At 39.8% G+C, this 72,089-nt stretch overlaps 1 protein-coding gene across 1 annotated transcript; it reads left to right on the forward strand.

Moving 5' to 3' along the window:
• Positions 1–24,853: 24,853 nt before the first annotated feature.
• LOC307254154 (mothers against decapentaplegic homolog 3) lies at positions 24,854–55,662 on the forward strand. The gene is made up of 8 exons (XM_080032416.1): positions 24,854–25,281; positions 46,487–46,680; positions 47,088–47,222; positions 47,551–47,676; positions 49,075–49,287; positions 49,409–49,546; positions 51,259–51,403; positions 52,982–55,662. The coding sequence occupies exons 1-8, from the start codon at positions 25,079–25,081 to the stop codon at positions 53,103–53,105; spliced, it is 1,278 nt and encodes a 425-aa protein (XP_079888542.1). The 5' UTR covers positions 24,854–25,078; the 3' UTR covers positions 53,106–55,662.
• The last annotated feature ends 16,427 nt before the right edge of the window (positions 55,663–72,089 follow it).

Here is a 72,089-nt window from a genome sequence, read left to right on the forward strand (position 1 = left end):
GCAACTCAATGCATTTAGGCATGTGGACGTGGTCAAGACAACATGTGAAGTTAAAACCGAGGATCAGAATGGGGAAGAAAGAGGATTTAAGGGACTTTTAACGTGGCATGGTTGATGGTACAAGGCAGGATGGATCTATGCTTTCATGTTGTTTACGCCAAATTCTGACACTACCATCTGACTTTCGCAACTGAAATCAAGACTCATCAGACCAGGCAAGACTTTTCTAATCTTTTAATGTCCAATTTTGGTGAGCCTTTGCGAATTATAGCCTCAGTTTCCTGTTCTTATCTGACAGTAGTGGCACCCGGTGGGGTCTTCTGCTGCTGTAGCCCATCTGCTTGAAGGTTGGTCGTGTTGTGCATTCAGAGATGGTATTCTGCACAGCCTAGTTGTAACGAGTGGTTATTTGAGTTACTATTGCCTGTCTATCATCTTGAACCAGTATGCCCATCCTCCACTGACCTCTGACATCAACAAGGCATTTTGGTCCACACAAATGCCGCACACTGGATATTTTTTCTTTTTCGGGCCATTCTCTTTAAGCCCTAGAGATGGTTGTGCGTGAAAATCCCAGTAGATCAGCAGTTTCTGAAATATTCTGGCACCATCAACATTGCCATGTTCAAAGTCACTTAAACCCCCTTTCTTCCCCATTCTGATGCTCGGTTTTAACAAGTTGTCCTGTCGAGGTCTACATGCCTAAATGCATTGAGTTGCTGCCATGTGATTGGCTGTGACGAAAACACTGTGTGGAGATAGAAAAACATTGATTAGTTGTGACTACTTTAAGTGGATATTGTTGATGGTGAAGACAAGACAATAAGAAACACTCACTTATCTTGTCCTTTTCAGTATACCCTTTAAGCCATCTCCACTGCCATGCCGCGATCACTACATGTTATCATAGTGAAGGAAGGAACCTAAACATAACATTGGACTTCTTTTTCTGTGATGAGACAAGGCCAAATAGGGGTTATCTGCTGTAACTTCAGTTCTCAGGTATGCAGCCTATCGTTTGCTCTTATCACAAAGTAAATTAAAGAATGTAAACTATGATTAAAGCACGGCACAGTCTGATCGTGTGCAACACATCTAGTGTTGCGTTGGTAAAAACCCTCCTTTTGACAAGCAAAACTTTTCTGTCAAGGGTGAACTTTCATGCTAAAAAGTTGTTCTTAGTGACTGTAAGTAGGCAGAAGGTTCTGTAACGCCTACTTTTTAAATATGCTTTCAAAATGCACATAATCATAATCAAGTTTTAACAATCTACTAGGCCTTACAAAAAGGACCACTGGCAGTGGAAAACAGTGAAAGGCGTCCCAGTGCCAGCAGTAAGAAAAATAAAGTGCATTGCTGAGAGATTACACAACAAACCACAGCGGGGCATTCGGGCCCAAACGACTCTGGTAGGAGAAAGTTCTGTGTTTATAGCGTAACGGCATCCTGTTTGAGTCTTTCAACAACACAATTATTTATGGCAACTCATATTTGGGCAAGAGCTTGAAGAGCAAGAACAGTGAGAGGAGAAAGCAAAGTAAGCTGTTAAAAAAAACTGTAACTGCTGTAACCCTTCCTGCAGGCGGGTGTGTGGAAGAAGCAGCAGCAGCAGCAACTCGCTCGGCTGAAGCAGTCAGGCATTTTTGTTTCTGACCCTGAACCTCTGCAGGCTGCTTGCTGAAACCTGTAATTAACTTGTGCCGTAAATGTAAAGAGGGCTTGATTACAAAGTCGCAGCAAATCCTAAAGGAAAAAATGAAGCGCTGCAGCATTCAAAAATCTCTCCAGCACTGCAGTGTGCTTGCAGGCTGAGGTTTAAACGGATCGATTGATAGAGTGGATCACATTGTGGCCGTCACATTTGTGAACTGAAGGTACAGTATCTTTAAGCCCTTGTTTGTATGTAACAGCATAGAGAACTGAAGAAAAAACTCTTTATAAAAGCTCTGGGCATTCCCAATGCCTGCCTCGAAAAAAAAATCCAATGCAGTATATTTCAGTCTCCTCTCCTCTCTGCTTTTCCAGGCAAAGTGTGGGATTTGTGGTTAGGATACAATGGAAGGATTGAGAGGAGGGCCGGGGTGGGAGAGTTGCAGCTGGCAGTGCTCATCCTAAAATTTACCATGTTTCTCTTCCATCTTTCTCTCTCTTTTTTTTTGGGGGGGGGGGGTTCTCCTCTGAAAACACCCCTGCACCCTGTCCTGTCTTAATTGTTTTCCTTTGTCAGGATCCAGAGTCATGGAGACGCTGAAATGGATCCCAGGCAGCGAGCGGTGGAGGAGGGTTTTTTGGCCCTCGTCTTCGGGGCTGCGGTGCGTGCTGACCTCACTGTGAACTGAAGGAAAATGGGCTAATTCTGCCACTGGCTCTCGAGCTCCACCCCTTCACCATATAATTATCCCTGTTGGGATTATGATGTTATAATTATGTAAATGAATACACATCGGGGATGGGTAATTAATGGACGCTTTTCTGTTTTTGCTACGAACACAATGACTGATAATTTTAAAGCACCACACCAGTGTGTTTACAAGTTTTAGCCCCTCGACTGCAAATCATTTCTAATAACTGTACTTAATATTTTTATTGAATTTTTTTCAAATGCATGGCCTACAGCAGCAGTGGTTCCCAATGTGAGGTTTGGGGCCCCCTATAAAGGGGCTTTATGTTTAACCTGAGGGGCAGCAAGTTTAACGATTTAGGAAAAGAAATGACCGAATCAAAGTTTTTCAGATATTCTTCTTATCTTTGCTGTATTTCTTTTGAATTATTGGTTTAAAAGAGTTGGTCAAATAGAGTTGTGTCATCGGTCACAGGATTATTCATTAACGTTAATATATAAGGTGATTTAAAGAATACAGAATTTGAGAAATTCAACCTTTTTTTAAATTGTATTTATTGGCAAATTTGAGTTTGCTAGGGAATGATGTAAACATGTGTTGCTAATGTTGTACTTTCTATTTGTGCTTATAGATATTTAAAAAAAAACATTTTATTCACTTAAAATGAGGAGATTTTGTAATTTGTGTTTCAATTACGATGACTGTAATGTTTTGAGTGTGTATCCGTGGTGATGTATTCATGTCATTCCAGATACATTTCTTGTATAATGTATTTTGATTTTAGAGCTCACACTGCTCTGCACCTCGCTGTGTGTGAATGGTCATCGTCAGAAATTAATTTTTCACAGTGAACGTCCAGTCTGCATCGGGTTTTCTTTGCTGACGGTAGCCTACTCATCGTGGGTAAGCAATTTAGTGGCAGATTAAAAGTGCTGCAGAGTATGTTCTGAAAAATGTCAAGGTTCAATCAAACTTCATGAATCGCTGATCGATGTAAAAATATAATAATATATAGGTAGATTATATTTGAATAATTAACTTACTGTTTTCAAGTCTCACATTTGGGTGTGGTCAAAAGTTTGTTTCACCTGTAACCTCGTCCAACAATGATGTCATGGCACCCTAGAGCACAACTGTACGTCACTGCAGCCACATGAGGTCAGCAGACGGGGGCGTAAGGATGTTTTTTTAAAGGATAATTTAATAAAGTAAACATTTGATTAGGTTTATTTAAAATTGAATTGTGTTTAATAGTTTAACTTTGACAAGTTCAACAATAATGATGTTAGCAACTTAACTTACTTCTATTTACTGAATAAAATTAAGAAAGAAAACTGTGTAATTGAGTGTAATTGAAACATTAAGTCCAAAAAAATGGAAGATAGATAAGTTAAATAGCATTGCTTTACACCTCAAGAAATAAATAGTTCCCAAAATCCAATGAGCGAAGTCATCTTTTTTCTATTTCTGAGTGCAGAAATCTCAATCATAACAAGTGATCACCAGAGAACAAGAGTTCAACCTCACAATCCATACTCTGCTTCCCTCATCACACCGTCTTCATCTTGACAGTGTTTTGTCACTTTGCTGCGCAGAGTGCATGTAGATCGATACCTCGGCTGTTAGCGAGGCCTTGTGTGTGAAACCGCAGACAGCTCGGAGATCTCCTGACTGTCTTGTTGCTGATTGCACATCACTGTCTATTAATGTCATCCTCACAACCCAAGAACAATGACAGACATGTTCTAAGTAGTCTTCCAATAAAGCAGAAGTTAAACAATTGTTGAAATACTACAGAACCTCTTAACGTGCCATGAAGTCTGTTACTGCAAGTTATGACACACACAGAGTATTCTGTTTGTGAGCTGTAGAGTGGTTTGCAGAGTGAAGAGTAAACATTGAATGACAGCAAGGTGTTTAAATACTGAAGACATCGCAAAATACAACCAAGATCAAGCTCTGTTCATTTGTTGTTTTTGTTTTTTTTCTGCCATAAAATATAATTAACATGTTCAGTCTTTGAACAGTTTCAACAAACAAACAAAAAAAAATCCATTTAATTAATACGGTCTTTGTGATTTTCAGGCTTTATTAGGTCAAACTTTGATCCACTCTGAAGAATGGACACGCAAACTCAGGAATGAAGGTTATATTTTGTGACTTTAGCTTGGTGTAGATGCACATTCATTGAAACAAAAGCCAGACAAATGCCCTGGATGAAAACGTGGTAAATCCATTTTGGTGAAAATCGAAACACTAGGTCGCGTTCAAATAGGCCTAATAATATATTTGATTTTGTCGTGAAAAATGTCAATTTCTAGCAGGATTTTGCTCAGCAAATATGAAGTCAAGTAGCAATTAGATTTCAAGCAAAGTCAAGTATATACAGTATACAGTATATATATATCTCTCTCTCTCTCTCTCTCTCTCTCTATATATATATATATATATATATATATATATATATATATATATATATATATGTATATATATATATATATATATATATGCTATAGTCCGACCTCTTCTGAAGAAACCTACACTGGATCCTCTTATTTTAAGTAAATTAAGACCAATTTTAAACATACCTTTTTTTAAATCGAAATTGGTCATTCAATAGTACAGATATACTAGTATAGTTTTGAGTATATTATCCGTGGTGATGTATTAATGGCATTCCAGATGAATGTCTTTTATATAAAGAAAGCGGAAACAGCCTCAGGCAAGAACCTAACTGGTTCCAATTTTTCATTCAATTTACATGCTGCCTATTGGGGCAGATAAACAGCAATCACAATATGCATTTTCATTGTTACGCAGGCGATACACAACTTTACGTTCCTTTAACTGGTAATAATACAGACCAACCCCCCCTGTCATGGCTTGTCTCTCATACATTATACAGTCAAGTGCGAAAGTTTGTGAACCCCTTGAACATTTTGGAATTTTATTTATTTTTACCATTAATAATTCATTTTTATCAATGCCAGTATTTTTATATGAAATAACACATGTTTGTTTATCAATTCAACATTTTTCTTTTCCAGAAATCAATTGTTAAAACAGATAAAACAAATTATTTGACGAATGTTGTATGTGCAAAAGTTTGTGAACCCTGAGCTGCATTGCTTAAATCGAGCAGGTTGACACAATCAGGTGGGCCAAATTGGTTGATGAAATAGACCAATGTAATGAGAGATCTTTAGGAAAGAAATTGGGTGGCACTAGATAAAACAGAGATAAAACCAGGTCAGTTTAGGCTCACCAAAGTGAACCCATACAGGTCAGACATGCTAAAAGGGAAACAAATCTCTGAGGATCTCAGGAATAGAGTTGTGATGCTGCACATTTGTCTGGGGACAGCTATAAATTATTTAAAAAAAAGTTTGAGCTCCATCGGTCCACCGTGAGGCAAATCATCTACAAATGGAGAGCTTTAAGAGTGACTGAACATCTGCCTAGAAGTGGACTTCCTTCAAAAATATCCACAAGCGCCACAAGATAAGTGATTTTTCAGTTAAAAGCCAACCCAAACATTACATCTAGTGATTTGCAGACCTCTCGTGCAGCATCTGGGACAGATGTGCATGGTTCCACAATAAGAAGAAAACTCAGTCAACATGGCTTTCATGGGATGGTTGCTGAAGAAGCCTCTGCTCTCAAAAAAGAACAAAACTGCTTGTCACAACTTTGCCAGAGAGCACCTGGAGATACCTGAAGTCTTATTCTGTGGACAGATTAGTCCAAAATTGAACTGTTTGGTCATAACCAAAACCGCCATGTTTGGGCAAAAACGCAATTTTGCCTACCACCTAGAGAACCTTCTCCCAAGTGAATAATGGTGGTTTCAAATTGTCTGCAAATCTCCAGATGTAATGTTTGGGTTGGCTTTTACCTGAAAAATCACTTTTCTTGTGGCGCTTGAGGATATTTTTGAAGGAAGTCCACTTCTAGGCAGATGTTAAGTCACTCTTAAAGCTCTCCATTTGTAGATGATTTGCCTCACGGTGGACCGATTGAGCTCAATTTTTTTTTTATGAATTTATAACTGTCCTCAGACAAATGTGCAACATCACAACTCTATTCCTGAGATCCTCTGAGATTTGTTTCCCTTTTAGCATGTCTGACCTGTATGGGTTCACTTTGGTGAGCCTAAACTGACCTGGTTTTATCTCTGTTTTATCTAGTGCCACCCAATTTCTTTCCTAAAGATCTCTCATTACATTGGTCTATTTCATCAACCAATTTGGCCCACCTGATTGTGTCAACCTGCTCGATTTAAGCAATGCAGCTCAGGGTTCACAAACTTTTGCACATACAACATTCGTCAAATAATTTGTTTTATCTGTTTTAACAATTGATTTCTGGAAAAGAAAAATGTTGAATTGATAAACAAACATGTGTTATTTCATATAAAAAATACTGGTATTGATAAAAATGAATTAATAATGGTTAAAATAAATAAAATTCCAAAAGGCTCAAGGGGTTCACAAACTTTCGCACAGCACTGTATACTGGATGTCACAAAATGTCCTGTAACTTAAATGACTCCATATCTGAGGTCCTTCTTTCTGGCCCCTCTGACCTGACTGAAACTCTTCAAAAGCATCTAGGTAACATGTCAGTGAACTTCAAACACTCTGCCAGCAATCTCTGTATATTCTTTGATCCTGATCTCTGCTTTGAAACACAAATTACTAATGTTCCCTCCAAATTCGAAACATTGACAAATCACAATGTTTTCTTTTTTTATTATAAGGACCTGGAAATAGTTATTCATGCTCTTATGGCATCACCTCTATAAATGACTGTAATTCCCTTTACTCAGGGCTCATACATCCATCCCCTGTCTCCATTTAATCCAAAACTCAGGTGCAAGACTGTTGACCAAAACAAAGACACATGTTCATATCACGCCCATCAGCCACTTCACTGACTCCATGATGTTAGGTACAGGATTGATTTGAAGCTTCTCCTAATCACTTTTAAAGCACTGCATGGCGTAGCACCCTCCTACAGTACATTACTGAACTGCTCGTGCCTTATGACCCCGCTGCCTGCTGCCTGCATTCCTCTAACAGAATCCTTCTTGAAGTCCCAGGAACCTGCACTAAAACTAAAGGTAACCAAGCTCTCTGTGTTTGAGTCCCATTTGTGGAACCTGAGGAACTAAGGCTGGCAAACTCAGTTTACACTTTTAAATCACTCCTCAAAAATCACCTTTACAAGAAAGCCTTTTTCATTGTAAATCTTCATGTATCATCATGCCTCATCATTCTGTCTCTAATATGTTTTTGTTGTTTTGTTGATGACCCTGACTACTGTTTTGATCTTGTTGATGTTAAGCACTTTGTAACTATGTTTTTATACTATGCAAATACAATTATTATATATTTTATATTGACACTCCCATTCACACACTCAAACACCCTTGTATACCTTGTTTACATCTGTTCACACAGACACACACACACACACACACACACACACACACACACACACACACACACACACACACACACACACACACACACACACACACACACACACACACACACACACACACACACACACACACACACACACTAATTATATAAACTGAAGTAAAAAAAATGTGACTCACTTGTGACTGGAAATGAAACAATATGAACAACAGTCGTGGTTAATTATCATCATTACACGAACATGAGGATGAAAGGATGACTGGGTGTCACCTTTATGGTTTCCAAGGACACGGCTTTGCTTTCACTGTAAACTATGCCCCGTCTCCACTAAAACTATTAGTATGAAACGCAGCCATGTACACATCTCAGGCTTCGCCCCTTTCAATGAATGACCGAGGTGCTGTTTATTTTCCAGTCCGCCTTTGTTTTGTTATTTTAAGCACCATGTCTGTCAGCCATAGTGTAATTATATGGAGACAGAGACACAGGAGGGGGGGAGGCGTTGGAGACAGCCTTCTCTTTCAGCTGCTGTGAGCCGCGACCAGTAGCGCCTGAAGCTGCTCGCCTCTTGAATAGCAGCCAAGAGACTCTTCGACTCCCGTTTAACCCCTTAGATCACCCAAACAGCCCTTTCTGCCACTTCACCTGACAGTCATGGAAAGTGACTGACGCACAGTTAATGGAAGGGTTTTTTCATGAACTAAGTATTTTTGCAGTAATTATCCGTCATGTCTCAAAATAACACAACTTGTTATGTCCCATTATTAGATCTATGTGCTGCTCGTTTCTAAGTTGATAGTTAAATGTACTCATTCCTCTGTCGCAAGAAATTAAATCAATATTTCGCTGTCACTCCCACAAACACAGAAACACTTACACAGGAGCGAATACAAGTAGGCCTACACCGTGTCAGGATAACATGTAAAAACATCTTTTACCCTCATCTTACAAGACACTTAAAATATATTACTCTATAAGTAATTCCTATACTCCTAGCAGTGGACAGGAATGCACTGTATTGGTGAAGAGTCATTTGTGGGACAAGAAGAAAGATTTTGAGGGAGTATTTCCATTTTATGCAACTTTATACATGTAATTCTGCTTCATTTATCCAAAAGCTTGAGTTTCTTTTCAGACACAATTTCTCATTCCCTTCCCGTCCAGTGAAAACCACGTTTCACCAAAATCTGTTGATTTTGAATATTTGCATTCAGTTAGAGATTGTTTTATAGAAATTCTCCCACTTTGTGAGCTAAATACACAATTTAAACCCCCTTTGATCACCGATATAACACATTTACACAAAGATCATTTTGGAGATACTTACATGGTGCTTACAGGAGAGCCACACTACAAAAGTGTGATGATCTCATAACATATTATGCTTTGCTGTAGATTAAATTACCGAACAGAATAAAAAGTAGTCCAACTGAGGTGAGGTTTAAAAAAGAACATGAGGACATCTCTACACATGGTTGTTTCCAAATGATTTGGGTTAATTTCAGAACGATCCCTGCTGTCTGCTACATAATGTGTTTATATTCTACTAATTTGTTTTGCCAGATACCAAGACTACACCCCTTTCCTAACCTTAACCCAATATTTTGAGTTGTTAATCCTGTTTTCTTTGTCCAGGGTGGATATTAAAGGGTAAACAAACAAAATAATGTGAATGTCTTACGGAGGCATTCAGTAGAAATGTGTCCTCATTATAAATCAATGCATTTGTTTTCTATACAATGTTTTGACATTGTAGAATATTTAGTTTATGAACATCATTTTAGAGGACAGGGTTGTCGGAACTGATCACGGTGGTATTATAGCTCATATGGTTGCAACTACAGTACATGTATTTGCAACAATGCAACTCGTGCAAAACGTTTTTTTTTAAATTATTATTATTGTTGTACAGGGAAGTATAGCCATTCGAAATTCAACTATTCAGGTTGTCAAGATCTTGGGATAAGCCTTTGAAAACAATATGGCAAACATATGCCAGAAAAAACAAGTTAACTGCTGTTATTCCGTGTTGAGTCATTGGTACAATAAATTGTTCTTGGTTCTCTTATCATTCACGTACATCCCTCTCCAGTAAATGAAAATATGACGATGAATGTATAGACCAAAGCTTGGTTTGCATTTTGATGTTGACTTTTAATATTTAGATTTAATAATAATAATAATAATAATAATAATAATAATAATAATAATAATAATAATAATAATAATAATAATAATAATAATAATAATAATGTAGTTTCCAGCTTTATCTACTCATCTGAGGAGCTATGCAGAACTTAATTTCCTGATCGTTTAATATTGCTAAACGTTGAATCGGTTATCTCATACAAAACACACTCCCGTACATATTGAGTTAACATCAATCAAGAGTTAAATAACTGACAGAAAGCTTTAATCTATGTGTTTCTGGAATGAAATCTCATTGCCTTTTACAGTTTTGAAACAGTGAAAATTTATACAACATATGGCGGTTAGATGGTCCAATGGTGGTTAGTGTAAATATCATGCCTGGTGATCCTGGCACAGAGCCACACCACACAGACAATAGTTACAAATCCATAACAAGGAACAATTCGGCCCAGAGACAAAACAATCAAGTATCAAACCAGCTCCCCTTCTGCTTTCAATTTGTTATTGTTCACAGATAAAAGGTTTCCCTTTACCAAAACTTGCATTTACACAAAATACCACCGGGGAAACAAGAAAGAAAATCACAATGTAATCAATGTATGACTTGACTTTTCTTCTTCTTTGAGAGGTCTAAATGTTTTCCATATTGTGGGACTCGCTAAATGGATGCAGGAAATGCTGTCACTCCACTCTGCTTTCCAAACTTCCAGAATGAGGTTTTGGCTTGGGCAGATGCCAGTGCGGTAGATTCCAGTGCGGTACCGAACCCTGCTCAGGTTTCCTCTCGCTGGGAGACAGACTGTAGGAGTCTCCGCCCTGCCTTGATTCACCAGCCTTAGATGAACACAGTTTTTTTCCTGGTACTGTCCATTCAGATCATCTCAGATCTTGTGTGAAACCAAACGTGCATAGTCGTATCATTTTCTTCATGCTACTAAACTGACCCCAAGGCATCCAACAAGCCCATTTTATCCTATTGCAAACCAGAACTTCTGTAAACTCATTGCCAGAATGCAAATAATCTAAACAGTTGATGATGTTTTTAGCTGAAAGAAGACGAACTGAAGTGGATTCTGCAAGGGGAGCATGACTCAAAAACGCAGAAAACATGAACGTAATGAGAAGAAATCCTGCAGATACAGGATGTTTTCGCCAGCTCTGCGGATTACTCTGGCAGCCTCTGAAGCACTGGGCTGGGCCTGTCAGATGTCCCAGTGTTGGAAATCCTATAAACAGCGTTTAAAGCTGACAGGAATCAGTGTAAAGAATGAGCCTTTGGTTACACCCTAACAAACCTGACAACATCGTAGGTCAAACTTGTCAGTTTATTTAGAGACTAGATCATCTGTTCCTTAAAACTCTGTGAGGGAACAAAAAAGGGAAATCTTGATGTGAACTAAACCACATCAGTGTATTCTAAAAAGTTCAATTACAATGTAAGTTTAGCTCGTTGCAATACCAGTAGGCTACTCGCTTATTACAACTTAACACAATGTATAGCATTGACATTTCGACTGGATGATTTGTGATGGATTAAAGGTAAGGGCTTCATCAACGTCATTACAAGTCATGGGATCACCAATGTCTTCAACATCTAATAGCTGTGTGAATCTGCTGGTGTTGCTCGATACCACATTGAGATAATCCTGAAAGCATCAGGATTAATCTTCTGGGGACCATGAATGTCTACGCAAAATGTTTGCAATCCATCCAGTATTTGTCTCTGGATGGATGCTTAGCATATTTGCTGAGTGTGGCTGGTAATGAATATGGCCTTTGCAGCATACAACATGTTGTTTGCACTTCTACTTGCAGAACAAAATGCCTTAAAAAATAGTATAAAAATTGGAGTTGTTCCAAAATCTTTCTTTTGACAACCCCTTTTTGCACATTTCACCCTTTTCTGCATTGTACAGCCGATTTTGATATTGGTAATAGAATATAAAATTGATTGTAAAGTCTTTTGCCTGTCTGGTCCGTTCAAACAGCATTCCCTGAAATAGTCTTACCGACTCATAACAAATAATGGACCAGCTCTAAAGCCTTCATCTTTCTAAGTATAATTCCAGGCTGCTCTAACCAGCTGTTCACATGTCATCTAAAAACTGTGGCATCAGCATCATTGGCTGTGGAGACTAAACTAGACCTATTTATACGGGAAAATAAAAGTGCAGAGCTGCATCACACAACCCCAAACTGTTGGGAGACATTTAAACGTGACTCTTTCATCTCTTTTCCTTTCTTCTTTTCTGTCTCTCTTTGATACACACAGACATTTTTTCTCATATCAAAGCGTCGTATTGAACCGTGCCGGCTACGCTGAAGCCACAAAGCCTTATTGTGCGACCTCCTCTTGAAGCAGTCAGAGGTATACAGACATTTCTCATCTCTTGCCTCTTTGTCTCAAGCGAGGTGTTAAAAACAGAAATAAAAGGGTGGAACTGAGAGGTCTCACTTTCAGCTCATCATATTGAAAAGACCAGATAAAACTGCATTGTTTTCTTTGCAGCAGTAACCAGATAGCCTTTCAAAAGGAACGTTTTGGGAGTTGAACAAGACATCAGCGAGCGAAGCATCAGATCAAATTAAAGTCCCGGCGCTTGTGCTTTGCTCTGAAGTGTATTAATGAGGATTTTCTGGTTCTTTGTGTGAAGCTGTCAATCAAACGGAGGTGGAGGTGAGAAAGCTCTGTCGGCCTGTCAGTGTGCAAGTGTTGCAGGTACTAGCCTGAGCCCTGAAGGCAACATTACTACGACTACTGATGTTCTCAAGACTGTTAGAGGAGTTGTCAACACATGCCCTGCAGTGCAAAAGTTGGCCTTGGCTGCTGCTTTAAAATCAGACTCCCCCCCCTTGTAGCTCAAAGTTTTGTTCAGGTATGCTGGAAAGTCCTTAACATCAACACTTTCTCAAAACCTAAAAAGCACCAATGTTCCCACCGAAATTAGGAGCAAACCACATAAATGTTGGTATAAGGTTGCAATAAGATACATCTACAAATTAAATACTGAACATATACAGTACATAGGGGAGAACGGGGTAAATTGTCACACGGGTTGGTTGTCACAATCGTTATATCTCGGAACCAGAAGGCGCTGTCTGTGAAATTTTGGTATGTAAATATCCACAATTGGGGTCAGAGGTCACCTACATAGTCTTCCTTGGAGTTAGACTGCTGAATTTGAGGTGAGAGGACTGTTTGTGTTTTTCATGTCAAATTGAAAATATTTAGCTCCTCAGTATTTTTCTTCTAGGCTTTTACACAATGGGTTTATAACAAAACACTTGTTACACATAAAAAGTGTGAAGGGTAAACTATAGTTTAGATTGTGGTTAGCAAGCTAATTAGTTGTCAGATGGTTGTTGGCCTTGATGCTAGCAAGAAATTCAAGTTGGGGTTGGTCGTCACATTTTTTGGGGGGTTGGTTGTCACATGTTATCCAAAGGCTGCAGCCAGAAAAGGAACACAATAACGAAATAAATTGTCAAGCTGTGTCCTAACTGACACCCCAGAGAAGGAGAGAATAGAGCAGGAAAAGGCAGCTAGCATGCAAAAGAAAAAAGGGCAACAAAATCAAAACAACCCAGTGCATCCCAAACTAGACCAGCTGCCAAGGCTACAGTAAGTTATGTAGGCCTATTTGTCAACTTGACAATGCAATTACACGTTCAAATTTTGTTCTGCTTTCTCGTCTTCTTTTTAAGATTATTCCCATTAAGATAACATTGTGACAAACAACCCCATAGTGTGTAACAACCGACCCCTTGATGGGGTTGGTTGTCACAATGTGTAAGGGTGTCTTTGACGATTAATTTCTTCTTTATTACAATAAGATAGAAAAAGTGAGGGGTACGCATTTCAAGCAAACACCTTAAGCTTCAATTTAATGTAGGAATGACTATTGAAAGATGTTTAGGTGATGAGCAATTCTCACTAGAGTAAAAAGTGTGCTTACTTACCCCGTTCTCCCCTACTTATCTTTTACATAGGCCTACATTTTTAAGATTATTACCTTATATAGTTGTTGGTGTATTTCAGAATCAGAATCAGCTTTATTGGCCAGGTTTGCGTAAACAAACAAGGAATTTGACTTTGGTCACCATTTGCTCTCCAAGTACAACATTCACTAAAAATATAAAAAATACTGTTAAGTAAACAGTATTACAAATTTACAAAATGAATACACAACAACAATTCAAGAATTCAAAGGGGGCAGAAATGGTATATCAGTCAGTTAGTGATTAAGATTTAAATATAAATATATACGGTCAGAGATTTAAGATGTAATATATATAAATATAGTGCAAGGCAGATCAGTGCAGAGGCAATGTTAACAATATTGGAATTGTAAGTTTAAAAAAATATAGACATGAGGTACATCAACAATGATAATGGACTTTATTCAGCGAGGGTTTTTAATAAGAGTTCAACAGAGTGACTGCTTGGGGAAAGAAGCTGTCTTTGTGTCGGTCGGTTTTGGCAGGCAGTGCCCTGTATCACCAGAGGGGAGGAGGTTGAATAGATTGTGACCAGGATGTGAGGGGTCTGCTGAGATTTTTACGGCCCTTTTCCTGACCCTGGACTGGTACAGGTCCTGGATGGAGGGGAGGTAAGCTCCAAGGTCTGCAGTCCTTATTGTCCGATGCAGTCTGGCCCTGTCCCGTTTGGTGGCTGACCTAAACCAGACAGTGATGGAGGTGCAGATGGCAGACTGAATGATGGTGGAGTAGAAGGTGGTCAGCAGCTCTTTTGGCAGATTAAACTTCCCTAATTGTCGCAGAAAGTATAACCTCTGCTGAGCCTTTTTCCGGACGGAGTCAATGTGGGGATATCATTTTAGGTCCTGTGAAATGGTTGTTCCCAGGAACAGTTTTTTCAGTGCATTTACCAAAGACATGCCATCGCTCCTACTCTGAGTCCAGGCTAATAATTCAAGCGTTCAAATCATTCTTACAAAGCATTTTCTCATATATTCTTTGCAACCCTTATATACCTAGTTACTTGAAAGACCACACCATGTGTCTTTGCACACTATAGTCAATTTAATGTTAAAACTTGAATGTGTTGAATGGATTTGTTCTTCCATCCAGTCAGCCATTGGCATCCACTCTTTACATTACAGTTACTGCAAAGTTACAGTTACTTTTTAACCTGAATTGAAAAAAAAAAAAAAAAAAACTCTGGTAAATTACGTATATTAGTAAGGATGCTACATTCTTTCCATTCCAGGTCATCAGGACAAGTATGCCGGAATACTATTTAATATTTGGCTGTAAAGGTGATTGTCCGTAATGATGTTTTGTACGGTACCTATCACCTTACACCTACCACCATATGTAAACCAATTAGCAGTCAGTTACCATCACATCTTGTCTGAGCCAAATACACACTGGAGAGCAAAAATGTCCAATTTTAGGCTGATGTGTGGGTGTGATCAGAATATGCAGACATTTGTATTTAACTTCCCTTCACCTAACTGTAGGATTGTTGTTTTTTTGTATTTTTGCATGTTAAGGGGAAGTCAAGCTTTAGTTGGATCATATTTCAGTCTTGTCAGAGCAAATGACAGACGATTAATACTTATAGAACTTTAATGTAACTAAGTAACACGTTTAATTGAGTAGTGTATTTATGGTACATGTGTCTCCATCTTATGCAATTTACACTTCTACTCAACTACATTTCAGAGGGAAATATTGTACTTTTATGATGAGTTGATACAATTAATTGTTAAAGATTAAAAGTGGAGTCAGCAATTTGGGAGAATGCTTGTGTGACTTTTTGTCAAAATCAGTGAATATCTCCTCACAATCCGCTACCTATCAGTGCTGTGTGTGTGAAAAAATCTGGTGTTAATATACAACCTCAGCTCTGTAAACTGATATGTAAACACAGGGTAGGCCTATGTAACTAAAGGGAGCCCACCGTAGCTAGCAACATGCCTGTTTACAGAGCCTAGGCTTTGAATTAACAATGGATTCTTTTTTCAGCACAAACGCCATCCAGACAGGTAGTGTACCGCGAGGAGATATTCACTGATTTAAAAAAAGAACAAGGTAGACCTACTCATCTTATCGCAAAAGGAAAAAACATTGTTTAATGTAGGCCTACTGCAGGATCAACGCTGCATACAAAAAATATAGGCTACTTTTGATACCAACTTCAAAAAAAAATTCTGGTGTCTGTCATTTTGAATAACCTTTAATGTACGTGATTATCTTTTAACATCATGTAGAGTAGACAGGACACGTTTGGTTTCATAAATAAAAACATGTTACATTTATGCAAAACAAAAAAACAAGACTAACGCGGGAAATTACATTGTGGCTGAAATAAAGCATCTGATTCTTCGTGCTGTAGTAGGTATAATACACTGTTGACCACACAGGGAGACAGACGCAAAGTGACTCAGATGCACAAGGCAGACTGGCAGTTAGACTTTATGGCTCCAACGGAGGACTGGAGTCAGACTCTACACCAATATTTTACTTTCTCTTCAGAAACACAATCGTTAGCTAGACGTGCTGTGGATTAAAATAATCGTCTCGATCCCTTAAGTGTTCTTCTGTGTTGTGGTGTTCACATTTATAAATGGACTTTCTGTTCATTGGTGTTTTCAAATTGTTACTGTAAAAAAAAGTGTGGTTTTGCTGCCATCTTCTGGCACACGTGTAACAAGTCAAGTGATGTTTTGTGTGTGCAAGTGGAAGAAGTAGAAGCAACATTACCACAGCGTATAATATTCTTTTACAAGAGAAAGCTCATGAGTTAAAATCTTATCTATGAATGTAGTAAGTAGTAGTAGTGCATTAGCATCAACATAATAAAGCATCAAAAGTAAATACTCATTTTGCAGAATGGCCAATTTCGGAATACTAAATACTGTATAATATATGTTATATTATTGGATTATAATTATTTATGCATTAATGTGTACATGCTTTTATGTTGCAGCTAATTTGGATTTATATAAATGTATATACTGTGGGGTTCCTCCCCCTGAGGATAAACAATGTTTAAATTATATAATATTTATTTATTTACTATATGGAAAGTAAAAAGGCAGTAAAAAATGTCAAAATTCTAGTGCAGTACTTGAGTAAATGTACTTACTAGTTACTTTGTATCACTGGGATTGAGAAATGTTGAGAAAGGTCTTGTTCTGATTGTTGTCCTATATTGAAAGTTAGAGGACAATGACTCTCTTGTGCATGAACATGAGAGCAGAGCTTTTTACTGCGTTCAAATTTTTCAAACACTTTCTAATCAATTGAATGTACAGTATTATCAATTTAAAAAGAATGGCTAAACTCAATATTTAATGTTAATCTTATAACTCAAACCTTAATCCTTGATCAAAGTCATCATTCTTGGGGGAGTGTGTGTGTTTGTCTGTGTTTGTGGGGGACCTGTGTGTGTGTGTGTGTGTGTGTGTGTGTGGGGGGGGGTTCTTATCCTCTGATTGGAGCTGATACTATCTATGACTGAGACCCATCATTGCGCTCAATGATTCCAAACCTGGGGGTCATGATGACCCATAAAGGAACTCAAGCGAAATCTGAGGGATCTCAAATAAAGATAAAGAGTATTTCTGCTATTCAGCATTAAAAAACATTTATTTAGATGTTTGTATGATTTTTTTTCATTTACTGCTTAACATGGACAATCTGCAAGGTAGCAATCATTCTTTGGTTGAAATAATCCAGACTGAGGCCATAACCTTGCATTGTTTCATATTAGGGAGGTCATAAACCGTTAGAGCATCTTAAAACCAATCAGCTCAGGTATTATAAAGAAGCTGACACAATACAATAGGTTTACTGAAATTATACTCTGATATGGGGATTTGTTCCAGTTTTTCACTTTTGATTGTTTTCCTTCTCTTTCCGTTAAAATGACCAAGTATAATTTGCAGAATAGAAAAGAAAAGGATGAAATAAATTGATGGGAGCTGTACAAATATGAGTATCTCATCTCATGTTATTAATGCAAGACTCATTTTTCCAAACAACATTAGGGATATCCAATAGATCTTTTTGTTTATGCTTTCACAGATCAGCTGCAGCCATTTTTTAAAAGGCTCTGGGAATTTGATAACAACTCTGTTGCAACAATCGTGTTCCTCTCTCTCATATTGTTCAAGTGTGGCAATACAATGGTCGCCCAGGGACATTATTTGCATATTGTCAAGGGGTGTGTGAATAGGGCTTAGGAGAATGAAAAATGATATCAGCCACAAAGAAAAAGCAATGGTCTGTGACCAAATGCTCGATCTTCTATGCATATGTTATCTGAGATTGAGGGGTTGTTGTTGTCATATAAATGCAAATGTGGTTCTGGTATACAGGGATATAATGTGCAATTATGGTTCAAATAGGAATTTCCCTCGATCTAATCCACTTTAGTGTTCTGTTAAGTGTGATGTTCAGTGGACAGTGTCATACAAATCCCACATAGTAGTATGGAGTTAGACATAATTCATTTAACATAGTCATCAGTAATAGTCAGCGCTCATCATGGTGATTTATTTATGTTGGAAAAAAATCAAGCTAATGATGAGCAGATTTGATCATATCAAATTATTTGGTAGTCCATCACTAATATTATAGTTTTGACCAAGGTTTTATTTTTCAGTAAAATATTATTAAGTAATACTATTCCTAGAATGATTTTAGCAAATGATTGTAATAAACTAATGGTGCCACTGGGTGGTGCAATCGAAACAGTATTTTCAAAAAGACATCAAATAGTACACATTCATACTCGGCAGAAGATAAATCCTCAAAACATTTTTTTTAAATAACTTTTATTTTATGAAAAAACTTGTTTATGATTTGTTTTTATTCAATGAAGATGTTTTAATGGTTTTTCTTTTTGATTTATATTTGCTTGTATTTTTTCATTTGTTTCTGAAACAAGTTGGAAGTTGAAATGACCTAGTCGTGTTTGAATTAAGGTAAAAGGAGTGGAGTTGACTGGACGTTTCACAGTTACCGGTTTATAGACTAAATAAATAAATAAAGCAACTGATTATGGATCGGTGGGAATTAATATATATTTTAGTTGCAACATACTGCTGATAGAGAAGCTTGAGTTTGCTCCTTCTGCTGTCAAATATGTAAAGAATTACAGAGAGAAGGCTTCCATTGATTATCACATCCATACACTCATTGAACCAGACTCATCAGTGAACAGGCTGTTGAGTCATAGGAGGATTTCTTGGGTGTGAATTACAGAAACATGTCTGTCAGAGAAGATTATACACACCTTTAGCAGCTGATTCTTTCATTAAAAAGGTTTAAATCAGGTTAATAACTCTAGCTGAATCACCATCCCAAAGCAGTTAAGTCAAAGTACTTGTACTGGTATGGAGCATGTGTTGTCATATGATCATCTCATATGTGGAACAAGCTTTCCTGAGACTCCTGCCTGTGCATACCCTCTCAAACTGAATGACCTCAACTCAATATCCTGTCTGCTATCAATGAGATTATGCAGGCATGCTAACAACAGGAAATTTGCTCTCTCAGGGATTGACCAGCAGCCATTTATAGTGACTCATGACTCAGAGGTAAGTCATGACAGCGGTGCCTCAGACCGCAATGTGTAAGACGAGCTTACGTTTTAGAATCAGTCACAGTGGGAACACCGGGGTTATCTCTGGGATTGTAATTGCATACAGTGAGTAAGATGAACTGGGGCTGAAGTTTTTCCCTGCAGGGATTGTACAAGGGACCAGAATAAACTTACTACCTGAGCTGTGAGTCATGTGTTTTTGTGCTTGCTTCACATAATATCAAGGAGAAGTCGCATCAGCAGAGTCACACAGTGCTGATGAGCAACAAACATATGACTTCTGCTGTAGCGGTCGCTTGTTCCAGGTCACTCACACTGACCCATTTTTCCCTGTAAGGGTTCAACCCGAGGGTTACAGAATGCGCAATATACTCCTCCAGTTAAATGTATAGCTGCTGCTGTTGTGACCGAGTAAGGCCCAGGTACCAGGCTAGTTTTTGACATGAAATATATACATGTAAAAGACAAGGTAAACAGTATTTCTACTATCATGTTGAAAAATAAAACTTTCAGCAACTATGATTGAACATTAAAGTAAGTAATATCGTAATAGATATAAGAATCATTAGTGAATCACAATAATAAAAAAAAAATCAATAGTAGGCCTATATTGATTTTGGTGGATTTCCATTCAGAGTAACTTGAAAAAGTTGTCTTAATCTCCGATACACAGTTCTTTATTAATTGCTGCATCTTTCCAGTCATTCCTAAATCCTAAACCTGTCACCATGACTGAAGGCCCGGCTTTCCTATTGTACGCCCCTACAGAAGATGTCATTTTTTAAAGATTGTTGGATGGGTTTGTATTAAAAAGATGAAAATAAAAGACAGGATAAGACTATTATAGATTATTCCCAAAATGAAAATTAATCGTTTCCATTACATTTGGCATTTGGGGGAACCTCATTATTTCTAACATCCTGGTTACAGCTTTTGACTTAGAGCCAGCATTTAAAAATACCTACAAAGATTATCAAAATTAACTGGATGAACACACACATACACACACACACACACTGGAAAAAGGTAGAGTCATTTACAATAAGGACAGTGTCTAGTAGGCCTCCATATGCTTATCCATCAGCAGAGTCAACCAACTCTGTAAAATAGCAACTTATCACAGACACAGTGTTTGTTCCAGCCTTCTCTTCATTGCACTTAATGTATTGCTTTGTAAGTTGTAACCAACCAGACCACAGTCTTTTAAAAACAGTCAGTAACAACTTTTTGTAATCATACAGAAACTGTAAATAAATATTGACTTTCTAGTACATGTGGCAGACTCTGTATGTGACCATGCTGTGTTCCCGAATATCCGATCAGAAAAAACGGCCTCCATAACGAAGGGAAAAAAGAAAGTTTTAATAATATAAGGTATTTCATTTTGACAAAGTCTACCTTTATATGTAGTTTCTACTCAAACAGCCTGCAACTGAGGATTTTTCTGAGTGACGGCCGGGCAATTACACAGAGAGGAAAAATAACTGTCTTCCTGTTATTCAAAGCAGCGTGAGTTGTGCAACTGCTGAAGTTTCAAAAGATTTGTCACTGGGGACTTATGAACTGAGAATTGTTTCCTCTGCTTAAGTGGATAACTTGGTGTAAACAATGGTCCCATATAAACAGACATTTGCAGAAGCAAATTTGTATAAAGATGTGAAGGGACATAAGAGCTGTTTGTGAAGCAAACAAAAATGAAAGAGATGGGGAGACAAAGTGTCATCTGTATAGTGAAGTGAGAAAGGAGGGCCAGGCCACATGTGTAAGAAGGGTGTGTTCTGTGTGATGTGATGTGATGTGTGTGTGTGTGTGTGTGTGTGTGTGTGTGTGTGTGTGTGTGTGTGTGTGTGTGTGTGTGTGTGTGTGTGTGTGTGTGTGTGTGTGTGTGTGTAGGAGGGTTATGATGCCTCTGGTATGCCATGTGCTCACCAGGAACTGTCAGGAGCCGTTGAGCGATTGATGGCTGTTTCAGGAAGAAAACATGGTGTCATATTATTGCAGAGGAGATTGAAAGCAATGCACCTTTGTACAGCTCTTGACAGCTCGCTCATACATAAACATACCCATTTGTATCTCACACATACAGGTCAAAACACACAAATATATCCAAAAGCAGGCAATCACTCCTGCACTGCAAACATGAATCAATAGTTTGACAAATATTGAGTTTCAGATTTATAAATGTCTTGGGGCCAAAGACAGGAAGTTGTTACCTCACAAACATATGATCGTATTGTAAATACATCGCATTGATGTAAATTAACTAGTGAACACTATATAAAGTAGTGAAGATGATCGGCTGCTGTATATGGGCAGCTATAACAGCAAAATACTGCATACATTCATCAGTCATAGTAATCCAATGATAATTCATAATAATAACATTAAAACTTCTAGGTCCTTCTAGTACCTAATAAGGTCCTAGGTTAATAAGGTTCTAGGTCCTTCTAGTACCTAATAAATGAACATAAGATTGAATTAAATTAAATAAAAGTGTGATATATGCAGTGCATGGAGGATACAACATTAAAATACCACAGATTATACAAGTATGTGAAAATGGAAGGAAAATTAAGTAAACTTTAATGGATATTGGATCAACATTGAGTAGTTCATACACTTTATCAATGCAGTTATTCTTTTGTTTATGTTGGAGGTACATTTGTCATCTGCGTCCTTATCGTACGCATCCACAGCTTCTATTCTCTCCGACCCTTCTGCCCCATTGGGAGCAGCTGACGTCACACACACACACACACACACACACACACACACACACACACACACACACACACACACGCACCACTCTGGACCAAGTTCCCTGAGGTCGTAGCCAGCACAATGTCATTATCATCCATCGGATTGCACGTGGTCACTGCCCATTCAGTCTTGCTGATGTGCCTTTTGTGCTCAGTAATTCTTCTCACAGAAGACCCCCACCCGTCCTCTCCTCCGCAGTCCACCCTGTGTGCCCCCCCCCCCAGTCTAGTGCGGCCCATCTGTAACCCCATCCCCCACCCTGCACCCCCATATCCGCCCAGTTTTCGCCCTGCACTTCTCCAAAACAAACCAGCTGTCTTGGCCGCTCGAGTCCCCCGGGGGCGTAAACAGGTGCCGAGAGGGCCTTAGCATGTGACACATGGCAGCACACTCCTCCAGCCTGCTCCTCAAACCTGCCAACACACCAGAGAGAGACAGAAAGAGTGCTGCGTTTTACTGCTATGCACTTGATGGTTATCACAGACAGGGAGCTGCTGATGTTGATGACTGTTCGCACAAAAACCACTGCAAGTTAAACTTACTCACTGGGTCAGTTGTGTAAATGTTATTGATACTGGTTAAAAAGCATATAGTTTATAATTACATGATGTGGTTAATAAAGTTTGAAATGAATAAACAGAGCATTGCACATTGTGAATCTATATTTGCTTGTTAATATGAAGGATGAACCTTGACGTTCCTTCAGCAGATATAAAAATATACATTGCTGTGTAACCAAAATAGATAAAAGGGAAGGGGTATGTCCTGCGGAGCCCAAAGCCAGCTGTATTTTTAGCACAAACTACACACTGTGCTCAGAGAGGGGGATTGCAGGACACACATACCAAAATGGTAACCACAGGTCGATGCTACTGTTGGTGTATGAGTGTGAACGGTCACTGGTTTGTACTTCTGAAAAATAAGATACATGCCAAAGTATATCTTTAGTTTATGATTACTCTTACTCAGTTGAGTAAAAACAAATACATGTATAAACAGAGCTTTGGGACCTGAAGTTAGCAAGTTATTCTACATTGACCATGCTCTGATGCCTTTTGTGTATTACACTACTCTAAAAGCTGAGTATGTCAATGGAAACCCAGCAAGTGCACTAGCTTCTTTTTGTGCAGAACATTCTTTACTTTTACAACTCTTTCACACACTTGCAAATAAGGCACCCAAGTTTGGAAACTGCTCTTTAACGCAATAAAGTATTTCCTTTTGAAGCTTGAAGAACAAAGGCAGCCTCACGCCCTTAAATTGCCTCACTATCACTCTCTGTGGTGAGCTCAGCTGTGCTTACACACTCTATTGTACATCTGGCACTTTGACTCCTTGACACTGTGTGTGTGTGTGTGTGTGTGTGTGTGTGTGTGTGTGTGTGTGTGTGTGTGTGTGTGTGTGTGTGTGTGTGTGTGCACACAGTGTGCGGACCAGTAGACGCATGTGGGAGGGGTTAGTGAGTACATATGTAGGCTCATTTGTGTGATTGTGTGCAACAATTGTGGTTTTAGGGGCTCAGCCCTGCTGAAAAACCAAACTGCCAGCTTGTTAAGTAGGCGTCCTGCGTTCAAACCTCTAACAGGCTGAGGCAAGTTGGTGGCTCAGATTGTAGGCCGCGTGTGTGCACAACTTTTATCACCTTCCATCTTACAGCAGCTCCTGAGTTATTTACCCTCGTGGAGACAAACAACCCAGTAACAATTCTTGGGAAAGTCTTGTATTGGAAAGGCTGAATGTCAAACCCCAAGTATTTGTGCCATAAACACACACAGGAATGTGTGTCTGCAATGGTATGTTAGATAATTAAGAAGGTGGGGATTTCCAAAACTAATATGGAAAAAGACAAACACTGGAGAATATTCCTTTTAAAGTTAAAATCTTTATTACCCTGTTGAGGGAAATATGGAGACGGCATCATGGCCCTCTTTGGAATATAATCATGTTATACAAACAGATAGATAATTTAATTTTGAGTTTTCAAGATGATCAAAAAAGAATGAATAAAGCATATTTGTCTGAGGGAAGTTTTTAGCTAAGGTCAACACACAAACAAAGATGAACTAGCCAACTGGAAAACAACAACATAAATTCACATAGGCCTGCAATGAACTTTTTGGGTAGCCTAACTAGCCTAGTGATCAGTGAATGTAGGCTAGCAGGGGGAAAGACAGGAATAATTGTGCAATATGCAATATCAGCACAGCACATTTGGCCAGCTGCTCAGACTGGCCTCTCACAAGTCTGCTGTGCAGTCTGGAGGCTGAATAGAAACTCTCAGCAGCAGCTCCTGCATTTGCATTTGATACAGACTTCTAGCAGACTTCGGCCGGCGGACCCCGCACCGCGGATGACTCTGAACTCAGCAAAACTTTCCTGATCAAAGGTTAGAGCATCTCACTAGGACACAAACAAAACACTTTCACTCAGTATGTCTGAACCTTGTTCGAGTCAAACACGTGTTATGGCTGTGATTCGGGTTGGATATGTTTGAAACGGCTCCGGCTTGAAGAAGTGCAGACGGAACTAGTTTTCCCGGCGGAGTAGCACAAAGTCCACAGCGCAACAAACTACCGGCGCACAGTTCACTGCTGAGCTCGCGCCAGACTGACGGAGTGCGCTAAAACCGGAGGGTTTAACCCCGGGATGCATCTGTGCGTCGAATAATAAACAACAAAAATTGATCTTTTCATAAGAGGCATTTTCGACGGGACCACTCTGACTGCTTGAAGAGCAAGTTGCCCCGGTGTTTGGTCCAAACCGACGGGACTTCTCGACACTGGAAGGACTTAACTGAACTCAAGATGTCAATTCTGCCTTTTACTCCCCCCATTGTCAAAAGACTTTTGGGCTGGAAGAAGGGAGAGCAGAACGGACAGGAGGAGAAATGGTGTGAAAAGGCGGTGAAAAGTCTGGTGAAGAAGCTGAAGAAGACGGGACAACTGGACGAACTGGAGAAAGCCATCACCACCCAGAATATCAACACGAAATGCATCACCATACCGAGGTAAGCAGAGTTCAATCAGCATCCCTGCTAAGGAGCGGAGTTGGAGGATTTCGTTAACTAATTCATTACAGCTTTAAACATATATCACATGTGTCGTCATAGTGTTTGCTAGCTGTGGCACACTCACCTTGCACATGTAGCCTTCTGCATCCTTTAGCGTACTTGACTGAGAAGTTGACATTTCCACTTCCTGCCTTGCGTCAAACATTCAAAACTCTTATTTCCTCCACGTTTATTACAGTAACATGGAGGCTGAAGGTAACGCTTGACGAGCTAACACTGGTCCTTAAGGTGAAGCTAGCAACCCATCACAAACATACCTCGTCTGTTAGCTGCTTAAGTGCACTTTACTTGAGGAAAAGACATTCACAGGAAATATTTTTTTTATCATCAATTTCTTGCGACCAAATGCACTATTTAACTGAATTAATTCTGTTGACACTATGTGTGCACATAGCCAACTAGCCAGTAGCGCACATGCAATGAAGTGCACAAATGGAGTCCAAGTTATATAACTTGGCCTTTAATCTGTCTGGGACTCTTTCTAGCGGTGTGAGTTGAGTATGGTGCGTAGGCGAGTCTGGAACTGTCTCTCTCCTCTTCCAATGCTCCTAAACAGCCATTTTTGACAACAAATAATCAACACTTATTGTAGGCTACAGCTCCGTTATAAGCAATCACTGTAGGTAAAGAGCTTGCCACCTGTGCTGTTAGTGTAAGCACATACATGCCTCAGGTCCTATTGGTGTGTGACAGCATCTATGACATTCACTGGTTGACAGGGACGTTGGACTACTTTCTTAGGGGGGGCCTATATAGTAGGCCTATATAGCCTATAAGATATTATAGTGTATATTTATGCTCTGTCAAGTTGATGTGAGGGAGCAGGAGATGGGAAAGAGGACATAGGCTATGAGATTGTATACAGAGCAATCGCGGTAGCACAGGGCAAAGTGTAGGGGGGCGGAGAGGGGGTGCAGGCGGTGGTGAGGGGGGGTGCGGTCGCACCCCCCTCACCCCTACTTCCAATGTCCCTGCTGGTTGAAAGTGTTTTTTAATTCATTTTCAGTAGGAAATAGAGGAGAGTGGCCTAAGTTGTGCAACTTTTCACTCAAAGTGACTTTAAAGTGAGGCCAATGAAGGACAATTTTCTTAAACAAGGCCTAGCAGATCTAATGGTTTTACCTGCAAAGCTCACAATGACAAAGTCACCATCATAATCTTTCTGGCCATCTGAACTCTCATCAGTGGTGTCGTTAAGTGGAATTGAGATGTCACTCTCTTCTGAGCTACTGTAGACAATCACTTTCTTTTGGTGACCACTGACCAGCGTATACAGCCATGCCACTGGCACAACTCTCAGAAATGTACTTTGCACTAGTTGCTCCGTGCTTGTGGAACCAACTGCCACCAGACAAATGTGATTCCTCTACATTTCTGCCTTTAAATCCAGGCTCAAAACCCATATGTACACCCTGGTGTTTCCTCCCCATTAACTATCTTACCTCTGCACTACTATCTGTGTTTATGTGGATGTATGGGCTTTACGTCTTTTATTTTGGTTATTGTTATTTTACCTTCATTGTTTACCTACTGAATGCACTATGTACAGCACTTTGGACAGTGCAAACTGTCATAAATGTGCTTTTATAAATACATTTTACTTACTTACTTACTTATAACTCACCCAGGCCCTTTGGCACAAATCACCCCAATCCCAGAAATTTGGATAATAAGCATGATGCAGCAATTTAGGGCTGACATCGTGCTAACTGTATAGACTCAAAATGTAGCATACCAAAGCACTAAAACATGTGTCAAATGTTTTCAAACTTGTCTATAATTGTTCAGACACAATAATCAAAAAACCTTGATCATGGAAATTTTACTTTGAAAGGCAAAACACAGTTTTTTGAGCTTAAATGTGCTTATATCTTATTCCTTGTGTCTCCCTTCTTTACAGGATGAGTCAAATGGATGGCTCTTCTTAAATATGTGGTCACATTTCCAATTTCTTCCACGGTTTTCTAGAAACAAGGGGTGGCACAACTTCCAAAATGCACAACTTAGGCCACTCTCCCCTACAATATACAGTAGGAAATACAAAATACCGGATTAAAAAGAAATTAGGTGTTAGGTGCGTTTCTTTGTCATGTCTAGGAGAGTTAACTTTTTCTGACATTGAACCCAAACAATTAATTGGAATTACCAGGACATTATCAGGCAATTGAATCAGTCATTAGTCACAGCCCTAAATGAGGGTGGTCTAGATAGAAATGCCTCTACTTACTGTAGATTAAATAGAATAGTGTGTGTCAGATGAAAATTCAAAGCCAGCAGCGCACGGCACTCCCACATTCTTGATTGCCGCAAGTGTGCATATCACGGCTTGCATAGGCTCGGGCCAGTGTTTCGGAGTTAAGCCTACCCAGAAAGTTGAATAACATTCGTTGTGATCCAGGTTTCATATTTCCCCACCACTAATGCGGAGGGGAAGAGGCAGAGTGCATTAAGATGACCCCAGATCAGCGCTGGCTGTCAGTGTGGTCTAACAGTGTCCCTGGGGAGCTGCTGTTTCTATTCATTCCTCTGCGTTCTGGCTGGCTGACAGCAGCTGCCTGCTGCGTGTCCAGGCCTGTCTATTGGGAGGTCAGCTCCTATCTCTCCGACAACATGAACAGGCTCAAGGCTACCGGTCTTTGGTGACGGTTTGCAGTGATGCTGAGGTCTGAAGGAAGCAGGCACTGTGCATCGATTGGGTCGTTAGTTCCATCCTGTGGTGAATGAGCAGATCGGGTATCTGTTGGGGTAATGTAAACTGTAAACAGTCTAATTTTTCCTCTGATAATCACAAATGACCTCACCTGTAACAGCAAACGAGACCATCAGTGAAAACTATTTTAATATAGTTGTTATGTATGCCTTTGCACGGGTCTGATTTTCCGGGAACTTAGACAAAAAGGCTGACGGGAACACCCTGTGTATATGAAAAGTTTACTTTGCTTCCCCATCGTCATATTAACATTATTAATCATACATAGTCACAAGTAAAATAGATTACCTCATCGCAATGCATCCTGCGGTCTCTCTTTCCCTCGCCTCCAAAACAAATGGACACACAGCTTTTGGTCGCAGATCTCTTTTTGACTGAAGATGCTTTTGTCATCAGAACACTTCCGCTCATGTCCAAAGGTGCCTCTAGAATCGTAGCCACTTTATTGGAGGATTGAGGGGAAAACAGGTGACTCACTCATCACGTCTGATTCATGTAGGCCTATCTTTTCTTAGAGAGCAAAATACCAGGAGCTGATTTCGAAATCAAACGCTTACATTTTCCAGTTGCCATTCCTTCCTGTAAGTTTTGTATCTCAAGTTGGACCTTCAACTTTTCAGCTTACCAGCTGATGAACATGAGTTTTCTCAGAGCTCCGGGAAAGCCAGCAATTTTATTTTGGTCTGTGACCTTGTGGACAACATTTGAAATAACGTTAGAAACCATGGTATCAAAACTGGGTGAGTTTGGTCAAGACACAGTTATTTTTGGGTTAGTTGGTGACATTTTGCTTTGTGGGTGGTGAAAGTGGGTGGTGTGTATGTCCGCCTAAAATAACACTGCAGAAAAAGACGACTTTGGGGCGACTGTGGCTCAGGTGGTAGAGCGGGTCGGCCGATGATCAAAGGGTTGGAGGTTCGATCCCCGCCCTGCCACCTGTGTCAAGGTTGTTGTGTCCTTGGGCAAGACACTTCACCCACCTTGCCTCGAGGGAATGTCGATAGTTAGCCTGCTATCGGTGCATGAATGTGTGTGTGAATGGTAACGTGGGAAAGGAGAACAGCCAGGTCTCCCTTGCAAAAGAGTCTTCGGTCTCAATGGGATATACCTGTATAAATAAAGGTAAAAAAAAAAAAAAAAAAAAAAGCCTGCGTCCCATGAAAAAAAAACATTTGTCACTTTGACTTAAAGTCATATTAGAACTAAGAAACACAGTTTGCTGTATGCTGGGTACTTGGGAAGGGCTATTGCTATTGCTAAACTTACTGTGGCCTTGTTTTGACTTTTTCTGAGGAGCAACAAACAAAGTGAAAGCTAAGGCTCCTGTCCAAGTTCAAGCCTGTGTCGCTCAACAACGAGCAATTGTGGCATGTGGTACTGACCCACCCGCTTCCATCCTTTTTCTCTTCTCCTTTTAAAATCCTCTCCTAGCATGAGCTGTTAACTTGTGTTAGTCACAAACATTGGTGTGTAAAATGCGTCAAGCCAGGAAAGTCTACCAGTTTCCGATGGTTTAAGGGTGGATGTAAAGTGTGGTAGCCTAGCCGTCACAATTTAATCGTGAAAGTATGACTCAAATAGCTGCTCTTGTGTTGTTTAAGTAGACTCTTAAGAGTATTTATTTATGGTGGGCAAGTCTGTTTTAGTTATAGCGTACCTGTTGGTTGGTGAAGAATATATTATGGTGACTGTTTTCTACCAGCAGTTCATGTCAGTTTCTTTTAGCTATGGCCGTGATTGTTCCCTAACCTTAATCAAGACAATGAAGGTCCCCTGACCGTGAGGACGTTCTTAGTTTACCCCACACCACAATGTTTCTCTAGACATTCAACCAATTAGTTATTTTAACCCAAAACAACAACTTCCTCCTAACCAAGCCCTAACCAAGCCCTAACCAAGCCATTTGAAACATAAACCAGCCCAAACCTAAACCATAAACATGTCATGATTTGATTTAAAAGTGTTTTGGAGGGCACTTACATTTGATGAATCGTTATTCTGGAGAAGCAGCATACTTTTTTTTTAATTTACAGAAGTTGTTGACTATTCACACTATTGAGTCAAACTTTGACCAACTTCCTTCTGCAAGATATATATTTATTCAACTCTTTGTTGTTTTACCCTGAACTGGTCATTATGGTGCAATTATGGCATATGTGAGTTTCTGGATTGGTCACTTCCTCAGATTATAAAATTAGGTCTGTGCTTTTAAGAGATCACATTCACACTTCTAAAGGAGGCCTCTCTTGTTAAGTTTATATTGACAAGCAAACACAACTGTCTATCCAAAGGAGACTCAGTGCTCTTTAAGTGTTGAACCATGAACATGGACATCACGTTTAAGTGGCAGACGTGACTCTGAGACGTTTACATACTAAACAAACTTCACTACTTTTGTGACAATGAGTCAGACAACTTTTGTAAATTAGGAGGAGATAACAGATCAACACTCTTGTTAACTTATTGCATTGTCTAGTCTTGTGTAGAGCTGCAAGGATTAATCGAATGATCAACTATTAATCGATTATTAAATCGACAACTATTTTGATAATTGATCAATCGTTACGAGTAATTTTTTAATAAAAAATTTCCAAATTCTTTGTTTTCATCTTATCAAATGTGAGTATTTTCTGGTTTCTTTAATCCTATTATGACAGTAAACTGAAATATATCTGTGTTTTGGACATAACAATACATTTGAGGACATCAACATGGGCTTTGGAAAACTGATCAACATTTTTCAACATTTTCTGACATTTTACTGACCGAACCAATCGCTTAATAATCGATTAATCAAGAAAATAATCGACAGATTAATCGATTATCAATTAATTGCAGCCCTAGTCTTGTGTGCAATATGGCCGTTATTACATGAACAGGGCGTACCTAACTGTACCGGTCTTGTTATGTTGAAACGGAGACAACTGTGGAACAAAAAAGATAAACCCAATAATGTTATTCTATGTTCTATGTCTAACAGTGGTTTAAGAGTTTTAAGAGTATTAAAAGTATGTACGATTCCATTAGTGGTTCTGTGGGAGAACACTAGTTCTATATTGACATCTACCAACCAAGGTGTGTTTTAAGTTGTGTTGTGTCTATTAACCGAGCCGGGGGAAGTAGATAGATTCCTCTCTACTTACCGTAACTTTCGCTAAGTTTGGGCTGGTGATAGGCAACGCTTTCGTCTTGTCAACACACATCCCACCTGGAAGCTAGACTAACGTCTGACTCACACTGCTGCATGTCAGGGCAAGAGAGGGAGGGAGTGAAGAAGTCCCAAGCACTCAAATGAAAGATGTGATGAAAAAAGAAGAAAGAAAGACAGGGGAAAGAAAGAATATGGACTCAGAAAAAGACCACATCGATGCGAAAAAATGGGATGCATATTACATTTATTTATTTAAATAAGACCTTTCTTAACACTGTTACAAAGTGCTTCACAAGCAGAACCTTTTTTCCAGTAAGAAGACAGGCATACAGACCTGATCACAGAAGCATTAGAATATCATTAATGAAAGAAGATTTAAACAGAAGAACAGAAACAGTGACTATAGAATAAGATCCGATATAACAGATAAATACAGAGTAATTATGATCAGTCAAACATACGCTTTGACTTGTATTCATATTTACTCTATATATCTACCTATGATATATCTGATATGAAGAGAGGGAGATCAGTAACCTTTTCTCATAAAAAAACATTGACATTCACAGAACAAGAACCGGCTCCACTACTGTGTTTCCTTACATGTCACTGTTTAATGGGTTTATTGAGATTCATGGTGGATGTTACAGACAATTTGGAAGTAACGTTTAAAGGGATTTATTTTGTTGATTTAGTCAACCCATGAAAGGTTTTGTGCTAAGACCAGTATTCCACAATAATGTGAGGTGTTGTAGGAATCCACGATAGCACAATTTATGACTGAAAAAGCTAGAAATCAAAATAAACAGATTTAGTGTCAGACTTAGAGGAGAACCTGGCCAGGATAAGCCTATATAGACCCAAAGCAAAATCTTTGTTGTTGTAGAGTTTTGTATTGAACTGCAATACCCAATTGCAACTGGCAGTAATGTATCTGTATCACAGATAATCAAAAGCTGGCATTATAGCATTTTACTTAATCTTGATTAAATTATTCTGATCAAAATGAATACTGTCCTTGAAGAAATGTGTCTTTTTTTGCATTGCTGAAATGTGGGTACAAAGGGATGACAGGAGTTGGGGATTCCCACTGTTGTGTCTGTTACTTTAATGTGGTGGAAGAGTGTGCTCTAACAAGGGAGAATGACACATCCTTTATAAACAGAAGAAGACTTAATAAAGAGTGAAAGCAACAGAGGTGAGAAAAGGCATTTCAATCCGCAGGGATCAGAATGTGAAAGAGCAAGGTGAACCAGAAATCTAAGGGTTTAGACGGAGGAAGAGACGGAGACAGAATATTTGGCAAGAGGCAGCGTGTTGGATTCTCAATCTTATCAAAGGGAGACTGCGGTTAGTGTGGTTTGAGACAGAGAAAAAAGAAACAAGCTAATAGCATAGATAGAGCTGGTTTGTTGTCCAACTAGGCAGCAGTTAAACATCAAAAGAAGTGTGTCTGTCTGCGTGTGTCTGGTTTGGTAAACTATACTACAGTATATACCAACATACACACACTGCACCATTTCTCAAAATCTGTGAATATCTGCTCATGATCTACTTTGTGTGCGCTGGAAGAAAAAATCCAGTGTTAATACACAGCCTAGGCTCTATAAACGGGCATTTTGTTAGTTACGGTGGGCCCCCTTTGTTTACATATATTTGACTAACATTTCTTTTCAGCGCACACACAATACGTACAGGTAGAGAATTGTGAGTAGCTATTCACTCATTTTGGCAAACATTTATTTTGACAACAAGCATTCTCCATAATTGCTGACTCCACCTTTTAGGGACACAGCCTCCAGTGGGGCATCCACCCCACCCTTTGCAACTCTCTACTGTCAGATATCTGAAATGCTGCATCAATTTGAAAACCTAACCTGTTCACTAACACCTAAGGGGTATAGTTACTTCATTGCTGTTAATTCTTTCTGCTGTATTATTTATTTTGTTTGCTTCGCTGTTTTTTTTTGTGTGAAGTGCCCTTGGGCCTCTTGAAAGGAGCTATTAAAAATTTAAGATTATTTATCATCATACACAGGCATCATGCACACCATGTCATTTTAACTTGTGTGACACTGACACTGCCCAGGTTAAATCCAGGTTTGTGTGCTATTTTGGATTGCGGAGGATTTCGAGTTGAACCAAAGTTGGGTTCTAAAGGCTGAGGGTAAACACTGTCACGGAATAACATCAGTTAGGTTTCTCATAGGGGATTCAACCAAAAACTCTAAATTATTTCGATAGATTAATGTTTCAGCTCTAAAACACTTTAGAAACTGCCTGAGGATACCCTGCCCCTCTATTTAACATCTTAAGATAAGTTCATACATTTCCCAATTATATGAACTGCAAAGTGTGTGTGTGTGTATATATATATATGGGAAATCATTAAATAATAAGTTATTACATATGACAAATTAAAAATCAGAACACCATTATCCTAATGATGCTTCTTTACATCTCCTTCATACACAACTACACACACAGACACTCTTTTCCCCTCACTGAGAGAGCTTTTATGTCAAGCGTCACATCTGAGTCATTGGAGACAGCATTGTTGGACAGGGGCGCGACACAGGACAGGTCACAGAGAGTTTATGTGTGTCTGTCTGTGGGCAATTGGCTGCTCTAATGATGGTAATAAGTTGCCCTCGAGTTGGGTTCAAGATTGTTTCACTGTTTGATTTGCTTGACAGAGAGGGAATAATGCTGTGCGTCAAAGCAAATGCATACACAATGTGTGTGTCTGTCTTTCTGTCTGTCTGTCTGTGTGTGAGTGCATGCGTGTGTTTAAAGAACACCTTTCTTATGGTGTTTACCTTGAAAAACTGAGCGAGTCAAAGCTCAACGACTTCACCTGGCTGCTACTGCTGGGTAATACAATCATTGTAACTGTCATATACAGTAGTTATGCCATCATAATATTCTGATATTATGACATTTTTAGTGTTGATCACTTATATATAAATGAATATCACATATTATATTAATGTATTATTTAAAAAACATGAAAAAATAAGGGGTCTCATGTAGTTGACTTCCTAATACTGTATATGTAAGCCACATCATCGATAAATAAATGTGATGACGGCATTCAGGTCACTTCACTTCACACTGTGTGTGTGTGTGTGCATGCATGTGTGTGTGTGTGTGTGTGTGTGTGTGTGTGTGTGTGTGTGTGTGTGTGTGTGTGTGTGTCTGTGTGTGGTTAGTCAGCTCGGAGGAATGCTCTCTCTGCCTGTCGGGGCCTTGAGGAAGGCGTGGGCTGCTGTTTGGTTTTTCGCCTTGCATTAGGGGTGGAGTTTGTTACAGCTCTGCCTCGACTTGGCCCAGGCCCTCTCACTATCTGTGGGGGAGTGCATGTGCACACCGCAGCAACACACACACACACACACACACACACACGTTCACCAGACAACAGGCCTGCCTTTGTGCTCCACTGGCCTCTACCACCACCACTGCTGCTACGGCTGCTGGACTACAGCTTGGTCTGTGCAGGAAAACAACTTGACACATAAGAGCAGAACTTTAAAAGGAGAGTGGTAGATTACTTCTAAGCCAATAGTACAAGTGAGAGTCTTTATACACAAAGAGAGGAAGAGATGTCTGAGGAGGTGGGTAAGAGTTGGCTGATGTTGAAGATAAGCAGAGGCCAGCGACTCACTAAACAGAGAGATGAAAGATGAGATCACCACTTTAGCTAGAAGCAGAAGAACCAGAAACTTAAGTCTAGCAGAGACAGCTCCCCCGTCACTTCTCTGTCAAGGACAACGGCTATAGCAACACACGACAAACCGGTGACCCCTATTAAGATTTTGACCTCAGGAACTTGATCTGAGTTTGTCATGATGTCATGATTACACTATTGGAATCTACCCTCACCATGTAATCAAATAATTGTATCCTTATGTATTCTTCCAATGGGTCAACTTATAAGTTTTGACTAGTGATGATGATGCCTTATTTTGTCTGGACTGTTGGGAACCCCCAGGAGCTCTAGAAACATGCTGGAGTGAACTGGAAATTCAAAGTTGTTTGTTAGGTGTGTTTGTCTAGATGGGACCTTGCTAATGTATCAGCCTGTAATTAGATAGTTTACTCATCAGAAACTTTAAATAAAAAGTTTGCAATTTAAAGACTATTTTAGTTCTCATGGCAGCCTTTTTGTCGGCAACAGTTAAATATGTTGAGCCCCGATTCCACCAAAAGTCACAAGACCTTATAGTTCCAGGAACTCCTCTTCCAGGAAATTAAAGGTTCCTGTGGCCCGGTGGTGTCTGTGTTTCCACCGGGAGGTTATCACATGGTAGCCGTTGACGTATATGGAAAAGCAGTAAAAGCAACTAAACTGTACGTTGTTTTATGATACATTTGATGAATGTTGAGTTCCGACAGAATCAGTGTTCCCTAGTTGTAAATTATCAGGGGAACAACCGATGCTTTCTTTATCAATGTTTGCATAGAGACTGGAAAAAAGAAAACTAAAAAGACAAGACTGGTGAGCTGTATAGTGTTGCTGCATATGGGAGATGATATTTTAACACAGGCACTGGACAGATTATTTCTCGATATATTTTAGCGGAAAACCGCGGCCGTCTCACGGTAAAAGAGAATAAAAATAAAGGGTGAGAAGACTCCTGAGCTGAATTTTTGCATCGCTCCTGATGCGCTCCTGCTTTGCTCCATAGACTGTAGGTCTATATAAAAGGCTGCTCTAATCAGTTAATATTTGAGCAGAAAAAAAGGCAGACACAAGCACAGCAAATGCATGATGTGTTGTCTGGGCGATATTACGGAGGACTCTCATGTTGTGCTGTTGCTAATCACTTTTTATTACATCGCAAATGTATGAAATTCAAACAAGGAAATGAGATGATCACTCTTCGCAAAAGCGGAGTTTTTAACATGGCGGGTGAAAAGATGCGAGAAGGCAACTGGACCAATCAGAATTCTTCAGCACTGCAGCCCCGCCCATTTGTAAAGTACTACCCCCAGAGCCGGGTCTTTTTCTGGGGAAAGCATAGTTCAAGGAACTACGGTGCCTGCGGTGGAAACACGCATAGTTCCTCCAAAGATTCTTAGTTCCTGCGATGGAAACATGGCTTTGGCTTCTATTTAAACTTGAAAAACGTTTTTTTTCCATAAATCACAGCTCAGTAACTGATTTTCCAATTTCAAACGATACCCAGACCTTGTCCTTGGTGTACCATACTTCACGCCCATTGCATGTTGGGATAGGCTCCTGTCCCCCTACATACTGAATATCCAGTGTAGAAAATGGAGAATTGGACTGATGTATGACAAACATCCTCTGCTGTCATGTGTAGTAGGGTACTTTTCTTGTTACTGTTCAGGGTTCAACATAACTTTTTTTTCCTACTGGCCCGCCGGGCCAGTGGATCCGAGTTTTACTGGCCCCTTGTATATTTTCACTGGCCCTGCACACACTTTTTTTTTCTTCATAATTTAGTGTCAATAATTATAATACCTGTATTAGAAAAATAAAGAAAGATAACCAGATCTAAAGGGAATATCTATACTGTAACAGTATAGATATTCCCTTTAGATTTGGTTATTTTTCTTTTAGTTAATTATATGAAATGTTGATATTGCTCATACACATAATATAAAACCAGGCAAACATATTGAATTAGAAGCCTACAACTGAAAGTATGTTGAAAGAGTCGGCCAGTATTTTAAAGTCCAGTAGTTTGAAGGTTGTTTTTATTCTTGAATTTGGGTAGTTTAATGAATAGTTCACCTGCAGAAGTCATGTTCAAACATAAAAAATAAATAAGAGATGAAGGTCTGATCATTCTTTGTGGTGTGGTAGGCTGTTTTTATTACTTTCTCTATATGCATTAGGGATGTGAATGTGTCGACCGAATGACCGGTTTTCCACTTTCGCTCAAGTTGACTTTAAAATTAGAATAGAAATCCGAAAATCAGTGGGTTATGCCGTTTTTTTAATGGGAGATTTCACCGTGTATGTGAGTTCACGTCTGGTCGTGAGCGCGCTGCAGCAGTGTCACTTCTCCATGAAGTGTCAGCGTCACATATAAGAGTCCGGTGTGGGACCATTTTTTCAAACTATTGATAAAAAACAATGCAGTGCAAAATATGCAGCATAAGTTAAACGCTCGTCTAAGACTATGACGTTAAATCACCTTAGAAACACACAATGCCTTCGTCCGATCACAGCAGCGTTTCACCGTGTGATCTCGCCAGCGAGTGAGCCGCCGCGCAGATGAACTGTGGTTTGTGGCTAAAATAATAACCGGGGATATTCTCCCCGTTAGCGATTTCAATGGGAAAGACTTCCGCGATCTGATTGAATGTCTCGAGCCTGAAAACACAGTGCCAAACTGCGCGACTATAGGAACTGTACAGTGAGCGGAGTCCCTCCGTTCGTTTCTGTCTACAACCGACACAATCACCGGAGACGCATTCACAGCGTTTAAATAACGCCTCTCATTTGTATTAGCCTACCATTGGGGCTTGGATGCAAATATTGTAACATTACGGCGGCAGATAAAGGAAAAGCGCAGTTATCATTTTCTGCGCCTCAACCTCTGCTGTGGGAAGAAAGAAAGGGGGCAGAGTAAGTCGATTGATTTGTCGACTCGCAGGCGGACGGTAGGCAGCTCTGCCAACGGTGCCTGTCAAAACGCCCACGCATCGGTTGTCCACTGGCCTTTCATTAAAAAATATATTTTATATTAGGTTTATTATATTGAGTCTTAAATAAACACTGCTTTCATTACGACTCAGAACGCGCATTTCAATGAACCATGATGTAGTCTACAAAAAGATACTGAACTGTGATTGGCCAGTCACTGGCCCGGGCGGGACAGTGACTGGCCAATCAACTTGCCCTGCATATGATTTTACTGGCCCCGGGCCATCGGGCTATACGTTATGTCGAACCCTGCCTGTTATTTTTCTTATTTTAGGGTTGGGCGGTATGACCGTATCGTGCAATTGTAGAAATGTATCTACCGGTAGAGATTTGGCAATACAGTTTATAGTGTGGTGGAAAAATTATATGTGGCACATCAACCACTTCAAAAAGAAAAACTATAGCAGGTCATCAGGTTCAAAAGAGTTTGGAAGTGTCTTTTCCAAAAGGCACTCCAAAAAACCAAGACGATGGAGGGAAATTAAGCATGCCATTACGCCACACGTAAAGTCATGGTCCAGATTTTCACTGTTTAAAAGACGACGTCATGAGAATCGGTCAGCACCCTCAATCCGAAGTGCGTAATGCCATAGCCGCAAGCTCTTTAGTGAGGTGAAGTTTACATTTTAAGCCATTCATCGTCATACATGCCTTGACCGTGATATTAAATGAATTATACAGTGAAACAAGATTTTGAACATACTGTACCTCCTAACCCTATCTTGTTTTATACTTTCATATAGTAAGTACAGCACCAAGAACTAACCATAGCCTCGTTTTTTATCTCCTTTTTTTTTACATCCACATTTGACGTCACATACCGTATGATCTTGGCTTGTATTTCAGATATCTGACCATCAAATCAGAGAAGTCTCAAAGCAAATAGTGATTAATGAAGCTCAGTGGATTTTAGCTACTCCCAAGTAATCAAGTACTTTGTCATACCAAGGAAATATTAGCAATTTATCAAATCGCACTTATATTGGAAACATTCTTTTTTTTTCTTTCATTGTGAAATATCACTTTGTGGGATACCATGTCCAGGTGGAGGATAGTACGTGTTTAAACAGATAATGTAAAAGATAAACAAACATTCATTTCACTGGACTAGAGGAGACGCGTCTACAGTCTGCAGCCCCACTGAAGGAAAAAGAAATGGAACCATACTGTGGAGAACTTTATTGATGACTTGCATCTGGAATATTTTCAGTCATTCATCATTTTGATTTGGAAAGCAAGAGACAGGCTGCTCAGCTCATTGACTATTAGCAGTAAAACTAATGGTTCCCAGTCCTCCTCTATCGTCCCATCCCTGGGCCCACCAGTTTTTTGCGTGCAGATTTGTGGTCTAGCCCTGCCGGTCGCCTGTCTGCTGGTTTCTCATTTCACACCACCAGACCCTCCTTCACTGGTCCCAGGACTCTCCAGTCCTATGATATCACCTGGGGGCCACGACCAGACTTGGTTTTCTCTAACACTCTATTCTTGGTTCTTTTCCTTCACCGCCTCCCCACCCCCTTCTTTTGTTAGAAAAAATAGAAGTCTGATGGCTTTTCCAGAGAGAGTGGGAGGTGTGTGTGTGTGTGTGTGTGTGTGTGTGTGTGTGTGTGTGTGTGTGTGTGTGTGTGTGTGTGTGTGTGTGTGTGTGTGTTAGTGTGTGTGTGTGGAATATATTCCTCTGTGTGAGTTGGAATTTACTCACAAGCTGAGATTTCCTGCACTTTGAGCATTTTACATCTGTGATGATGAAGTTGAGCGCTGCTGGACCACGATGATGAAATATTATTAACCGAAAAAATCCACATAAGAAAAAAAAGTTTTGAGTTACATAGGAAAAAGAATCCCTGTGAAAATAATGACTAGGTTTAAAACTTTACCATCTGGCCTTCAGTATCAATGGACTTTTTTGTTGGACTGCTACTAATTCTTTTCAACATTGATTATTCCTTTTTGGTCTTTCGATTGGGGATTTTTTTTCACAAAATGTAGGGAAAATGATTCTGGTATGTTTTAGAGCCATTTTTACAGAGTTTTTAGGAATAATTTAACAGTAATCAAAATAGTAGCCTATTGTAAATTGCGATTATTTTAGTCAGGATAATCGTCACATGAACGTTTTACATCGTGCCATGCCTACCTTTGATTGTTTTCTCTATTACTCAGAGCCTGTTGAGAGAAGTGAAAGTAACTATTTCAATTTGTAAAATTATTTAAAGTAAATTATTCTGTGTAATTGTCCAGCTGCAGATCATTTGAATGGTGGCAAGGGATTTACATTTGACAACAGTTGTGCAAGAACAGGTGCAACTTTGGTTGAAAACACATTAATTAATGTGACACTCACTGGGGTATGAAAAGGGGATAGCTGCAGTAAAAGCAGAAGAGCGCATCGACTTCAACACTCAATTGCAAATTAACTCTTGAAATGCATTGTATTTCACACAACCAAAACTTTGTGGCAGCTCCTTCTACAGAATCAGCCCTCTGCTGAACGTCACTTGTTTGCAGCCCTGTTGTCGACGGCTCGAGCGACTGGCCAAAGACTTAATGAAAGGGCTAATGGCCACCCCAGCCCTCCACAGCCACACCCCTGCAGACTCAGCCCCCTCTCAGCTCTGGATAGTGGGACAGACGGAGGAGAGGGAAGGGGGGTTTTAGGGGCCCGGTCACAGACACTCTGAGCTGTCCTGAGCTGCTGAGACCGTCTGCCAGTCCTATTGTCCAGCAGCACCCTCCTTTCTTTATTCACCACTTAATTCCCCCCCTTCTCTTCCCTTGAGGACAGATTGTGACTGGAGGTCCAATGTTGACATGCCCTGCAAGCACCTAAAATGTCCAAATCGTTTCATTTTACTTTAGAATTAAACAGGAAAGTGTAGCTACTTAAATACAGTTGATATATTACAGTATTACAGACTGATGAACCAACACTGAAAGACAACTACACATAAAGTAATCTTTTAAGTGAGCTTCTGCTCATTAGAGTTTGAAGCTTGGCAGAGAGTTGTAAAAGGTCCATGTTAAAAGGTCCGAGCCCAAAGAGAGAGAGAGAGAGAGAGAGAGAGAGAGAGAGAGAGAGAGAGAGAGAGAGTGTGTGTGTGGGTGGTTGTTTGTCCAGCACTGCTGCCTGAACGTGCACACACACACACACACACACACACACAGTGTATATGTTTGTGTCTGAGCGTAACTGGGCATGCCTCAGAGTGTTTGTTTTGCCCCCCTCCTCCCCAGCTCAGTAAAGCTCAATCTGTTCCGTCTGAGTCTGTTTTATGAGTCAGCCAAAAACACACACACACACACACACAAACACACATCTAATTGTTTATCTGCTTGTATGCACAATCACTCACATGTGCATATCCAATTCTTTTTATTTGAACTTTCCACAGATGATCACTCAATGTGTAAATCTAGTATAGTTATTTTATCTAACTCTCGCTCTTACCTCAGTGTGTGTGTGTGTGTGTGTGTGTGTGTGGGTGTGTGTGTGGGTGTGTGTGTGGGTGTGCAGGTTGCACAACTATAGCAATCACACACACAGAGCTGGATGGGTGTAAAGGTCAGGTTCACCCTGAGCTTTGGGTCATCAATGCTGTTGACACAATTTCCCCTGGGGCAAAAATAAATCGATACCAATTTGTCCTCTTTCATTTCTGGACATCAATTTCACTCAATGCATGGTTATAGTGCTTATTGACTGTCTCTTGACAGAGAAACTACCTTGTTTTAACTAGCCTTAAATGTCTCTACAGATGGAAACTAAAATCAATGTAGGACCGAAAAGTGGAGTGAGTTTTGGAAATATCGATTTTTGATTTTATCCGGATATCAAATCGCTAATGAACATTTTATAGTATAACATCTTTATGTTTTATTGACTGATTGTTTTTTCTTGGTCATATTTTGCACCTACAGAGTAACATCACGTAATAACTAGTGCTGAAAAGATAAGCCGATGGGTCTAGTCTGGGGGGACAGAAATATCAAATATATTTTGTTTTTGAGCAATTTGATGACATTTAAGACAATTGAATTGGTACATTTCTTTTAATGTTTTCTTAATTTAATATACCAAAAAATGTGCTAATAAAAAAAATAAGATTTGTTAATTGATATTATAAAATGATATTGAAAATTGATTGGGTGCAAACCCAGTACTGACTTTCTCTATTCAACCTAGTAAAATTTTGCAAACCGTAAAAACTAATTAAAATCACATTTGAATTTCTTAGGAAGTGAACTGAAAATGTATCTGGTAATTGATTAGTTAATTAACAGAAAATTCAACGTTTGAAGATGAAAAATGTAAAAACTTTGATGCTGCCATCTTCTCAGAATGTATTTACTTATGTATCTTTATTTGACAGGGACAGTGCATATTTATAAACATTTCTGTAATTATGCCAGATTTAGCCAGAAGGATATTCTCATATACCCACTAAAGTGGCCTGGACAGTACAGACAGACATACAGACGTATGGACTGACAACTTTAAAAACTTAATGCCTATGGCCTTCGGCTATCTAACAAAATAAAGCTTTTCATTCTTCATCAGTCTGATATTTTAATGTGAGTAGGGTCTGTGTTGACCAGTTTCTTGGCCTGGAGGGAGGAGCCAAAGGTTGAAAACTGCTGGACAGAATTCTTGGAAGCCCTCAGATCCCACCCATGTCCTTCAAATCTTCAGTCTGGAACAAACACACACACATCCAGACACACACACAGACACACATGCACACTGCACACACACACACACACACACACACACACACACACACACACACACACACACACACACACACAGGCATATGAGCTCAGCAGGGAATTTGGGGTCATAGTTATCCCCCCCTTTCCTCCTCCACCCTACTACATAGCTGGAGCACTGTGAGCTCTAACTAATTTTAAATAGTTTTTCAGGATCTGAGGTTGGTATTTAGACAGTGCTACTGGCTTTTCCTCTGAACAGTGGACTGAGGCTTGATTGTGGTGCAGGAGTGGTTTATACTGTCTGGGTGGTGTGTCTCATTAATTGTGCCGCCATAAATCTCTTGAAAAGAGTGAGTGATTCATATTGAGAAGGGTATAGTGTGTGTCTGGACCTGTCAGTTTGTTTGATGTGCAATGTTTTGACCGTTGCTTCTTTTCTTTTTTTCTGTAAATACATTTTATTTAATCAAACTGCCATATAAAGGAGTTAACTGGCATGGCCTTTGAATACATTTCTTTGATTCAGATTCAGATTCAGAAAACTTTATTGCCTGTCGTAACAGAAAATCGTCTATGACGTGGCTCGACATACAAACACGATAATGTAATGATAGTTTATTAATCAATCAATCAATCAATCAACTTTATTCAAGAGACTCGAGGTCCATTTAAAAAGACATATAACATACACGTTAAAGTAGACAACCATAACAATGCTTCCACATGTTATTAGCTAACTGACTGATACAAAGCTGAATATAATGAAAAGCAAGTTAGTTGCCACCCTTAATTCAAAAAGTTAAATTTAATTTTTTAATAAACTTTTTAAAATGTTTGATGAGGACAGCAAGATACTCAGTACATTTTTTGACCTGAAGGATTTACACAATGGGCTTTGATAAGAAACACTGAAGGTTTTGTCTGTTAAATATATAACGTCACATGGGATCTTTAAGCTCAGGCACTGATACTTTTAAAAGCTCGCTGAAAATGTTGCACATAAAATCAGCTCAAACTTAAGATGTATTGATGTTGCAGAAAATCAAACATGTTCAAAATAGGGTTTTGAGCGTCAGTGAGGAGGAGCCACTCTGCTCAATGAGCAGTGCAGTCTTCTATTTTTTCCACATGCCCTACTTTTCCCTGGTCAACTTACATACACTGACTGGACTGCTTTGTGAACTGTTGCTTTTGTGCACCTGTAAATCCAACAGAGACACTATACTGCATGTATTTAAGTGATATAAGTGAACTCCACCTTTGAATCTCCAAAATATGCGAGGTTGATCGTTATTACTGCTCTATAAAGTCATATTACATTTCTGGTTGAGTGTAGATCCTCTTTTGTGTTGTATTGCACATGTGCAGTACTTCAGCTTTCGAATGAATTAGTGTGTGGGAGTCATACCAAACAGTTACGGTCACACTTGAAGAAAAAGTAAAAGGCATTGACTTTAACAGACTTTACAAAGGTAAAGTCGATTAACTACTGTCTGACACCAAATAGCCAGTAATGTCACTGCAGTTTGTGCATGTCTGCCTCAGCCCACACAGTGTCTAGCCCCACCAAACACCCACTCAGAGCCCAAACCTAACACACATACCACTGACATCAGATCAGCCCTGTCTGACCATTTATAACACATCTACAGTGAACACTTTTTCAGTTTCAAAAGAATCAGGGAACCTTTTACAGTATAACCCCAATAACCATGCAACCAGCCACAGAGAGTCATAGAGTTATTGTTCCAACTTCATGGTAATGTTTTTGTAACGGCTGGACAGGGAGGACACAGGCACAGAGACAGTACCAGTTCAAGAGGGTTTATTTAGAAGGAATCTGGGGTTTTGGGCCGGGCTCTGGAGTGGCTGACAGGCACTACAGTATTTACCTGCACTTGATTGCATACTTTCTCAAGGTGTTATTGTTTGTTTGTCAACTCTGTGTAAGTATCCAGTTTGTATGAGCAGCCAAATCTTCCATTACTGTTTTCATTCAACAGTAAGATTAAAAGCTGAGTATTGGGCCGAGCACTGTTTGTCTTTGATTGTAAAGCCGGAAGTGTGTGAGTTATTTCATCAGACCCCGTGCTGTCTGTTTACCATGAGGCATCTCTAATCACATTACATTGTATTCTTTCTTAGTGGTGATACGGCAAGCTTCAATAGAGACAGTAGAATACAGATTGTACAATAAGCCAAACTCCATGTCATTATTGTATCATGTATGAAGGAGAAAAAACAAGCTGTTTTATGTGCTATTGATTGACCATAATAGCATTTCATGGTTGAGGACAGCTCTGCTTTCAACTTTCAGTTCTCTAATGATGGCTACCGGACCGCTCAGGTGTACTGGCCAAAGAAATTGCTGCTTTTCATTTATTTATTTTTATTTCATTTTATACTATTTTTTTACTTTTTTTTAATAACCTTATATACATATAATTATAAACCTCTCTTAGCCTCTTGAATGTTTTCATAGATTTGGTCTCTTATTAGTATTTTCGATGCATATTTTCGAGGATTTTTAGCTGGGCAATAATACACAGGCTCTCACTTGCGGGAATGAAGGGTGTGTTTTTCACATTCCAAGCTTCACCAGCTTTCGTTCTGCAATAGACTGCTTTCTTCAACTGCGTACTACTTCTGCATGCTTGTGTGCACATATAGTACTCAGACACCATTTACAAATTCAAGACATCCTCCCTCCTTCCAACACACACACACACACACACACACACACACACACACACACACACACACACACACACACACACACACACACACACACACACACACACACACCAGACCCCTTTATAGTGAATAAAAGCTTTTGCCGTGAAAAATTAAAACCCTATTCTGTCCTTGCTGGGACCTGTTCAATGGTTGACCCAAATGAGCCACTATACTCTGAGCTTTCAGTAGTTGTATAGTACTCATCCTTGTTTTGATTTGGGTACAGACGTTTGTCCTCCTGAAGGGCTTTGGCTTATGCCTTTGACCCTTACCCTGTATTTGTGTGTGAGAGTGACTGAGTGGGCGAGACAGAGAGATAGAATGGACATATGCGGTCGTTGCCTCTTGCATAAGAGGATGAGGGTGTTTTTTTCTCTCTCTCTTTCATGGGTCATTGTGCACACAGATTAGAGGCCACGTCCCTATTATGACGATCTGCAGTGTAAAACTACCGCTCATTACAATCTGGCATCATCACTCTGCCAACAGTATTGTGTACCAGATGAGTGCAGATGTTAAACAACACAATGATATCCCAGTGAAACACACTGTTGTTTCATTTAGCAGGTTGTTTATTATTAGACAGCACCTCATATAGCCAGTGTGTACACAGCTGGGACCCTCATCAATAGGAGGTAGTAGGAGAGCCCAGACTGAACAATCATACTAAACACAACACCTAGTGTTTGATGTGTTTGGGTGGACACAATTGTGTTTGGTACATTTTGACGAGAAGAGATTTATCGATTGTTGGTATTATGTTTATTTACCAGGTTGTGTTCTCGCACAAAGTTAGCGGTGAGTTTATAAGAGACGAGACTCATCAACATTTCAAGTCATGAATCTTCGACAGGTCATCAATTTCCTATTGAAAACTGCAATGATAACTAGTACTACAGTTATTATGAAATATTCCCAAAAAATTGTAAACTTAGTATTTCAAGTGAAAACGAATCACATGTCACACAACGTGTTACACGGCACGTAAGACGCAAATCTTTTTCTGTGTGTGTGTGTGTGTGTGTGTGTGTGTGTGTGTGTGTGTGTGTGTGTGTGTGTGTGTGTGAGTTCTTAACCGGTAATGCTTGAAAACCCATGATAAGTATTGGGAAAACTTGCAGATTATTGAGCAAATCTCCTCTCCTCCTATCTCCAGGTCTCTGGATGGCCGTCTGCAGGTGTCCCACAGAAAAGGCCTTCCCCACGTCATCTACTGCCGGCTGTGGCGCTGGCCAGACCTGCAGTCCCACCATGAGCTGCGGGCGGTGGAGCTGTGCGAGTACGCTTTCCACACCAAGAAGGATGAAGTGTGTGTCAACCCGTACCACTACCAGAGAGTAGAGACGCCAGGTATGAGCGTCTTTAACTGTTCTTAACGACGCACTTGACTTCATTTCACTTGACTTTATTTGCTGTCACAGACTTTTTCTGTCAAACAGCCTGCCTTCTTTATTTTTCGAGGCACATTTTCATAAAGTTGTTTTTATCTACAGGGCTTATCCAATATTTCTCCTGTGATTTATGGCACATAATCTTGTCCTTATTGTATAGTTTTACTGGATGTTTTTTATTGATTTGTTTTTAAACTGTGTTGCAATTCATATTTCTTTATTTTAGCCAGGCACAAAACCAGTCACCATTGCTATGTTTTAAGAACCTACTTGTTTTGTGTGTGCGCGTGTATGTGTGTGTGTGTGTGTGTGTGTGTGTGTGTTACCGTGTGTACGTGTGTCTGTGTCTTAACATCCATTATACAGTACTCCCACCTGTGCTGGTGCCCAGACACACAGAAATCCCCAGTGAGTTCCCGCCTTTGGATGACTACAGCCATTCAATCCCTGAAAACACCAACTTCCCTGCTGGCATCGAGCCCCAGAGTAACTACATACCAGGTACCATCGTGCTTCCTAACATGACTCACACTTAATATCACGTATCCATTTTACACATGAACTTGTATTATAGTGTTGTAGACCTAGTTGGATTTTTCACATTATCCCAGTGTCAATTTGTTAACATCATTCATAAAGGAATAGCTTCTTTCTTAAGGTATTATTTACTTTTTGTCTTCCTGTGTTGTTTTTCAATCAGCCAGCTGCTATACGCATATGACAAATATATCCACCAGGATACTTTACCACAAATGTGACGTGTTGTTGTCCATGTCTGTGTGTGTGTCTGTGTGTGTCTGTGTGTTGCTTGGTTTTTTTTGTGTCTCAGAAACGCCGCCACCAGGCTACCTCAGTGAGGATGGAGAGACTAGCGATCACCAGATGACCCATAGCATGGACACAAGCTCCCCAAACCTGTCACCTAACCCTGTTTCGCCCACACACAGCAACTTAGGTAAGGACTGTGTGTGTTTGTGTGTGTGTCTGTGTGTGTGTTTGTGTACTGTGACATTTGTCTGCCCTCACTCGCAGACAAATGTCTCAATAGTGTGTTCCCCTCATGGGAATTCTCTGTTTGATTTGACTCCATTTTTGTTAGAGGAAACCAGGTGATGAAAGAAGCCTTTGTCTTCCCTGCACTGTGTGAGCTGGTGACCATCATTCAGCTCACACTAACATCAATGACAATATCCTACGTTTATTCTATCAGGATGGGAGAACACCAGGGGGCTTGGCCCAGAAAGCTACTGGTGAAATAACAAAATCACACCAGTTCCATTTGGCAGTACTGTCCAGCTCCGTCCGGGACTTCAAAGCCAAGAACAAAATGTTGAAGTTGTGAGAGAGTGGCCGTGTTGAGGGGGAAAAAATAGAGCAAATTACCAGAACCAGTGGAAGTTACTGAACATGGTCATGGATAAGCCTGTAATTTCAGCTTCCCACCAGTGATGGTTGAGTTTCCACATTTCGTCTGGTTGGGGCTTCTGGGAAACAGCGTATGGGTTTGACATTTTGTGACGTAAGCGTAAGCTAGTGTTTTTCTTCCCCCTCTACATCCACCTCAGCTCCTGTTCTCCCCACACTTCACCTTATTCTTTGCTTCTTTATTTGCTTCTTCCTTGTTTCAGTTGCTTTTCAATGTATTCTTTTTCCTCCCAACAATTCGTTTTTGATGCCATTTTATTGCTCTATTTTGCTCTCACAACGGGCTTTAACACTAGCAAGGCTCCGTGCCAGTTCCAAGGGTCAAACCTAATTTTGATCCGGCCAGCGTGTTCAGGCCTAAAATAAATTGGTTCAGAACCTAAAAAGTTGGTTCTCAGCTAGAACCAAAACATTATTGTTTTTTCTTGAGAACCGTGACGTCATCAACGGGTGTGCCTAATCTGTGAAGACGGGAGAACGAAGGAGATAAAAGAAAGCAACTATGTCCAAGGCGACAGAACAGAAAAAACATGCATGTTCTGCCAAGTAAAATGTAATGCTTGGTGGCGATTTGGGCATCAACCGACTTCCAGGAAAAGTTGGAGAACAGCACAAGAAAGAGCAAAGACCAATTAACATAGGGGGAGGAAACTTTGGATGCGCTTAAACTGGTATGAACACTGGCTGGTTCACCAGAAGTCACCGAGGTTCTTAGACTCCAGAATGGAACCAGAACCAGAACTGTGTCTGTGTGAAAGCATAGTTTTTCTGTTAAATTGAACTTATATCTCCTGTTACCCATTTATTTCCCCATTGCACAGTCCCCCTGCCAGCTAGCTATAGTCTTGTACTCCATTCTCTCTGTCTACTTTCCTTTTTTTTGGTTTGATGAATGAAAAGCGTTTCTTCCTCTGTGTCTCTGTGTCAGACCTTCAGCCAGTCACATACTGCGAGCCGGCCTTCTGGTGTTCTATTTCCTACTATGAGTTGAACCAGCGAGTAGGAGAGACCTTCCACGCCTCCCAGCCCTCGCTCACAGTGGACGGCTTCACGGACCCCTCCAACTCAGAGCGGTTCTGCCTGGGTCTGCTGTCCAACGTCAACCGCAACGCAGCTGTGGAGTTAACGCGCAGACACATCGGTAGGACTCCATTTAGAACCGTTTAAACCACTTGTAAATATCACATTACTCACATTACATTTGTTATTACTGCTCATGTCTTTATTTTCGTTTGTCGTTCTGTTTTATTTTTTTCTTCAAGGACGTGGTGTGCGGCTGTATTACATCGGAGGAGAAGTGTTTGCAGAGTGTCTCAGTGACAGCGCCATCTTTGTCCAGAGCCCCAACTGTAACCAACGTTACGGCTGGCACCCAGCCACTGTCTGCAAGATCCCTCCAGGTGTGTGTCAAGCTCACAGACAGAGAGTCATGGTTGAGGAGAGAGAACAGAATGAGGAGGAATGAAGAAACGAGGAGTAAGAGAGGAAGAATCAAAAGTCTCAGCAGGTGGAGTGGGTCAGAGTGTTGGCGCTTTGATCCACATCTCTTTCTGTCAACATGTCGAAGTGTCGTTGAGCAGGTCACTGAACCCACTAAAAAGTTTTGTTTAAAAAAAAAAAATATTTCACACAAGCTGTCCCTCATTATATACTGTATATAAAGAATGCTCCACTGATTTAGTATTGCACTCCCAAAACATTGTTGGACACAAAGTGGACAGTATTGAATTGATGCAGATACCCTCTTATACGTACAATAGATAAGAGATGAAGATAAATACCTAACAACATTAGAGTTACTAAGTGAAATGAGTGATGCGAGTTTGATAGTGGAGAGAGATCAGAACTGAATGCTATGTTCCACACACTGCGACTCTGCCCGGCTCATCTGACAGTCAAAACATTAAACATGTGAAAAAATTAATGAATAATCAATTAGAGCTTGCCATTTGGACCATGTTTTGACCGTCTGTTTTAATTTATTTGCGATATTATATCTACTTTCAGTTTCATTGCTGAGTCGCCACAAAACTTTATTAGTGTTCTTAAAGATACTTTGGTTATAAAACAAGAGGTCTAAACGCTGGCGTTTCTAGTGTTAAATTCTTTATTTACAATTCTGCATTTCCTGCACAACACAGGACTGTTTAACCTGTGGACAGCGGTAATACGCTAAACAGCGTCTAAACGGCCAGAATCTTATAAGAAGAAGAAGAATAAAATTATTTATTGCTTGAATATACTTTAGTGTGAACGTTTCAACACACCTCGCATACACAAATTAAAAAAACACAATTTTGGGGCGACTGTGGCTCAGTTGGTAGAGCGGGTCGGCCGATGATCAAAGGGTTGGAGGTTCGATCCCCGCCCTGCCCTGTGTCATAGTTGTGTCCTTGGGCAAGACAATTCACCCACCTTGCCTTGTGTGAATGTCGATAGTTAGCCTGCTATCAGTGTATGAATGTGTGTGTGAATGGTAACGTGTAAATGGGAACAGGTCTCCCTTGCAAAAGAGTCTTCGGACTCAATGGGATATACCTGTATAAATAAAGGTTAGAGAACAATCGATCTTTAAGTAGACAGTATGTAGTATATAGATGTTGAGTATGTAAGAGGGAGGACGTTAGTATAGCTTTCCGAACACAGCCAAGGTGCTTACTTTACCCACAATTCAATGCGATCCTTGGCCCTTTCATTGATTTATAATAATCATTTTATTTATATAGCACCTCTCAAAACATTGTTACAAAGTGCTTCACCAAACAAGATAACAACTGTAAAATCAGGATTTAAAAGAAAATACAATTTGGATTTTTCTTTTTCAAGCCCAACTGGCACTGCATTTAATGACATCACATATGACAATTTATTTCATTGTATTTCCTTCTGGAGCCACAAAGGGATGTATACAGGTTTTTGTTCCACATATGCAGTGGGTACTCCCAAAGATCTCTAAAAAATATATATTTTGATGTGTAATGTTGGTAGAGTTTTCCTTTAATCCAAACATCCCCAAAATGTTCCCCCCAATTCTAAATACAATGAAGACCAAGGTGATTGTGACTAGTCCTTGTGACCTGACTTTTGGTTGTGTCTTTGTTGTTCCCTCTAGGGTGTAACCTGAAGATCTTCAACAACCAGGAGTTTGCGGCCCTTCTGGCCCAGTCAGTCAACCAGGGCTTTGAGGCTGTGTACCAGCTCACCCGGATGTGCACCATCCGCATGAGCTTTGTCAAGGGCTGGGGAGCCGAGTACAGGTAGGCTGCCGTCACAGATCAGCCATGGGTTAATGACAACTACCAACAGTAAACCCCAAGAGTTGAGCTGCTTACCGAATTAAAAAAACCCACATCCAACTTGTCAGCAGCATTTTAATTGCTTTTGTGCAAAGATCAAGTCCTTAGCCAGCCCTTATGTAAACGCAGACAATAGAAACAAATAGACTGTGAATCACATCCCACAATCCAGCCGCCCTCGCTCCAAGGCATGTGCTCACACTCTGGTGATTCCGGTGTATGACGTCGCTGAGTCCTCATCAATAGAAACAGGCTCCAGTTTGCACGGCCAGACTATTTTTAAACAAACACACATGTGCTGTGTCAAAAAAGAAGATGTCAGACTTTCCCTCTTCCATCTCCTCCCGGTTTTCCATACAGTCTGACTCACTGATAGTAAACAAGGAGGCGATGGAATAAAAGGGGGGCACTGGATTGGTTGAAAAGCCGGCTTTGCACATAAGGGTTTCCTCACGGGGGAAGCCTTTGTGCTACAAGCGACTGCTCACCAGTCGTGTCCAGACCAAATTCTCACATGTGGAGACACTTATAAACAGGATTCAGGTTACTGGACCAGCCAGGCCTTCCTCATATTCCTACCTCCACCCACACCTCTCTCACTCTGTCTATTCCCAGGCTGACTTTGGTTATTTTTTTAGAATTCAAATTACTTTGTCCCTTTTCATGTTCTTATTTAATTCACTATAAAATAGACAACACATTTTAAACAGACAGTTGTAAATACAGTATGACCTTCCACCTTTTTTATGAAGCTTATTTCCACTACTCAACCCATATAAACCAGAGGGAAATTAATCAATCATGCAGCTGGCAAGTGTCTCTGTACTTCTGGCTTGTCAAAATACACAATACATTTTGCCAGCTGTTTTATTGGTATTGACAAGGAGTTTATGGTATGAACACAACTTTTAACCAGATCAAATGTTCAGTTAAAAAAAAGGGGGGCATATCGGCAGAAATGACAAAGTTATCACTGAAGGAGGCTCACTAAAAGCCAAACATATGGGGAATCTAACCACTCTGTCCACTATGTCGTTATTAAGTATCTGCAGTGTTTTCTACAGCTGATGTTGGCCTTTCACTTTGCACTTAACTCCACTTAAACTCATACATTAAATTGCTCTAATATAATAACACTTGTGCCTCCCCTCCCCGCCCTATGGGAAAAGCTGTTGGGGGTTTTGTATGAAAGCTGTTATCAAATAGAGCCAAAGGATGTGGATATCAATAGGTTTTATTATACTACAATTATATATGAATCAGAAAAAAGTCCTAAAAGATTTGCTTTAAGCCATTTTTTTTAAAGAACATTTAAGTGAAAAAAACCTGAGCATCCCTTTTTACATCTAAATGTTTCTCGGAATGTTTACAGAGCAGAGATAAGAAATGATTATGAAATAAAAAAAAACTTGCAGTATGATCGAAACAACAAGCTTTTGACTTTTGCTGAAACTTGACTTAGTAAGTTTTCCTTGCACAAGTCCTGCTCTGACAACAGCTGTCTCTGTTTACCTCACATCTGTTCTGTTTCTCTCCAAGGCGTCAGACGGTGACCAGCACCCCCTGCTGGATCGAGCTGCACCTGAACGGCCCCCTGCAGTGGCTTGACAAGGTTCTCACACAAATGGGCTCGCCGAGTATCCGTTGCTCCAGTGTCTCCTAAGAAAAACCCTTCATCCACCCAAGTCTCCTGACAGTGACTTAAACACACACAGACTGCATGCAGACAAGAAACGGCTACACAAACTACGGAAAGATGATTCCCCCCACCCCACACACACACACACACACACACACACACTCATTCATCCAATCCTCAGTCTGTCACTTTGTCCTTCTTCCTCCCCACCAGCTGTTGGTAGCACTTTTTATATTCATGTTGTTTGTGGCAAAAAGGGGACAAGTGCAGTAAAGCAGTACCATGTTAGTATGATCTCCACACTTTGTTCAGACTTCTCTTGACAGCAATTGTTTAATCGTTGGCAATCCAAGTGCCAAAAAAATATGTGTTTTTGTTACAATTAAGAGATTTTTCTTTTTTTTCAAGATTTTCAAGATTTCTTGTACAGATGTTTAAGTGAACAGTGGAATTCATACAATGAATTACAATTTTTTAAGCATTAATAACTATTTTGTAAAGCCTATGTAACATCATGTTAAATGCATTTGACTTTTCTTTGTTTTTCTATAAGGGCATTTGATATGTTATGAAGACCTTTGCAAATGTGACCCAGTGAGACGAATTGAAAATGTATAATATGGTGGAAATGTTCACCCAACAATGTTCACCACAAACACTGTGTGAAGGACTATACTGTAATCCAAGCACAGACTTTTGTTAAGGGTGTTCATACTGTCATTCGATGCAGCCTTTGTTTCTCTGGCAAGGCAAATGACATGATGTTAAACTCTGTGTTAAAGTTGCAGACAGAAACAAATTATAAGGCAAGGAATCAGTCAAGCATTAGATGAAACCTTTCCTCCCTGTAAACCATACAATGAATTGAACCATGGGCCAGATTACAACACAGTCCAGATACAGTAAAGCAGACAAGAGGTACAACTCTTTAAACCCACACGAGTACTTAAATATAGTGGCATTCATCAAATGTCATGAGGAGGATGATGCACTTTTGTAAAATGTTAATGTTGTACTAAAGCGATGTTAGCTAAGTACATTCAATGGCAGTTGTAGTTAACAGCTGCAGTTGGTCTTGTCAGAGAGTAATGTGAAATATATCCTGCATTTGTTTCAGGAAGCTTTACCAATTTGCAAAATAATTTTGCATCTTTGTATGTTGTAGTGGATAGATAATAACAGGCATTTACACATAACTTGAAAACATCTCACAAACTTTACTGTTCTGCAATTTTTTAGCTAAGTTGAACACACAAAATGTAGTTGGAATATGTATTGTGTTATATAAGTACTCTGTGGAAGACCCTGTATAGAGAGCAGGAAGATGCCTTTTGCTTTTTTAATTTTCTCTCTCAGCAGTCCATAACATCGGTCTTATTTTAAGCCATCGGTAATATTGACTTTTTGCACGCTCAGGATCGTAAAAAAAAAAAGCTTATTTGTGCACAGAAACAAGTGAGAAGGAAAGACATATGGCTCTCGAGACTTTAGAGTCTATTTTGCTACCAATTATTTTTTCAAGACAATATGGTGTTGATGATTTGTCCGCTCAATGTGCTTTTGCATGACATTAGAAAAAATACTGCTAACAGGTATGACGATACTGATCTTGTATTTTTCTACCTGTGAATACGAGGCAGTTTCAGTACAAAGCAAAGCTTTTTACAAAGGGAAATGTTTGGATAGAGCCATGTGAATAACAGAATCTTCTCAAAATATGATGCCCATTGTATTTTTTAGCTCTATGTACATGTAGTACATACAGTAATTTTTTCATAATGTGACCATTAACTTTTAGAATGTTAATGGTTTTATAAAGAGTCGAACAAACAAATAAAAAAGCTCAAAACAAACAAAAAGTTGAGTAAATGTCGGGAAAAGCTATAGTCTTAGCTTTGGTCCTGTTTCCTTTCAGCCACCCGCTGTGGGGGAAGTGGATTTCCCTGTGGTTCTATAACACTATAGACAAAGACACTGTGGGTGGACATGGACAACATTTGGATTCCTTTTACAGTACTTATTTACATTAACCCAGCTTTGATGTTAATGCCAGCCCATTGGTGCTGCTCTTAACATTTTTAAGGGACTCGAAGAGAACCCCAAAGCCATAAGATAACACACTTAGGGGGCTGGTAGATTTTGATCTTGGTTATATTTTAACTTCTAAACCTTCAAATTATAGTGTGGGGTTGTTTCAGAAACAGTAGCATCTACCAATCTGAGACATTACGGCTCTTTTTAGGGATTAAGAGATGTCCTTAAAATACAGCAGCCGTGATCTTAATGGACTCTTACCCCATGGTCAATGTAATTACTCAGTAGAGAATACTTTGCAAGCAATTATGTCATTTTTATACACACTTCAAGTTATTGTGCTTATCCCCTCTTGTTGAAATTGTTCATTGTTATTGTTACGATTAGTTGTGATTTATGTATTTGTGTTATAAATTGGTCTCGTTTCTAGATGTCTTGTATAAAAAATATACCCTATATTTTCCCCTGCCTATAAAACGTTGATGTGATTCTTTATATTTTTTTGTTTATTATTGTTCTATAAATAAAATATATATCTTGTGGTGATGCTGGGGCCGACATGCCATCTGAGATGAAAACTGAAGCTTTTGAATGTCAAACGACCATGTCTGTATTTCAGGTTATTCTTGATATCGGCCAGATTCACTTCGTAGAGCATAACCAAATAATTCAACTAGCTCAATTGAATCCAGTTCACACTATAATTTAACATAGAAAAATCAAAATTACAGTTGTAACTCAAATTTTATAGCGTCACAAGTTTTCTTAGCGTGAAGTGTACTTAAAACAGTTATTACAGGCCTCCCTGGAAACCTTGAAGTTTTTAGACTCCTCTTTATTCTTCTGTAGTTTGGGGATTTCCTACTGTGGTGGATAATTTTACACTGTCCTCAAACGCAGACAGAAAGAGTAATTACAGTCCCCAAAGCGGAGACTCTTTTGTTTCATCTCACAAGCTAATGCAAACCATACTAATGTCTGCTCTCACAGACACATGACATGGCTTCAAAAAATGAGTGCAGCCTTTGTTCTGATGCCCTTTAGGTATAGAGGGCTGAACAACCTGAACTAAATCCCTGTCACTATGGTGAGAAATAGTTTGGATGCATGAGAGAATCAGTTGTTTTAGTCAGATGGTGGCGGGACCTAAGCCAAACTTCTTCAATCTTCATAATATCTGGTTATTTAAAATACAGTCTCTGTCATGAACAATCTTTTTTTTTTGCAATCCAAGAGATTGTTGTAGGCCCAAGCACCTCCATTGTGCAATGACATCAAAGGCTGAAGCTGCATCCACACAGCCGTCTTTACATTACGTCTCCACCAGTCCCCTGTCTGTTGAGTTCCGCCTGAGCTCATTCCCAGACAACACAAGCATTGAATAATTAAATCTGTGTTTTTTTCAGTAGAGTCAAACTCAGGGCATATATGAATCATAGATTGAGACTGCATGTGAACTTGGATATGCATAAAATGTCGCACTGCTCCAACAAAAATGATTTAGGAGGCGGATTTGTTTTAATTAAGCATTAGGTCAAAACTGACATAACTATCTTCAGCTATATGGCAACAACAACTAAACAGACATTTAATAGTATTTCTGAAATCAATTTAAAGTATTTTTTTAAATTACTGCTATCTGACTTGGTCTTTGCTTCACTAGGAAGATGTATAGTGGATATACGTTTTCAGGTTTTTGCATACAACTGAATGAAGATAAGATTGTTACATGTGTATGAATGTCTTAGTGAGAGGCAAACATTGTCGTTAGATCAGCCTTAGAATATCTGATGGGTAGCCGTCTCTGCCATCAGTGCGTGAATGTGTGTGAAAGGGGTGAATGCGACAGAAGTATAAAGCGCTTTGAGTGGTCAAATCTGACTAGAAACGCGCTGCTTACCTTAAAAAAAGGAATCTTTCCAATTGTATGCTAAATTAACTTTTTTCTCACTACTTATTTGCAAACTAATACGGTACTGCACAGGCCAGCAGCCCTTTTAAGTTCCTTTAAGGACTTTCTCATTATTTTGTTGAATAATAAGAATATTTTATTGCTGCACCAAAAATACAATGGGTGTCTGTTAATAATTAAAACATACACACTGATGACACCATTGTTAATTCAACTTTTTCTTGGTCTCATTAAAAAACTGTTTAATTCTTAGATATCATCTCCATTGTTGGTTTGAGTGAAGTGTGTTTATACCATAGGTTTGTACCAAAGGTCACCATCATGCTTCTTGTTACTGATGGCCATGAACAGTTTTAGCTCAACACTCCCATCTGCTGGCTTGGTGGTTAAATAACGGGCTGGGTACAAAGTGAACTCCATTAAAGCAGAAGTAAGAAATATATTTATGTTAATATACGTGTTCAATTAAGTGATCACTTATATAGTGTGCAGGCTTCATAAGACAGGTCTCTCAGTCACTCCTCTGCACATAATCGGTGAGAAACGTTTCTGGTATCCCACAACCGTTTATCCAATCAGAAGAGAGAACGCTACAAATGGGCACGTCTCTCTGCCCGTGCACGCGCAGAGCGCAACAGTGAGGTGAATGTTTATGCGCCTACAATGGCGGAGCAGGTGAAAATCCTTCCCAATGTCTGTTTTTATGGTGTTTATCGTGTTTTATCGCCCTGAGATGACGCTAGATTACTCGCTGCTTGAAGACCGCTGTGCGTTAATGTGGTGACGTAGGGACGAAGGAGGGGACTGCTAACTGACAGGAAGTTAGCTAAAATAACCATTTTGCTTACTTCTCTTTTGACATCATGTTTGACATAAGGAAGGCAAGTTTGTTTTTTAATTTAGTGGGCATTTGATAGTGTGCACTACAGAGGTGACAGGAAGTGATGGAGGGAGAGAGGAAAGGATATGTGACAAACTTCTCTGACCAGAGTTTTCCACAAGGTGTACTGTCTACATGGTCAGTACCTCAGACCCCAGGACTCCACGTTATTAGTTCCTATTAATCCCAGTAGTTTTAATGTAAAACTATTTATTGTATCACTTAAACGTGCCATTGAACAGCTTTAACAGGACAGAGATTCAGTATTGATTTGTCTCTTGAAGATATGTAACAAATGTCCAGGTTGCGTTGTACAGTTTCTTATGGTATTTTTTAGGTTAAACTCATCAGGTACTTTAAAAGTGAATTATTAAAGCAAGTTTGTTTGAAATGCACCCTCTAAAGTTAAACAATGAGGGCAAGTGCTTCAAATAAGGCAAAAGTAAGATCCCCTGAGACAACACATTAAGGTCCCGATTCAATCGCTGCACAAATATTGAATACAATACAGAGATTAGTAGGCTAAATAGAATTGGTTCATATATTTCCACAACAACAAATAGCATATTCCACGTTCACTTTAATCCCATATTAAGTGGAGAATTGCCGTTATGTGTCGGTTAGTGTGGGGCCACATGATTAAAGCTAATGGTGATCAAATGGACATGACTCGATAAAGACAGACATGCACATGGCTTGTGCTGCCTGTTGACTGATGCCATTAAGTGTTGGAGAGCGGGCCCAAAGAGGAACAGATGAGCGCAGTCAGCTCTTGTCTCGGCGTGAAGGTCACTACCGGAGCAGGTGTTGACATCGAGAACATTTGTTGGTAAACAAATCCATCTTTGCAAAGGTCACCATTAGTTTCACCACAATATCTGTCTCCCTTAATCTTCTCTTTAGCTTTTCATCCCTCTCTCTTGTTGTCATGCCTCCGCTCTCTCCTTGCTCTCTGTTTACTTATCTGGCTCCAGCTCCAGAGGTATTTTCAAGAGGAATGCCTGCCATCGGTCGCTCTAAGCTCCGTCTGCCGAGGAGAGAAAAAGGCGCAGACTAAAGCGTTATCAGCATTCAGTAGTCATCAACCTGATTGCATGGCCACGGGTGGCTACGTTACAGCTGTCTCTGGACAGCAGCAGGTACCCAGCCCGGCATGCCAATGGAGATGGGCACCCACTTCTCCAACTGGCTGCTGTTGGCCCTCTGCCTGCATGTCACCCTCCCACACACACAAATGCAGACACACACACATGCAGACACACACAGCTAGCCAACACTCATCCCCCCTTGTCAGCTTTACCACCCGTGCAGGAGAGGAAACTGTCACACTTGTCTCCACTGAGTAGACATTTTGTTCCAAAAACATTCATAAGCACCTGGCCAGCGATTATGTTCAGTGAACAAATTAAAAACATGCATACAAAATATTCAAATGCAGGCAGGTTGTAAGGGAATGTTTGGTGTAGCAGGCAGCAAGATAAACAAGTTTAATTTCACCCCTCAAAGCAATTTTCATCTCATTGATGCAGTTTTTTTCTGTCAATATGTTCTCAATTTTTCTCTCAGCCAAAACCAAGCAATGTGCCTAACACTATCTTACTTAACTGTGTCGGGAAATGCTTCCATTGTTGAACCCTGATAAAAATAATAAAGACAGGTCAATGTTGAACCCCAAAGAACAGGGGAACATAACAGTTGTGGAGAGAGTGGGGATAGGAAAGTGTGGGAAAAAAAAGAGGCAGTGAGGGAAACATATTTACTGACATCCATGGGCTGTCACCACTCTGATTAATGGTGGTTGGAATCCCTGCCTGGTGAAAAGGTGTTGTTGGGGTGTAGAGAAAGCCCAGGCGCTGACCTAGAACTAATAGCATTCGACTTGAACAAGCTGTCCAACCTGAGAGAGCGGGCTTGGCTGCTGCCAGTACAGCGCCCGAATGAAAACGAAAGGAAATAAGAAAAGTTAGGAAAGGGGAACAAGGGAAGAAGGTTCCCAACCTCTGAACTCTTTACACCTGGCCAGACTCCAGGCTGAGTCTAACATCACCTTATTTGAGCCAATAACTATTCGATACATAATTGAGCAATAGGTCGCTCAATTGATAAGCAGCAAATTTAGAATATTTACAAATCAATCATTTTGAGCCATCGTTGACAGGTGTGGTGTCAACTGTAACTGCATATCATTGAAAAGTACAATAACTGTGCATCTTTGATAGTGGAACCCAGAACCTGTCAATCGCTGTTAGCATAATACAAGAAGATTAAAGAATGTGCAGACATTTAGGCTGTTCTTGGACACAGCTGCTTTGAGGTGAATGATAATTTCATGCTAATGTGTTGATTGATGATTATAGTAGGTTTAATCTGAAGTCACACTACATACAAGGTACAGCTGTCATTAATTTTGCAGGTATATGGTCGAGTATTGGACAATGTTTACCTTTGTTTCTACCAGTTTCTCAACAGCTGTATAGCCTACTTTTACTACCTAGCAATAAACAACTTTTTTGACGTCTTTCAGTCAGGATTTCAACAAAACCACAGCACTGAGACTGATCTTGCCAATGTCTTCAATAACCTCTACTTACCTAAATACAGACACTGGCAAAAATTCAGACTTAGTTTTACTGTATGTAAGGGCTGCATTTGACACGGTCAACCATACTAGACAGACTGGCAATATTGGTGGGACTTTCTGGCATAGTACTAAACTGGCTTTAATCCTGCTTAAAGGACAGAGACCACTATTTATAGGCAATTACACATCTGAGCAAACAAACATGATGAAGCGGGGTTCCCCAAGGTCTGGGGCTTTTTCTGTTTGATATCTACATGCTCCCGCTAGCTCAGATTATGGTAAACAACAAAATGTGTTACCATAGTTATGCAGCTGACACACACATTAACATAACCATATCACCAGTGGACTATATATTTGAATTACCGGTAAACAGAGACAAACTGGATAATTGTCTTTGATTAAATTAGTAATGTGAAAAACTACAAACCAAACCAGAAATCTTAGTGTAGTTATGGACTTGGACCTGAATTTTAAAAAAAACACGTCCATGCATCATTAGTAGACTTAACTAATGGGACAGTGTCTTTCGCAGGCCTTCCTAATCAGAAAGCATCAGCTGATTCAGATGACTGCTGCTCGAGTCCAAATGTCTGGAAATGTTTTTATTATGAACAGGTCTTCGAGATGTGTAATGACATTTTTACTGATAGTCCGTTATTCCTGTTATTGTAATTTATGTTAAAGAACAACTTTGAAAATAAACTTTAGAAATAGTATTAAATAAAGTGAAAATCACACACAGACCTCATAAAAGAAAGAAAAAGAAAACGTCAGGGGTGCTCAAAAGATGTTGGGCACACATGGGACAAGAAATAATTAGGCATAGCAAGGGAAGACACCTTCTCAAAATAGCCATGATAAAGTGATTCAGTGCTTGGAGATTAAAATCTAGGTGCCACTATCAACCGATGACATGTCTTATGTAGAATGGGAAACACGTTTTTTTTTCTTTTAAATCACAGCATTGTATACCCATGCTTTAATGCTTCACAAGGGAACAACGTCAATGGAGAGCTTATTTTATTGAATTATACTTCAATCTTCTGTGCTTGTTGTTAATACTACAACATACATTCAAAAGTTGTGGATTACTTTACATACAGTACATGTTTGCAGTTCAGCAAATGTAAAAAAGAAAGATAATGCACGAGCAGGCACATAATGTCAAGTTGATGTTCTGTATTTGAAAAAAACTGACAGTTGTCCAATACTTGAACTAGTTTTTCAGCATTTATTTTTAAATCAATCAAATAGTCATGGTGTCATCAACAAAGCAAACACAATCCATTCATTCTTCTAATTGTTTCTTTACAAACAAGGTCATTATTGCTCTGCCAAATAATTTACGAGTTCTCTTGAGCCGTCTATTTTTGACTTTGACAGGTGGACCTTCATCAGGTGACCCGTCATTGGGCAACATCTGCTCAGCTGCAACGACGGCACCTTGGCTGTCCGCTGAATCAACAACAGTTGAGTCAGCAGTGGCTTCAACTCCAGTAGCCGCTGCCCTGACATTTGAGGGAGGCATATTTGTAAGGCTTTCAGAGGAGCGACAGGTGGCCGTGCCTGTACCACTTGTAAGAGTGGTTGAAGGCATTTCACTTTCAGTCTCTTCAGCAACAATGTCCTTAAGAGGTAGTTCCTCAACAGCATTTGAGAGAGGCATGTTTATAATGCCGTTAGAGGAGCGTGGAGTGGCCAAGCGTTGTCCAGTTGTGGGAGTTGAGGCTGAGTCTGTGCCATTAGTAAAAGTTATGGCTGAGTGTGCTTTTTCAAGTTTTTCTTCTGGGTAATCCACTGGGCGACAGACCAGCATATTTTCAGAGGAATCCTCAAAACTGAATAAAACAAGACAATCAATTAATGAATTTGTCATTCAGAATAAAAAAATGTCCATTCATTTAAAAAGAAATATACATCTTTACAGACACTTACTAAAAGCTAGTGTCCATCTCTTTCTCCAGATGGACCATGGTGATAAAGGGGTGCAGGAGAGCCTTCTCAGGAGTGATCCTCTTTTCCGGGTCCGTACGTTGAAGGCCTTTCAGGAGGCTCACAAATGCCCTCAAGTCTTCCCGCTCAATGGCTTCCTGCATCTCTGGGTAGAGCTAGATTTGAAACAAAGTCAACGGTAGGTCAGTTTCTCTCCTTCCTCTCTCTTAGCCACATGGACAATTAGCTCATGAAATGGACCACTTACTGTTATCAGGTCATCCAGGCTTGCAATAGTCCTCACCCATCGTTTCGGCGCAATGCCTGTTTCAAGCTTGTATTCAATTGGTGTCTACAACAACAAAATGCATAAGTCAGACACTTCTATATTGGTGATATTTTACATTTTAAGGGAGTTGTTCTAATAGAGGCACAACAATAAGTTAAAGAGCTCAGGGAAAAGCAGAGTAATGTCAAAATACCTTCAGCCACCACTTTGGGGTGTCCCAGTGCTTATTCTTCTTGAAGAATTTGCTGGTGTTGTTTCCAGCACTTAGGAGGTGGTCAGCGGGCTGGCCTAGTATTTTGACAAGGCCACTCATCTGGAAAGAGAAGATAAAGAATGAAAATCCGAATCCGAAATCCTATATCAAGTCCACTGTTTGGTTTGGACATGTTTCCAGGTTTCCAGTCTGTGAATTCAAACCTGGATATTGAGTTGGTTACTTACCGCCTGGTACTCGCAGTTTACTGCAAACAGGTGCTTGCCGAGAAACAAGAAGGCGAGCAAACAGCCAAGACCCCACATGTCGATGGCCTCTGAGATGGGGAGACCCAGGATGACTTCGGGTGCTCTGTAGTGGACATCATTCAACAGAGCTGTTTAGTACATTGTTCAGTGCTTGTACTGAAGCCTGACACACCCTCTGTGGGAGCTTTTCATTTTAAACACATAACTCCAAAGATTTTAAAACATGAACCTTGCACGTTGAACCTACCTGTAACCCAGAGGTTGAATTGACATCCCACCATATTGTGCCATTTCTGATGTTGTGAAAGACACGCCAAAATCTATAAGTTTTACTCTGAAGGGCTCACGCAGGTGGTTTGTCAGCATGACGTTGTCTGGCTTCAGGTCGGCGTGGACAACGCCAATGCTCTTCAGAGCCTCAAAGGCCGTCAGCAACTGCAGAGACAAAGGAGGAGTTGTTAAAAATACAATTGACCAGAGTGCACACTTCTACAGACATAGTTTTAATGTGTTCGTTTGATGTTTAACTATCCAAACTGTTAACTCAATTGGCCGATTGTACTGCCATTGTTTGTTCAAAGTCTTTTACAGTCATTACCTGCTGTGCAATCGGACGTATTTCAGAGGGAGACAATGGCTCCATGTTTCTTTCCTCGATCAATTGCAATAGACTTCTGTCCAGCATTTCAAATGCTAAACAGATGTGTCCTTTGTGTTCAAACTTTTCAAGGAACCAAACCACGTTCTTCTTGACTGGGTCAAGAATGCTTACAACTTCGAGCATTTTGATCTGCGGGGAAAAAAGGAAACATTGCATAAGTAAGATGACACAGCAAGTAAGACAACTTGTCAAAAAATATAATCGGTGAAACTAAATAAATGACCTACCTCTCTTGTAGAGACCTGGCTATCCTCAGTCTTGAGGATCTTGAGGGCGACTTCCAGCGATGTCATTAAATCTACACATTTGACAACTTTGCCAAAGCGCCCTTCACCGGTGAAGCCCTGAATGAGGTAGCGACTTGAGCTGCTGCACAGTATTTCCCTTTTTCTCACCTCAAAGGTCTGGTGGTGACGACAAAGGTCTGGTGGTGACGACAAAAGTTAAACATGCGCCTACATCATGTAGCTGAGAAGTCAAGTCTTGCATTGAAAAATATGAAAATGTACTTGAAAGTTTCGAAATGTAAAATACTCCTAATTTTCACAGTGTAATTATTAATTTCAATATATTCATATTTATTCCATTTTAGCATTACTATTACTGATTAATTCAATTGTTAACCATATTTTAATATTATATATGTTAATATTCTATATTTTAGTGTAAAGTACTTCAGTACAATCAATATGTAATATTGCAATATATGTATAGGGTCATTATAATTGAAGCTTTTCATCTCAATGTGTAAAGTAACTCATAAGATTCATCTGTCATACCAATGTAGTGGAGTAATAACACTTCTCTCTGACATGTAGAGTAAATATAATAGCAATACTGATACAATACAAATACAATACAGATACTCAAAGTAAAAGCGAGTGCAATACTTGATAAATGTAGAAACACGCTATGTGTTTTTGTTGTTGGTTTAGCTTACCTGTTTTAGATGCTGTCAAACAGCTGGCAGTATGCAAGCTTGATGGCTTTTCACCAAAGAAAAGGTTTTTCCAAATATTGATCATCTTCTTCAAGTCAGTCTTGTCTGTAGGTCTGAAGTGTTTGCAACTGAAGGCAAACTGAACAGGTCACCAGTTTGGAACACTTGATGACAGAACATCAGTTCCATTCCAAAGACAGTTAATCTTCCATTCCAAATAAAGCTACAGAAAGATTCTATTGCCTTTTGGGTTTTTTTTTTAAATCTGAGAAATAAAGGGAATTCATTTGATTTAGACCTTCACACTGGCTTCCTGTCAGTCAAAATGGTTTAGGGCCAAAATACATTTCTGATCTTCTGCTACATTATGAACCTCTCAGGGTCTGGGACAGGTCTACATTCAGTCCCAAGTGTAAAGACTAAAGATGGCGAAGACGCCTTCAGTTTTTATGCACCACATACAGTATCTGGAACAAACTCACAGTAAACCTAAAGTCTACTGCAACTCTCAGCTCTTTTAACTCAATCTTATTTAATTTTTGTATCTATTATATGCTCATGTAAAATACTTGCCTTGTGTCTGATTTGTGCTATATAAATAAACTTGCCTTGCTATGCCTAACCGACATGTTGGCATTGCTTCCTTTTCCTTCAGAGCTCAGCCCTCCTGCACAGTGCACACGGGTCAACTCATAGGCCACAGACAAAAACACAACACACTCACAAATAGCTGCTGCTCACATTTCCCTGCAACAAAAAAAAAGGTATTTCTTGAAATAATCTGCAGCTTATTTGCCAGGAACATAATTCTGCCATGGTTGTTTTTTTGCTGAGGGCAACAGCAAGCCCAGCAGCTGGGACATAATGAAGCTTTCAGGCACTTGTTCTCCCATCATGTAGCGCCAGCCCCTGTCTGCTTCCACCAGATGTTCCACGTTTTTTCCTCCAAAAGGCTCGGCTGCCAGACTGGGGGACGATTGCTAGCAAAGCGGGAACCAGCTAGCTCCACTGTTGATTCGTGATTATAGGGTGATAGTTGGGTTAATTGCTTGTTTCATTTTTACTGGGCGAGAGCCTGTCACTTTGTTGTCATCTTTTGTGTAGCTGAGGAAATCAGAAACTAGAGCCAGGCTGGAATCAGTTAGGGAACAGATAAACAGGATTTTATTGATTCATTTTCAAAGATCACAGAGTAGCTGTCGTTGCGAATAACCTTGTGGGTCGATTGTTGTTAAAGGATGACAATGTGTCATCACATGTCCTAAAAGCAGAGTGATAACTAGTACAAGTAGCCTACAGTAGGCTATTATGTTGAATACAGTTTGTGATCGTCAACGAAGAAGAAGAAGAAGAAGAAGAAGAAGAAGAAGAAGAAGAAGAAGAAGAAGAAGAAGAAGAAGAAGAAGAAGAAGAAGAAGAAGAAGAAGAAGAAGAAGAAGAAGAAGAAGAAGATGGCTAACTCTTGCTGCATTTACTCTGTTTACGGAAAATGCCAACAACCCAAAACTCAAATATATTCCTTTTGCAATGATACAAAACTAACAAAAGTAAACTGTAAAATCCCCACATTTCAAAATTAGGAAATATAGGGTTTTTGGCATCCTACATCATTTGTAAGTTTTTTATTAGGCCTACTAGTTGATCGATTTATTGATTAATCAACCAATCATTAAGCACTGCTGTAAACTGTATCTTTCTTACAAGGCTTGGTGTTTAAGTGAAAACTGTAATCTATTTGGGAATACTGATCCCTTTTTAATTAGGCTTTACTATGTGTATGTTTGTGTGTGTGTGTGTGTGTGTGTGTGTGTGTGTGCGTGCGAGTGTGCGTGCACGTGCGTGCGTGCATTTGTGTGTGTGTGTGTGTGTGTGTGTGTGTGAGTGGGTGTGCGTGTGTGTGTGTGTGATATTTGGATGCATTTTCTGTCAATTACACTGGCTAATCTACCCCTTGTCAGTGCATGTTGTAGGCTAAGTGAATGAATTAAGACTAGATGTTTTAACATATGTAATTAATTCAAATCATATCATGTATGCCTCGCTCAGTTCCTGTGTAACTGAGGAAGGGACATAGCCAAACCTTGTTTTCTTTTAGGGCAAATGAAGAAATCTCTATGGGCTATCCTGTCACTGATCAATGCACATTTAGATGTTAAACATCTGGCAAGCCACTGGAAACTAGATTCTATGGCAACATTGCGTCGCCATCTTCCCCCCATCATTAGCTTTCACCATTGCCCCGGGGTTCATAATGTCGTTAGCTTACATAGAAACACACTAAAGTGAGGTTACATGACGTTTCTCAACCCCTTTTATTGGAGCAACCTGCCATGCAGCCTGCTTGTCCTATTCCATGGGCACCACAGGGAAATTAGCCATGATGAGAGCAGAGGCTTGATGACAAGAGGTTTCAAATTTCTTGCGTCAATGATCATTTAATTTGGGGATTAGGCAAATAAAAGGCATCTAGCGCACCTAGCAGGATAAAGCTTCCTAGAAGAGGAAGAAGTGAAAGAAGAAGAAATGTACATGCTCATGGAAAAATTGGCAATCAAAAGAATTTGCTATTTAGCCGTTTGACCTATACACAAGCTTTTATTCATTTTCAGTCTCTCTTTCGCCCCAGTTATTTGCTACATTTTCTGCTCACATTTGGATGTAGCATAAACGCTTTCACACAGAAATTCCAACTTGCACCATGTCTGCATTAGTTTTAATCGAATGTGCAGTCAAAATGATTAGCCACACAATGACTGAAATTATGTAGTTGTAATTACAAACAGATGGGAGGCTTGATTTGCACTTAAGGCGACTGTGTGCATGGGAAATGCGGTGTGAACAAGAATAATTAAGAAGTTAAAGTCCAAGTTTTTTCTAAGTTGTGTTTAAATAATCAACACTATAATATAAATTGCGTTTAACATTAGCTTTATAGTTACTTATAAGAATGCCTCGACTGGAGCAGCAATCACCTTCAAGCCTTGAGGTTGTGCGATGCAGAGATTTCTTATTTTATTTTTTTAAACTCTTTTAGAACGCAGTTACATTTTTTTTTACTGGAGGAGAGCAGCATGTATAAGCTGTGGTGCCTCATGCTGAGATGTTTCCCAATACCCGAGGGCCTATTGGGGAGACAGTAAGTCGTGAATTGAGTTGAAGAATATACTTTCTGCTTTAGTACTGCTTTTGTCTTTATGCTGAGGAAAATAGTGCCTTTTCATTTGTACTAGAGAATACACTGTATGTTTCCATAGTGCAGTTATTCCTAACCTGGGAATCAGGACTCCCCCAAAAAAAATTCAGGACTCAAGTTATATAAATAATATGAAATAAACCACTTCCACTTTGGTCAGGCACAAGCCTTTAGAAAAGAATAGACATTTTGAATGATTGTCCCCCCATAAGATTCATGGGGTTCATGCTTGGTTTACAAATAAGTTAAAATTGTCACATTTGTACCACAATATAACTAAATCATAATGATCAAAAAAATGCTGTGCATATTCATGGTCCCCAGAGGATGTATGCCAAGGTTTTTGACTGATTTGCCCAATGATATGAAGAAATAAACAATTTCTTCACAAGAACAAGTTGGAAGTTATTGGAAATGAACAAGTGCTGCTCTTTAACTTTCCTCAGATTTATCCTGTGACTAAAGTACATCTTCCAAGTCTATTCAAATAAATCCTCTGCGCTGCTTATTATGATACTGGACACATTTATGCTGTTTATTTTGGACACTAATTTGCCTTTCTTTCCTTTGTCTCCCTTAGGCCTACTAACAAGGGTATAACAAAAAATAATTAATCAGTATGTTGTTAATTCTGTCAAACACTTTGATATGGTGTGATGTCTTTTGCAACCTCTAGAGGCCACTAGTGGGCCTTAGTCTTCTGTAATTTAATTTACTTGAAACAGGCTTCCTCCTTGGTCATTATTTTTACTTTAATTTGGATACATGAATGTATATATGTGAAGTAGTGTTTAGAAGCTAATATAATTGTGGTTTAGTGAAAATATGTCTTCTTAATACTCAAATGTATTGGTAATGGAGCTCAGCCCCCCAGCCCTTTGGTTGACTGTTCAGGGTCCCATCATCAGTCCACAGCAGAGATGACTGAGTTGTTTGCAGTTTACTCATTGTACAACAGAGGTCACTAGAAGCTACTCTTGCATGAAGTTGGCCCATCCTCTCCATCAAAGCTGTGGAGTGCTGCGGACTAAAAAGTTTCTTGCAGTTTTGAAAATATTTCTTGAAGCTATTATTAACAAACAGCTTGTATATTATTTCCACCCTCTCTGATTCAGCAAACCTGCAAGCACAGGCGTGCTTTATTTATGCTGGTAGATTTTATGCATGACAGTTTTGCTGAGGGGAAAAAAAGTTCCTCCTCCCCGTCTTCCCCATGTTTCCCCCATTGATTTTGGTCGCTGCTTTGATGCGGATCTGCACCAGAAGTGTCACTTGGATAAATCACTGTTAGTCCAAGCTGGCATAGCTTGGCACATGGTGACAGAAGGGAGAATTCCACGCGGATCAAATAAATACAGATGTGAAGTAATTAGTTGTATTCCCAAGGAGCCTATTGTATGCATGTTAAAGATGCTAGGGATCAGCTGGCTTTCCCACTAGCAGCTTTTATCAATTTAAACAGGAACAGTGACTAGGTGGGTCATAACCCACGTGGCTTTCGTGAGTCTGCTTGACATTGACATGCTTGACAATTTGAACAGGACTCATCTATTATGATCAAGTGCAAACTGGCCTTGTCTTTCACAGACACTCACCAATTTGTGAAATTAAGCAAATAGGCCTAGTCCAAAGTAAAGTTAAATGTCATAAAGTTGATTTACAACAACTGAATTTCTATAGCTGGCTTTATATTGTTCCTAGCCATGACCAGGAGACAGTTTAAAAGCAGCAAATTTTGCTTTTGCAAGTAATGCCTAATTGCCTATCACTTAATAATTTCCTTTCTATAGCTTTCTAGAACAAAGTCTTATTTACAATCCCGCATTACAAAAGCAGTCTTACTTTGTGGAACCGGAAGGAAGCAAAACATATATAATAAGAGGCAGCAAAGCACAGGAAAAGATCCAGATATAGAAACAAATCCACTTATACATACACTGCATTTTTTGTGATTATCTTATCAATGTATTTTTTCAACAGCCAGTACCTCATGACATGTGCAACATGCATTATTCTGATGGTCTGGATATTGTTTACACCCAATGCTTTTGCTTTGGTGCATTGCACAATCTGAGAATCACATTTACAACAATTTATGTAAAAACACTTTGATCTTCACTCTAACCAAGAACACATTTGAAAAAAGCGCTGCATTAAGTGCATCATCTTATAACAAAGGGAGTGTATGTTTGCCGCATAAAACCATTACAATTAATCCCACTTCCTTGTGAAATTGAAACCCACTTTTTTTGCTCTCGCAATTATAGGCCCCTTCAGAAGGGGACGTATTTATGCCCAGCAGTTAGCAATGCATTGATTTAATACGTTTCTAATCAGGACATACAGCTTCAGGGCCTAAAATGTTAATTTTTCCTGCTGCTTACAAAGTAGCCTTTGATTTTCTGTCACGGCAGTAATTACAGTGTTTTGCCACTAGATAGGGAGAGAGCTTTGTCTCCTCTAATTATGAGGTAATCATTGCTGTAGTGCCAACATGTTGTTCTCACCTTTTTGTTAATACTAGTTTTATTTTATTTTAACAGCTTGCGGCTATTACCTTCCCTTCTAATTTACACTGTGATACACTGTGTGTGTGTGTGTGTGTGTGTGTTTGTGTTTGTGTTTGAGATTGTGTGTGTATGTGTGTTTGTGTTTGAGATTGCGTATGTCTGAGTGTATATTTTGAGTGTGGCAGCCTAGTGACTGTAATTGTTGTGGTATGGGTGCTGTTAATTACTGGAGTAAACGGTTGAATCACGGCCAGGGCCCTTTGTGCTTGCAGAGTGGCGGGCAGAAGCAGAGAGAGAGACAGAGGGCTGGAAAATTGTTTTTACCATCTGGGGACCGGGGGAGAGAGAAGGGGAAGCAGAGAGGAGAAAGGGGGAACAGAAAGGCCCAATTGGTGGCCAGAGCCTAAGGGTCTGGGGGTCCATATGGAAGGCAACACTTTGCCTTGCGCTTTATTGCACACCTTGCTGTTTTAATCAATGGCAAGCCTGTTCACAGAGCCTAGAGCAGCAGTGGTTGTTTCTCATTGTCTCACTGCTATACTTCCACTTTTCCTGCTCCACTACACCCCAACACTTCTTACCAAATCTCCCAAGAGCTGTGCAGCACTTTCAGGCCTCTCTGGAAGCCGGGGAGAAGTGGATTCGCTGCGGTGAAAACGTTTGCACTTTGTGTGAGGTAATAGCTCCTATTTTGTAATGATGATTTGATACGCTTTTGGCTCCTGCCTGCATCCTTATAATTTCCCAGCAAAGCAGGGATACGAATGTAGACACCTGCTGTGTTCGGAGTCGTTTCCCTAAAGTAGAGGACGCCATTCCATCTGAATTTCATTTGAGTGTTGAAAGTAATGGGATTAGGCCAGAAAAGGCGTGTTAACACCAAGACGTGTGCTAATAACACCATAAATGTGCCAGCCAGCAGTGGTGTGACTCTCTCGAAACCCCACCCTCGTTGGAAGTAGTTTTGGTAATCAGCGTCCCACCGCCTAGACTGAGCGTCATGATGAGGAATAATAAGGCCATGGTTATGTGGGAGGTTGAGTGCCTGATTTTAATCGCAGAACATCCATATGTCATTAAATTAGACCCATTTTGTAAACAATACACACAACGGGTAAAGCTACCTGTTTGATATGGCAGACCTACTGTTTTATTGGGCAACATCTTAGATTGCAACAGAACAGCAATCAGACAGTGTAGTGTCACACTCTATCTTGCATCTGCTCGTAGGGCAACCCAGGGCAACTCCATATCTGTGCATATACAGTATTACTGTAGTTCACTTTTGTTATATTTAGTTGTTAATATAAGTGTAAAATCACACTATATCGATACAGCAATCACTTAAACAGTATGCTCAGTTCATAACACAAGTGTCCCAGTCATTCAGCTTTGCAGTAATTGCCAGATAACATTTTTAGTATCCCGTTAGTTTTATCCAATCAGGAGACAGAGCGCTAAAAAGAGGCGGGTCTCTGTGCCGGTGAACGATGACTCGCTGTTCTCCATTGCGGCACTATCTGATGAAGACAGCTGTGCATGTGGTGGTGACGTAGGGAGTAATGTGGTTGTATCTGGGAGTAACTTAGAGATTCACACTAAAAACCTTAT

Source organism: Ammodytes marinus, assembly GCF_949987685.1.
Source record: "Ammodytes marinus genome assembly, chromosome: 1".
Lineage (NCBI taxonomy): Eukaryota > Metazoa > Chordata > Actinopteri > Uranoscopiformes > Ammodytidae > Ammodytes > Ammodytes marinus.

Excerpts from the sequence above, each read along its gene's own strand:
- LOC307254154 (XM_080032416.1), top strand. The coding sequence starts at position 25,079 with ATGTCAATTCTGCCTTTTACTCCCCCCATTGTCAAAAGACTTTTGGGC. Across the intron at positions 47,223-47,550 it reads CCAGAGTAACTACATACCAG|AAACGCCGCCACCAGGCTAC; the intron begins GTACCATCGTGC and ends TTTGTGTCTCAG. Across the intron at positions 49,288-49,408 it reads GTTAACGCGCAGACACATCG|GACGTGGTGTGCGGCTGTAT; the intron begins GTAGGACTCCAT and ends TTTTTCTTCAAG.